We start from the raw sequence: 72,089 nt of genomic DNA, 5'->3' as shown, positions 1-72,089 counted from the left end.
CGTCCCCCCAGGAGGAGCCCGTAGGGACCCGGCCGCTGGGACTTAGGAGAGCCCGCGGGGGCGGAGTCCTGTGGAGTCCTCGGTAGTCGCTCACCGGTCCAGAGTCGTGCGCCAGGGAATCGTCACTTGCCAGTCCGGGATCAGAAACCAAGGGATCGCTGTAAGCCACACCGGGGTCCGAGAGCCGGGAGTCGTCGTAAGCCAGTCCGAGGTCCAAAGCCAGAGGGAACACCGTAAGCCACGCCGGGTCAGAAGCCAAGAGTCGTCATAATCCAGTCCAGAGTCAGTAGCCGAGAATCACAGGAAGACAGTCCGAGATCAGGAACACAGGAACCAACCGGGAACAGGAACGCAGCAACTGAAGACAGGGTAAACCTGGGAACCTCGTTGCAAGGCGGCGTTCAGGTCCGGCTGCAGGGCTAAAGTACCCTGGAGGCGTCTGACGTCATCGGGGGCGTCCCCCAGGCTTTCCCGCGCTGGCCCCTTTAAATATTAGAGAGAGATGCGCGCGTGCGTCTAGGGGGCGGGGCTTAACGCCACGAGGCGCCGGCTGCTCCGGCGAGGCAGAGAAGCGGCAGCAGAAGCGGCTGTAGGGCCGGGCGAGCTGGGGGAACGCCGGGCCTGCGGTCGCCGGCGTCCCCGGGGCCCTGGGGAGCGCGGGACCCGCGCCAACCCGCGAGCCGGTGAGTGGCGATTCCGGGGGCGGCCCGGAATCGCAACAAGCAGTGGCTATTCCCTAAGTAAATTTGATTAATAGCAATTAATGGACTTCTTCTCCAAGAACTTATCCAAACCTTTTTTGAACCCAGCTACACTAACCGCACTAAACACATCGTCTGGCAACAAATTCCAGAGCTTAATGTACGTTGAGAGAAAAAGAATTTTCTCCGATTAGTTTTAAATGTGCTACTTGCTAACTTCATGGGATGCCCCCTAGTCCTTCTATTATCTGAAAATGTAAATAACCAATTTACATCTACTCATTCAAGACCTCTCGTGATCTTAAAGACCTCTATCATATCACCCCTCAGCCATCTCTTCTCCAATCTGAACAGCCCTAACCTCTTCAGCCTTTCCTCACAGGGGAGCTGTTCCATCCCCTTTATCATTTTGCTTGCTCTTCTCTGTACCTTCTCTGTCGCAACTACATCTTTTTTAATATGCAGCGACCAAAATTGTACACAGTATTCAAGGTGCGGTCTCACCATGGAGTGGTACAGAGGCATTATGACATTTTCCATTTTATTAACCATTCCTTTCCTAATAATTCCTAACATTCTGTTTACTTTTTTGACTGCTGCAGCTGACAATTTTAAAGTATTATCCACTATGATGCCTAGATCTTTTTCCTGGGTGGTAGTTCCTAATATGGAACCTAACATCGTGTAACTACAGCAAGCATTATTTTTCCCTATGTGCAACACCTTGCACTTGTCCACATTAAATTTCATCTGCCATTTGGATGCCCAATCTTCCAGTCTTGCAATGTCCTTCTGTAATGTATCACAATTATTGCTGGCAAAAATTAGATCTAGGATATGTCCAGCTCTATGAGTGGTGTTGGTTACAAATTGTGACCATCCCATTGCTTTGATTGTCTCTAAAAAGATTGCATATGCTTTGGTTCTTGGTGTTCGATCTACATGTAGGTTAAAATATACTATTATTGTAGAGTGTGGTGAAGGAAATGCTTTAGTGAATAATTCGACTAGGGGTGAGCAGTTTTATTTTTTTTTAAGTGTTACAGAGGGGCAATAGACTATTCCTATGTTTAGTTGTGGTGATTTTAGTATTGCTACTTCGTAGGGTGGGCTAATTTGTACTTTGTATAGTATATGTTTAAGTTCTTTTTTACTGATAATTAGTAGACCTCCACCTTCACGTTTGAGTCTGGGAAAGTAAAAGATATCATAGATGGGTTGATCGATTTGATTTAAAATTACATTATCTTTTTCATTTAACCAGGTTTCAGAAATGCAGAAGATAGTGGGATTTAGATCTTCTAACAAATCATTTATCTATGGGATTTTTTTTGAAACTGACTGAACATTCAGTAATAGGAGTGTAAACATTAGGCAGGATGAGAATATAGGAGAGTTATTACTTGTCGAGGAGAAGGTCTGTCTGGTATTCCTTTTTTTGTTTTGGTTTTGTGTTTGCAATCTTAGTTCACCATAGAGGCCTTGTCCAAGTAAGGATTCAATAAAGTTTATTTGCTCCATTGTTGGATTGGGTTTCTATCAAGAGGAAGGTGTTGTGGTTAGGCAGGTGGATCCCTTGCCCGAGGTGGAGTTGATGCTAACTGTGGAGGGACCCCACAGGTCCCCACTGTCGGAAGGCGAAGACGGGCTGGAGCAGAGACCCCGCTGGAGCTTCACCACTACCAGTCCTCATTCCCCTCAGGTTGAGCTCTTGGGTACCGGGGCCAGCTGGACTTACGTGGGGTCTCTGAAGGCTGCGGATATGAGGCCAGATGGAATCCAGGAGAGAGTCCAGAAGCTGAACTGGCCACAGTGCACATTGAAGGAAGCAGGCGTAAGTCGGGTCAGGCGGCAGATCTTGTGGTCGGGTTTCCAGGCGTAAGTCAGGGCAGGAGGCAGATCTTATAGTCAGGTTACCAATGCATAAGTCAGGGCAGGCAGCAGATCTCGTAGTCGGGTTTCCAGGTGTAAGTCAGTGCAGGCGGCAGAGCTCGTAGTCGGGAGGCGAAGCGAGGGACGGAATCCAGAAGGTCGAAGATCAGGCATTCTGGTAAGGGTGCAATCTCTGCAGAGGAACAGGAACGAGACCTTAAAAGCTGAAGCCAAGGCAAGGTCTGAAAGCCAGACCTTGCCTTAAGTAGGAAAAAGACTGGGCAGGACAAGAGGAGGGGCCGTGGAAATTTCCTGCCAAGGTCCAACAGGATAAACATCCTGCATGAGACTAAATACAAAATTGAATCTTTATGGGTAGAAATCCCTTGTGTGTCAGGGAAGACTATAGCGATAGGGGTATACTACCGTCCACCTGGTCAAGATGGTGAGATGGACAGTGAAATGCTAAGAGAAATTAGGGAAGCTAACCAAATTGGTAGTGCAGTAATAATGGGAGACTTCAATTACCCCAATATAGACTGGGTAAATGTATCATCAGGTCACGCTAGAGAGATAACATTCCTGGATGGAATAAATGATAGCTTTATGGAGCAATTGGTTCAGGAACCGATGAGAGAAGGAGCAATTTTAGATCTAATTCTCAGTGGAGCACAGGACTTGGTGAGAGAGGTAACGGTGGTGGGGCCGCTTGGCAATAGTGATCATAATATGATCAAATTTGATTTAATGACTGGAAAAGGAACAGTGTGCAAATCCAAGGTTCTCGTGCTAAACTTTCAAAAGGGAAACTTTGATAAAATGAGAAAAATTGTTAGAAAAAAACTGAAAGGAGCAGCTACAAAAGTAAAAAATGTCCAAGAGGCGTGGTCATTGTTAAAAAATACCATTCTAGAAGCACAGTCCAGATGTATTCCACACATTAAGAAAGGTGGAAAGAAGGCAAAACAATTACCGGCATGGTTAAAAGGGGAGGTGAAAGAAGCTATTTTAGCCTAAAGATCTTCATTCAAAAATTGGAAGAAGGATCCAACAGAAGAAAATAGGATAAAGCATAAACATTGGCAAGTTAAATGTAAGACATTGATAAGACAGGCTAAGAGAGAATTTGAAAAGAAGTTGGCTGTAGAGGCAAAAACTCACAGTAAAAACTTTTTTAAATATATCCGAAGCAGAAAGCCTGTGAGGGAGTCAGTTGGACCGTTAGATGATCGAGGGGTTAAAGGGGCATTTAGAGAAGATAAGGCCATCGTGGAAAGATTAAATGATTTCTTTGCTTCGGTGTTTACTGAAGAGGATGTTGGGGAGGTACCCGTAATGGAGAAGGTTTTCATGGGTAATGATTCAGATGGACTGAATCAAATCACGGTGAACCTAGATGTGGTAGGCCTGATTGACAAACTGAAGAGTAGTAAATCACCTGGACCGGATGGTATACACCCCAGAGTTCTGAAGGAACTAAAAAATGAAATTTCAGACCTATTAGTAAAAATTTGTAACTTATCATTAAAATCATCCAATGTACCTGAAGACTGGAGGATAGCAAATGTAACCCCAATATTTAAAAAGGGCTCCAGGGGCGATCCGGGAAACTACAGACCGGTTAGCCTGACTTCAGTGCCAGAAAAAATAGTGGAAAGTGTTCTAAACATCAAAATCACAGAACATATAGAAAGACATGGTTTAATGGAACAAAGTCAGCATGGCTTTACCCAGGGCAAGTCTTGCCACACAAATCTGCTTCACTTTTTTTAAGGAGTTAATAAACATGTGGATAAAGGTGAACCGGTAGATATAGTATACTTGGATTTTCAGAAGGCGTTTGACAAAGTTCCTCATGAGAGGCTTCTAGGAAAAGTAGAAAGTCATGGGATAGGTGGCGATGTACTTTCGTGGATTGCAAACTGGCTAAAAGACAGGAAACAGAGAGTAGGATTAAATGGGCAGTTTTCTCAGTGGAAGGGAGTGGAAAGTGGAGTGCCTCAGGGATCTGTATTGGGACCCTTACTTTTCAATATATTTATAAATGATCTGGAAAGAAATACGACAAGTGAGATAATCAAATTTGCAGATGACACAAAATTGTTCAGAGTAGTTAAATCACAAGCAGATTGTAATAAATTGCAGGAAGACCTTGTGAGACTGGAAAATTGGGCATCCAAATGGCAGATGAAATTTAATGTGGATAAGTGCAAGGTGATGCATATAGGGAAAAATAACCCATGCTATAATTACACAATGTTGGGTTCCATATTAAGTGCTACAACCCAAGAAAGAGATCTAGGTGTCATAATGGATAACACATTGAAATTGTCGGTACAGTGTGCTGCGGCAGTCAAAAAAGCAAACAGAATGTTGTTAATTATTAGAAAGGGAATGGTGAATAAAACAGAAAATGTCATAATGCCTTTGTATCGCTCCATGGTGAGACCGCACCTTGAATACTGTGTACAATTCTGGTCGCCGCATCTCAAAAAAGATATAATTGCGATGGAGAAGGTACAGAGAAGGGCTACCAAAATGATAAGGGGAATGGAACAACTCCCCTATGAGGAAAGACTAAAGAGGTTAGGACTTTTCAGCTTAGAGAAGAGACGACTGAGGGGGGATATGATAGAGGTGTTTAAAATCATGAGAGGTCTAGAACGGGTAGATGTGAATCGGTTATTTACTCTTTCGGATAGTAGAAAGACTAGGGGGCACTCCATGAAGTTAGCATGGGGCACATTTAAAACTAATCGGAGAAAGTTCTTTTTTACTCAACGCACAATTAAACTCTGGAATTTGTTGCCAGAGGATGTGGTTAGTGCAGTTAATATAGCTGTGTTTAAAAAAGGATTGGATAAGTTCTTGGAGGAGAAGTCCATTACCTGCTATTAAGTTCACTTAGGGGCGGATTTTCAGAGCCCTGCTCGCCTAAATCCGCCCAAATCCGGGCGGATTTAGGCGAGCAGGGCCCTGCGCGCCGGTGAGCCTATTTTACATAGGCCTACCGGCGCGCGCAGAGCCCCGGGACTCGCGTAAGTCCCGGGGTTTTCGGAGGGGGGCGTGTCGGGGGCGTGTCGGGGGCGGGACCGAGCGCAGCGGCGTTTTCGGGGCGTGTCGGCAGCGTTTTGGGGGCGGGTACGGGGGCATGGCTACGGCCCGGGGCGGTCCGGGGGCGTGGCCGCGCCCTCCGTACCCGCCCCCAGGTCGCGTCCCAGCGCGCAAGAGGCCCGCTGGCGCGCGTGGATTTACGCCTCCCTCTGGGAGGCGTAAATCCCCCGACAAAGGTAAGGGGGGGGCTTAGACAGGGCCGGGTGGGTGGGTTAGGTAGGGGAAGGGAGGGGAAGGTGAGGGGAGGGCAAAAGGAAGTTCCCTCCGAGGCCGCTCCGATTTCGGAGCGGCCTCGGAGGGAACGGGGGTAGGCTGCGCGGCTCAGCGCACGCCGGCTATACAAAATCAATAACCTTGCGCGCCGATCCAGGTTTTTAGCAGATACGCTCGGCTCCGCGCGTATCTACTAAAATCCAGCTTACTTTTGCTTGCACCTGATGCACCAGCAAAAGTAGGCCAATTCGCGCTATTTGAAAATCTACCCCTTAGAGAATGCCATTAGCAATGGTTACATGGAATAGACTTAGTTTTTGGGTACTTGCCAGGTTCTTATGGCCTGGATTGGCCACTGTTGGAAACAGGATGCTGGGCTTGATGGACCCTTGGTCTGACCCAGTATGGCATTTTCTTATGTTCTTATGTCCCTTTAAATCTTGAACAGGAATGCACACGCTGGCCTAGGAAGGTCCAGGGAAGGTGGGACCCGTGCGGGCCTAGGAAGGTCCAGGGAAGGTGGGACCCGTGCCGGGGATGACAGCACGTTGGAGAAGCCTGGGCGAACGGGCCTACTGACGTGCTCGTGAAGAAGAGCGAGAGGGAGCACCCCGAGAGTGGCTGGCCTCTGCTGCTGGCAAACTGGAGTGGGTGGAAGCCACGCCGCAACAGTAAGAGGGGGTGTCCGAGTGTGGGGAGCCACGGCCAGCGGCTCTAACAGTACCCCCCCTCCTTTAGGCCTCCCCCTTGAAGGTCTGGGATTCCTGGGATGGTCAATATGGAATCGTTTAATAAGATCCTTGTCGAGAATATTAGTGGAGGGTTCCCAAGAGTTTTCCTCAGGGCCGAAACCCTCCCGGGATAGGAGGTATTCCCATTTGCGACCCCGCTTCCTAATATCAAGAACCTCTTGGACTTGATATGTGGTCTCATCTTTGGCGGTCAATTGTGGGACTTCAGGAATCTTCCGAGAAGGACAGGAGAGAACCAGAGGTTTAGCAAAGAGACATGGAATGAATTATGTATCTTCAGGGAGGTAGGTAAGCGGAGTTGATAGGTCACAGGTCCAAGCTGGCAGAGTACCTTGAAGGGACCAATATAGTGAGGAGCCAGGCACATGGATGGTACCCTTAGGACTATGTGCCGTGTGCTAAGCCACACCTTCTCTCCCTGTCGAAACTGGGGGGCCGGTCTTCGATGAAGATCCGCAAATCTTTTAGCTGAATGATCCGCCTCCTGAAGCATCTGCCGAGTGTGAATCCATAGTCACTTGAGTTTTTCCACTGTCAATTGTACTGCAGGTGACAGGACGGACAGTGGAAGGGGCAGAGGGGGAGTGGGTTGTTTCCCATAAATGATTTGAAAGGGAGAAGCCATGGTGGCAGTACAGAAATGAGAGTTGTGAGAAAACTCAGCCCAGGGAAGGAGACAGGCCCAGTCGTCCTGGCGAGCATGAGCAATAGAACTGCTGTGTTTTATACCTTTCTCTGGGTCTGTTATTATACAATAATTGTAATTGTTGCTTGCAAACTGTTATTTTTAAGATCCAGTATACCTGCATTTCTATTATTGTATAGCTGTTCTTTAATAATCTGGTTAATATTGGCACAGAAGTGCTGAGGGGGTCCTTTAATAGGTAAGAACTAGAAGGTTCCTAAGGTGTCCAGTTAAAGCCAGTTTGGGTGTGGCAGAGAAGGTAAATAGTGACCCGGCTGGGCATTGCAGACTGCTTGAGACAGCCCCAGAGAGATTTCTCCTTCTGTTCCTGTGCAGATAAGACTCTTAATTTTCTGTGGTGCTCTTCTGGGGGAAAAAAAAGACTCTTAATTTTCTGTGGTGCTCTTCTGGGGAAAAAAGACTCTTAATTTTCTGTGGTGCTCTTCTGGGGGAAAAAAGAAAAAAAAACAAAAAAACCCTGCTGGTTTTCTTCACTATTCTTCTAATTAATTGCTTTGTGCTCCACTAATATCTGGGCTCTCTGAGCAATAGAACTGCTGTGTTTTATACCTTTCTCTGGGTCTGTTATTATACAATAATTGTAATTGTTGCTTGCAAACTGTTATTTTTAAGATCCAGTATACCTGCATTTCTATTATTGTATAGCTGTTCTTTAATAATCTGGTTAATATTGGCACAGAAGTACTGTGGGATCATTCAATAGCTAAAGGACTAATAAAGTTCCAGAAAGTGTCCTACTCTACCCAGCTTGTCCCAGGTTCAACTGTTTGTTTCCCTCCTACCCTACCCCTCTACCCACCCACCCCTGGGATTAGATTACTAATATAGACTGACTAAATTAGCATTAGCAACAAGATCAATTAGTAAGTTAACAGCTAAGGACATACCAATCCAAAACTTAACCAATATGAAAACTATCCAATGCAACTGTTGTAGAGCCTTTATTCTGAGGGAAAGCATCTGGAGACTTGGAGCTTGCCCGATCTGTGCACAGCTCTCTTCTTTGAAAACGGAGCTGACTGAGGTTAAAGCTCAATTAGCTTCAATTACAAGAATTACACCCACATTGCATTACTCAGAAAATAATTCCCCAACACCAAAGAATAACCAGGAGTCAAGAAAAAGAAATACAGTAGACTCAGGTAGGATAACACATGTGTCCCACAGTCACCCATTCTTGACAGATGGGAAGCCAACAAGTATACCCCCCCACTCAATCAGTTCATCAAGTAAATCATTAAAAAACAGGATCACAGTGGGCTCTGGTAGAATTAGACCTGTAACAAGGAGACACACACAGTATCAAATGCAACAAGAACATAAAGCCCTCCCTATATTAACTGAAGAAATTCTAGAGAAAAACATTGACGTGTTACCAGAAAAGAGAAAAAACCAAAGCATGCAGAATTTCAAGATCCATAACCAAAAGAAAAAGCTAATTGAGATAGATAACTCTGTCATCAATGGCACAACTGCAAAAGGAAAGAGTAAAGTGAATAACAAATCTCAACTAAAGTCTCATAAGGAGTACAGGAAAAGCAATAACCGTAAAGAGAGTACCTGGAAAGCTATGACTACAAATGCTCATAGTTTGGGACATAAAATCCCAGATCTGCAGGCCCTAATGACAGAGGCAGAACTGGACATCGTTGCTATCACAGAGACATGGTTCACAGAATCTCATGATTGGGATACAGCAATACCAGGCTATAACTTGTTAAGGAAGGACAGAGTGGATAGAAAAGGGGGAGGTGTGGCTCTTTATGTCAGAAATAATATCCAAGCATCTGAGCTGCAAGGAAGTTGGGGCAAGGAAGAAGCACTATGGGTCGACCTAAAAACAGATGATGGAGCATCCATTTATATTGGAGTGGTTTACAGGCCTCCAAACCAAAAGGAAGAGCTGGACAGAGATCTGGTTGAAGACATCCATAAGATAGGTAAGAAAGGGTAAGTGGTGATCGTTGGTGACTTTAATATGCCAGATGTAGACTGGAAAATCCCTTCTGCAGAATCTAAAAACAGTAGAGCAATAGTGGATGCCATGCAAGTATCTTTGTTCAAACAAATGGTATTGGAACCCACAAGAGAAGGAACTATTCTCGACTTAGTGCTCAATAATGGAGATATCGTCTCTGATGTCAAGGTGGGCGCCCACCTCAGCACCAGTGATCATCAAACAGTATGGTTTAATATCACTAAAAGAATATGGAAAAGAAGCACAAAGACCAGAGTTTTACAGTTCAAAAACACAGACTTTGAGGAAATGGGGACGTACCTAGAGGAAGAACTAAATGGATGGGAAAATGAGAGAGATGTGGATCAACAGTGGACCAATCTAAAAGGAGCAATCACCAAGGCAACTGCTCTATATGTTAGAAATGTAAAGAAAAGCAAAAGAAAAATGAAACCTATCTGGTTCTCAAAGGAGGTGGCTGACAAAATTAAAGCTAAAAGAACTGCATACAAGAAATACAAAAGATCCCAAAGGGAGGAGCACAAATAAGAATATCTGATTCAACTGAGGGAGACTAAGAAATTAATCAAGTTGGCAAAAAGTCAAGCGGAAGAGAGGATTGCCAAGGAGATAAAATATGGTGACAAAACATTTTTCAGATACATCAGCGAAAAGAGAAAAGTCCAAAGTGGTATAGTGAAATTGAAAGATGAAAATGATCAATATGTGGAGAGAGACGAAGAAATGGCAGAAATATTAAACGAATACTTCAGCTCTGTGTTCACTAAAGAAGACCCTGGAGAAGGACCATCTCTACACAACAAGAAACTGGAGGGAAGCGGAACAGAGGAAAATCCATTTACAGTAGATAATGTATGGGAAGAGCTAAAGAATCTGAAAGTGGACAAAGCCATGGGGCCTGATGGGATTCATCCAAGGATACTGAGGGAGCTCAGAGATGTGCTGGCGGGACCGCTGTGCGACCTGTTCAATAGATCCCTAGAAACGGGAGTGGTGCCGAGTGATTGGAGAAGAGCGGTGGTGGTCCCGCTTCACAAGAGTGGGAACAGAGAGGAGGCTGGTAACTACAGACCGGTTAGCCTCACTTCAGTGGTGGGAAAAGTAATGGAGTCACTGTTGAAAGAGAGAATAGTGAACTATCTGCAGTCGGGAGAATTGATGGACCAGAGGCAGCATGGATTCACCAGAGGAAGATCCTGTCAGACAAATCTGATTGACTTTTTTGACTGGGTAACCAAGGAATTGGATCGAGGAAGAGCGCTCGATATCATATACTTGGATTTCAGCAAAGCTTTTGATACGGTTCCGCACAGGAGACTGGTGAATAAAACGAGAAGCTTGGGAGTGAGTGCCGAGGTGGTGACCTGGATTGCAAATTAGTTGACGGACAGAAGACAATGTGTGATGGTAAATGGAACCTTCTCTGAAGAGAGAGCGGTTTTAAGTGGTGTACCGCAAGGATCGGTGTTGGGACCGGTCCTGTTCAATATCTTTGTGAGCGACATTGCGGACGGGATAGAAGGTAAGGTTTGTCTTTTTGCAGATGACACTAAGATCTGCAACAGAGTGGACACGCCGGAAGGAGTGCAGAGAATGAGACGGGATCTAAGGAAACTGGAAGAGTGGTCGAAGATATGGCAGCAGAGATTCAATGCCAAGAAGTGCAAAGTCATGCATATGGGGAGTGGAAATCCGAATGAACTGTATTCGATGGGGGGGGGGAAAGGCTGATGTGCACGGAGCAGGAGAGGGACCTTGGGGTGATGGTGTCTAATGATCTGAAGTCGGCGAAACAATGCGACAAGGCGATAGCTAAAGCCAGAAGAGTGTTGGGCTGCATAGAGAGAGGAATATCGAGTAAGAAAAGGGAAGTGATTATTCCCTTGTACAGGTCCTTGGTGAGGCCTCACCTGGAGTACTGTGTTCAGTTCTGGAGACCGTATCTTCAAAAAGTCAAAGACAAGATGGAGGCGGTACAGAGAAGGGTGACCAGGAAGGTGAAGGATCTTCATCGGATGACGTACGAGGAGAGATTGAAGAATCTAAATATGTACACCCTGGAGGAAAGGAGGAGCAGAGGTGATATGATACAGACTTTCAGATACTTGAAAGGTGTTAATGATCAAAAGACAACGACAAACCTTTTCCATAGGAAAAAAATCAGCAGAACCAGGGGTCACGATTTGAAGCTCCAGGGAGGAAGATTCAGAACCAATGTCAGGAAGTATTTCTTCACGGAGAGGGTGGTGGATGCCTGGAATGCCCTTCCGGAGGATGTGGTGAAGACCAGATCTGTGAAGGACTTCAAAGGGGCGTGGGATAAACACTGTGGATCCATAAAGTCAAGATGCTGCCAATGAAGAGTGGATGACTCGCCAGAATGATGGCTACTGCCTGGAGTCAATACCCTTATTAAATAAACATACACATGCTTACTGTGACTCCAACATCGCTCTAAGCTTCAACAACAAGAGGAAATGTGGAAAAAAGGATTTGCACTCACAAAGAGGGGAGTAGCTGGCTTGTTACGGCGGTTACTACCCCAAATCAAAAAAGCCTGATACTTCACTTTCAATGCATATACAGTATAGTTCTCTGATTCAACGGCAGGGGAGAAGAAAAACTGATACTTCACACATCCAGCAGAGCTCTCTGCTTCAACGGCAGGGGAGAAGAAAAGAGAGTTCGCACTCACAAAGCGGGGAGTAGCTGGCTTGTTACGGCGGTTACTACCCGAAACCAAATGTGCCTGATACTTCACTTTCGATGCACATCCAGCATGGCTCTCTGCTTCAACAGCATGGGAGAAGACTGATACTTCACGCATATCCAGCATATCTCCCTGCTTCAACGGCAGGGGAGAAGAAAAACAACCGATAAGGGCTGTATAACATAGTCTGGGTAAAACAAATAAGCATGGGTGTAGCTTGCTTATTGCGGCGGCTACTACCCCTAACGAATCAAGCTAGATATTTCACTTGGATGCAGCTCCATCACTGCTCTCTACATTAAAGGTGGGGGTGGAAGGGAAATAGAACCAAGAGCTAAGAGAAACAGATAAGTATGAGAGAAAAAATGTGTGAAGCTTGCTGGGCAGACTGGATGGGCCATTTGGTCTTCTTCTGCCGTCATTTCTATGTTTCTATGTTTCTATGTATGATCTCAGAAATTGCTTCTTTCAGCCTGACTGTTGGCTTGCAGGTGGTGGACAGTAGTAAAGTCTAAAGAGATATGAAATTTTTTGCAGAGGTTCTGCCAGTATTTGGCAGTAAACTGGGAGCCTAGGTCCGAGGAGATATGTTGCGGCAAGCCATGGAGACAGAAAATGTGTCATATGAATAATTGGGCCACTTGAGGAGCAGATGGAAGGCCGGGTAATGGAGCAAAGTGTGCCATTTTTGAAAAGTGGTCGACCACCACCCAGATCACTGTGTAGCCTTCAGAGGCAGGGAGGTCCACAATGAAATCCATGGAGATGTGGGTCCAGGGTTCCATGGGAGCAGGAAATGGTTGCAGTAAACCCCAGGTTTCCCCACCGGGGTTTTTTATTGGGCACAGGTGGGGCAAGAGTCGACATATGCACGGATATCTTTGCTCATCTCTGGCCACCAGTAGAATTGTTGAAGGTTCTGAGTCCTAGCCCGACCACGTCGCCAGGATGGCTGGCAACATGAGAGTCATGTGCCCAGGCTAGAACCGTGTTGCGGAGCCTCTTAGGAACAACTGTCTTGCCCGGTGGAATGGTTTGGGTGACTGAAAGGATGATGCAGGCTAGATCTAGAATGGTTTGATCAGAATCCTCTTGATCGTCAGAGGAGAAGGAACGGGAGAGAGCATCCACTCTTATGTTCTTACTGGCAGGTCGGTAGCGGAATTCGAAATTGAAACGGGTGAAAAAGAGAGCCCACCAAGCTTGGTGGGGGTTCAGTCGTTGAGCTTGCTGCAGATGTACAAGATTCTTATGGTCCGTGCAACCAGAAATATGGTGCTGGGCCCCCTCCAGCCACTGATGACATTCTTCAAATGCGAGCTTGATGGCTAACAGCTCCTTGTCCCCAATAGAATAGTTCCACTCCACCGGGGAGAATTTCTTCAAAAAGAAGGAACAGGGGTGAAGAGTCCCCCCGAATTGTGTTGGCTAAGAACAGCTCCTACTCCCTCGGAGGAGGTATCCACCTCCACAGTGAACAGAAGTTGAGGGTCTGGGATCCTGAGGCAAGGTTTCTGCAGGAAGGACCTCTTCAGGGCTTTTAAGGCCACCTCTGTTTCGACGGGCCATGACTTAACATTAGACCCTTTGCGGGTCAGAGCTGTAAGGGGTGCAGCCAGTTTGGAGAAGTCTCGGATGAAGCTGCAATAGTAATTCGCAAAGCCGAGGAAGCGTTGAAGAGCTCGCAGCCCATTGGGTTGGGGACAATCTTGAATACACCTTAACTTAGCTGGTTTCATCTGGAAACCTCGACTGGAAATAATGTACCAGAGGAAGGGTACAAAATACATTTTTCCAGTTTCACATAAAGATGATGTTCCCTCAAATGTTGGAGGACTTGAGAGACATGTTGGCGATGGACCACAAGTTTCTGGAAAAAAATCTGGATATCGTCGAGGTAAATAACCAGTGCTGCCTTGGATCAGAAAGGTCTCCCAGTAGGAGAACATCACCCTGGTGTAGCAGGAAGTGATCCTGTAGCAAGAACCTGCTCTCCAGGTGATGTATTGTCCTCTTGCACTGAGGACAAGTCTCCCAGGGCTACTACCCAGGAGGGAAGGGTTAGGCCGGCCATCATAGTTGGTGATTCGATTATTAGAAATGTAGATAGCAGGGTGGCTGGTGGACGTGAGGACCGTCTGGTAACTTGCCTGCCTGGTGCGAAGGTGGCAGACCTCACGTGTCACCTAGATAGGATTATAGACAGTGCTGGGGAGGAGCCGGCTGTCATGGTACATGTGGGCACCAACGACATAGGAAAATGTGGGAGAGAGGTTCTGGAAGCCAAATTTAGGATTTTAGGTAGGAAGCTGAAATCAGAACCTCCAGGGTGGCATTCTGTGAAATGCTTCCTGTTCCACATGCAGGTCCCTAGAGGCAGGCAGAGCTCCAGAGTTTCAATGCATGGATGGGCTCCACCTTAACCAGAGTCGAACCAAGATGCTGGCACTAACTTTCAAAAAGGAGATAGAGCAGCTTTTAAACTAGAACAAGGGAGAAAGCCGACAGTCACTCAGCAGTGCATGGTTCAGAGAAATGTATCCTTGAAGGATACTAATGAAACAGGAGAGTTAGGGCATCCCAACAGAGAGATTCCATTAAAAAAACAGAAAGATTCCTTCAAAAAAAATCTAAAGACCTGACTCTTCAAGCAGGCTTGAAGACCGACTAAGGCCTAACCCCATGAGCCTATCCTACCCTGTTATCCCACCCTCTTATAATCTACTTCCCTAACTTATTCTCTACCGTCACCATGCCTCACACGAGCAACAGTTGTATATAATGTATATATATTGTCATTCTGTAGATGTTACCATGTTATTACATTGTTATAGTTGCACCTAGTTCCTCTCTCGATTTTCTCATCTAGTTCAATCTCATTGTTCTCTGTATACTTCTTTCCTGTGCCGATTGTCCAATCCCCCTTCCTGTTCCATGTAATTTCTACGTTTTGTTTATTGTAAACCGATATGATGTCTTGTACTAATGTCGGTATAAAAAAGCTATGAAATAAATAAATAAATAAATAAATAAAAGCAAACATAGTCCATGTGCCTATATGTAAAAAATCACCGAAGCTAATGATTTCCAAATTATACCTAACAACTGAAAAGCAGGTTGTTAATACAAACAAAAAACACACTTTGAAATGTCTGTATGCCAATGCCAGAAGTCTAAGAAGTAAGATGGGAGAGTTAGAGTGTATACAGCAAATGATGAGATTGACATAATTGGCATCACAGAGACTTGCTGGAAGGAGGATAACCAATGGGAGAGTGCTATATCAGGATACAAATTATATCGCAATGATAGGGAGGATCAACTTGGTGGGGGTGTGGCAATTTATGTCCGGGAGGTTATAGAGTCCAACAAGATAAAGATCATACAAGAGACTAAATGCTCAGTAGAATCTATATGGGTAGAAATCCCATGTGTGTTGGGTAAGAGTATAGTGACAGGAGTATACTACCATCCACCTGGACAAAATGCTCAGACAGATAATGAAATGCTAAGAGAAATCAGGGAAGCTAACCACTTTGGCAGTGCAATAATTTATTTTTTATTTATTTAGTGCTTTTTTATACTGACATTCATGATACGGTTTACAAGGAACATGGGAGATTTCAATTACCCCAATATTGACTGGTTTAATGTAACATCAGGACTTGCTAGAGACATAAAGTTCCTGGATGTAATAAATGACTGCTTCATGGAGCAATTGGTTCAGGAACCAACAAGAGAGGGAGCTATTTTAGATTTAATTATTAGTGGAACGCAGGATTTGATGAGAGAGGTAACGGTGGTGGGGCCACTTGGCCACAGTGATCATAACATGATCAAATTTAAACTAATAACTGGAAGGGGGACAATAGTAAATCTGCAGTTCTAATACTAAACTTTCAAAAGGTAAACTTTGATAAAATTAGGAAAATAGTTAGAAAAAAACTGACAGGTGCAGCTGCAAAGGTTAAAAGTCTTCAACAGGCATGGACATTGTTTAAAAATACAATCCTAGAGGCGCAGTCAATATGTATTCCACACATTAAGAAAGGTGGAAGGAAGGCAAAACAATTACTGTCATGGTTAAAAGGTGAGGTGAAGGAGGCTATTTTAGCCAAAACAAATCCTTCAAAAATTGGAAGAAGGATCCATCTGAAGAAAATGGGATAAAACATAAGCATTGCCAAGTTAAGTGTAAAACATTGATAAGACAGGCGAAGAGAAATTTTGAAATGAAGTTGGCCACAAAGGCAAAAACTCATAATAAAAATGTTTTTAAATATATCCGAAGCAAGAAACCTGTGAGGGAGTCGGTTGGACCATTAGGTGACCGAGGGATTAAAGGGGCTCTTAGGGAAAATAAGGCATTGCAGAAAGACTAAATACATTTTTGCTTCCGTGTTTATTAATGAGGATGTTGGGGAGATACCAGTTCCTGAGATGATTTTCAGGGGTGATGAGTCAGACAAACTGAATGAAATCACTGTGAACCTGGAAGATGTAGTAGGCCAGATTGACAAACTAAAGAGTGGCAAATCACCTGGACCAGATGGTATGCATCCTAGGGTACTGAAGGAACTCAAAAATGAAATTTCTGATCTATTAGTTAAAATTTGTAACCTATCATTAAAATCATCCATTGTACCTGAAGACTGGAGGGTGACCAATGTAACCCCAATATTTAAAAAAGGCACCAGGGGTGATCAGGGTAACTATAGACCAGTGAGCCTGACTTCAGTGCCTGGAAAAATAGTGGAAACTATTCTCAAGATCAAAATCGTAGAGCATATAGAAAGACATGGTTTAATGGAACACAGTCAACATGGATTTACCCAAGGGAAGTCTTGCCTAACAAATCTGCTTCATTTTTTTTGAAGGGGTTAATAAACAAGTGGATAAAGGTGAACCAGTAGATGCATTATATTTGGATTTTCAGAAGGTGTTTGACAAAGTCCCTCATGAGAAAACTAAAAAGTCATGGGATAGGAGGCGATGTCCTTTCGTGGATTACAAACTGGTTAAAAGACAGGAAACAGAGAGTAGGATTAAATGGTCAATTTTCTCAGTGGAAAAGGGTAAACAGTGGAGTGCCTCAGGGATCTGTACTTGGACCAGTGCTTTTCAATATATATATAAATGATCTGGAAAGGAATACGATGAGTGAGGTTATCAAAGTTGCGGATGATACAAAATTATTCAGAGTAGTTAAATCACAAGCGGATTGTGATACATTACAGGAGGACCTTGAAAGACTGGAAGATTGGGCATCCAAATGGCAGATGAAATTTAATGTGGACAAGTGCAAGGTGTTGCATATAGAGAAAAATAACCCTTGCTGTAGTTATACGATGTTAGGTTCCATATTAGGAACTACCACCCAGGAAAAAGATCTAGGCATCATAGTGGATAATACTTTAAAATCGTCGGCTCAGTGTGCTGCAGCAGTCAAAAAAGCAAACAGAATGTTAGGAATTATTAGGAAGGGAATGGTTAATAGGGATGTGAATCGTTTTATGACGATTTAAAATAATCGTCCGATATATTTTAAATCGTCAAAAATCGTTAGAGCCACGATACAATAACAATTCCCCCGATTTATCATCAAAAAATCGTAAATCGGGGGAAGGGGGAGGGCGAAAAAAACGGCACACTAAAAAAAACCCTAAAACCCACCCCGACCCTTTAAAATAAATCCCCCACCCTCCCGAACCCCCCCAAAATGCCTTAAATTACCTGGGGTCCAGAGGAAGGGTCCCGCTGTGATCTTCCACTCTCGGACCTCCGGTGCTTGTAGAAATGGCGCCGGCGCTACTTTTGGTTTTTCCGTACGGAAAAATGATTCGCGGCAGGAGATCGCTCCCGGACCCCCGCTGGACCCCCAGGGACTTTTGGCCAGCTTGGGGGGGCCTCCTGACCCCCACAAGACTTGCCAAAAGTCCAGCGGGGGTCCGGAACGACCTCCTGCAGTCGAATCGTGTTGTCTACGGCCGGCGCCATTTTGCGCAAAATGGCGGCGCAAAATGGCGCCGGCCATAGACAACACGATTCGACTGCAGGAGGTCGTTCCGGACCCCCGCTGGACTTTTGGCAAGTCTTGTGGGGGTCAGGAGGCCCCCGCAAGCTGGCCAAAAGTCCCTGGGGGTCCAGCGGGGGTCCGGGAGCGATCTCCTACGCTCCTGACCTCGGGGGACAAAAAACAAAATTGCCCCGGCGCTACCTTTGACCTGTCATATGACAAGGCAAAGGTAGCGCCGGCGCCATTTCTACAAGCACCGGAGGTCTGAGAGTAAAAGATCACACCGGGACCCTTCCTCTGGACCCCAGGTAATTTAAGGCATTTTGGGGGGGTTCAGGAGGGTGGGGGATTTATTTTAAAGGGTCGGGGTGGGTTTTAGGGTTGTTTTACTGTGCCTGGTTTTCCCGCCCTTCCCCCCACTGGACCCCAGGTAATTTAAGGCATTTTGGGGGGGGGGGGTGTTCGGGAGGGTGGGGGATTTATTTTAAAGGGTCGGGGTGGGTTTTAGGGATGTTTTAGTGTGCCGGTTTTCGATTTTCACGATTTTCACGATTTTTAAAAAACCCAAACGGCAACGATCCGATTCCCTCCCCCTCCCAGCCGAAATCGATCGTTAAGACAATCGATCACACGATTCACATCTCTAATGGTTAATAAAATGGAAAATGTCATAATGCCTCTATATCGCTCCATGGTGAGATCTCACCTTGAATACTGTGTACAATTCTGGTCACCGCATCTCAAAAAAGATATAGTTGCGATGGAGAAGGTACAGAGAAGGGCGACCAAAATGATAAAGGGAATGGAACAGCTCCCGTATGAGAAAAGGCTGAAGAGGTTAGGGCTGTTCAGCTTGGAGAAGAGAGGGCTGAGGGGGGATGTGATAGAGGTCTTTAAGATCATGAGAGGTCTTGAACGAGTAGATGTGAATTGGTTATTTACACTTTCGAATAATAGAAGGACTAGGGGGCATTCTATGAAGTTAGCAAGTAACAGATTTAAGACTAATCGGAGAAAGTTCTTTTTCACTCAATGCACAATAAAGCTCTGGAATTTGTTGCCAGAGGATGTGGTTAGTGCAGTTAGTGTAGCTGGGTTCAAAAAAGGTTTGGATAAGTTCTTGGAGGAGAAGTCCATTAATGGCTATTAATCAAGTTTACTTAGGGAATAGCCACTGCTATTAATTACATCAGTAGCTTGGGATCTTCTTAGTGTTTGGGTAATTGCCAGGTTCTTGTGGCCTGGTTTGGCCTCTGTTGGAAACAGGATGCTGGACTTGTTTGACCCAGCATGGCAATTTCTTATGTTCTTATGTGTATTGGTGAGGCCGAACGGCATGACTTGATACTTATAATCATCATCCCGTGTGTTAAAGGCTGTCTTCCATTCATCACCATGTTGGATCCGGATAAGGTTATAGGCCTCTCTGAGTTCCAGCTTTGAAAAAACTCTAGCCGCTTGAAGACGGTCAAAGAGTTCAGATATTAGCGGAAGAGGATACCGGTCCTTGATGGTGATGGCATTCAGATCTTGGAAGTCGATACAAGGCTGGAGGGTCCCGTCCTTTTTGCCGACAAAGAAGAAATCAGCCCTGGCTGGAGAGCTGGAGCATCTGATAAACCCTTTCTGGAGGTTCTCTCGGATATAATCTGACATAGCGCGCGTCTCCGGTATGGATAGCAGGTAGACCCTCCTGCGAGGAGGTATAGAACTGGGGATCAAGTTGATGGCACAAAGTCTCGATATGGTGGCAGTGTGTCAGCAGCCTTCTTAGAAAAGATGTCGGCAAACTAGCTGTACTGAGGAGGCAGTCCTTCCAAGAGCGGGTTGTTGAAGCTGCAAGGTGAGCAGGAATTCCCTTTCAGACAAGTTATTTGGCAAGTGGCTCCTCATCAGGTCAACTGGAGAGAATCCCAGTCGAACTGGGGGTTATGCTGCTGGAGCCAAGGTATACCAAGGACAACTGGGTGAATGGCCTTCGGAATTGCATAAAGGGCAAGATGTTCTGAGTGACTGGGATCGATGCAGCACTCCAGAGGGATAGTAACATGTGTGATTCTACCCAGAAGAGGATCTCCGCAGATGGAGGAGAGGGACAGGGGTTTTGGACATGGACAAGTAGGGCTAAGCAGCTGTTCCACAAGGTCCCGCATGAAAAGGTTTCCTCCAGCCCCAGAGTCCATCAAGGCTAGCATACAGAATTCACGTTCTCCCAGAGAAGGGGTCACGGGCAGCATGAGTGGGGGAACCGGAGAGGTCAAGTCTAGGGTCATTCCCCCAGTGGAGCCTAGGCCCTGGAGTTTACTGAGCGTATAGGACAGAGGGCGATGAGATGACCTGATCCTCCACAGTAGAGACATAGACCGGCCCTACGGTGCCTCTGCCATTCCTCAGGGGACAAAGGCCCCCATCTGAATTGCATGGGCTCTTCAACCGCACCTTCAGCAGAGGGTTGCCCGGGATACAGGAGAAGGTGGTCGTAGTAGACTAGAAGCCATAGTGCGTCTTTTTTGGCCTTGCAGTTCAAGAGCTCTTTCTTGCAGGTGGCGATCAGTCCTGCCCGCTAGCTCGATGAGAGAGCCTAGTGAAAAGGGAAGTTCTCGAGTTGCCAACTCATCTTTGATTTTCGTGGACAACCCATCTAAAAAAATAGACTGGAGGCAGTTCTCCTCCCAGTGGAGTTCCGAAGCCAGGGTCCTGAACGTGAGTGGGCGTCCTCCTTGGCAGATGTGCAGGAGCCTGGTACCTGCAGCCATCTGCCGCCCTGGATCTTTGAACACCATCCAGAACAGCTCCAAGAAGTGAGGAAGATCCTGTAATACTGGGTCAGCGTGTTCCCATAGGGGAGAAGCCCAGGCCAGAGCCTTGCCTTCGAGCAAGGATAATATGATTGTAGTCTTGGTTATGCTGTCCGGAAATAGTGAAGACTGGAGACAAAAGTGCATACTGTATTGGTTTAGGAACCCCTGGCACTGGCAGGGATTGCTGACGTAACGTGGGGGAGCAGGAAGTGAGATGGCCTTACAAGCGGGTAACTGCGCCATAGGAAGGACTCAAAGCTGGGGAGGAGGCAGCGCCTGTCATGGCCACTGAGTCCAGATGGGCAATGAGACATTCATTGGAGAAAGCCAGCGATTCCAAGGCTTTCTCCAATGAATGTTGCTCCACGATTTTCTGAGCTAAACCTGGAATGGCTTGTAGGGTGGAAGCCTCCGCCGGATCCATGGCCTTGGCTTGCTGTTGTGGTTAGGCAGGTGGACCCCATTCCCGAGGTGCAGTTGACACTACCTGTGGAGGGAGCCCCCACAGGTCCCCACCGTCGGAAGGCGAGGCTGGGCTGGAGAAGAGACCCCGCTGGAGCTTCACCACTACCAGCCCTCGTTCCCCTCAGGTTGAGCCCTTGGATACCGGGGCCGGCTGGACTTACATGGGGTTTCTGAAAGCTGCGGAGATGATGTTGTGAAGTTACCTTTTGCGGAGCTTGGCTGGGGTTGGCGTTTGCGCCGGCTCTGTCGGTCGGTGCGTCGGTCAAGGGGTGTCGACGAGATCTTTTCTGTCTTGCGAGATTCCTTGCAGCTGATGTCTCAAGCATGAGCACGTTCGCGTGCTTGATGTCGACCTGCACGTGCACGCTTGGGGAAGAGATTACCACAGCGCGTGCAGGCAATTGTGTGAACTGTTTGGGATTCTTGCCGGGATGTGGGTGCCTCGCGAGCTGGGGCACGAGTTGATGACAGTATTCGGGAGTCGCGGGTCAGGACATGAGTCTCATGGGGTGTTGGGGCTCGTGATGATTCTGTGCTGCATCAAAAGGTACGTCACAAGCTTATTTCCTTTAACTGTACTGAGAAGAGGCGTTCTGGTTGCCTTGGCAACCTAACAGCAACCCTGAACGCATCTTGTCAGTTTGTCTCTGCTCAAGTTTTTCCCTATTTTTGCTAGTTACCTTGAATTAATATATTAATTTGTTGTTAAGTATTACTACTTATGCCTGAGGTGCCTGTTTCAAGATTAAGATTTCTATATTGGTTATAAATAAATAATTCTTCAAGAATTTCCTCTGAATTCAGTTTCTTTCATCGGCTCAAGGTTAGTTTTTTAAAAGACTGTTAAAATATTAAAGATCCATTTTTGATTTATAAGATCATTAATCAAATAAGAGTCCACAAAAAAAGCTCTTAACAGATGAGGCCAGATGGAATCCAGGAGAGAGTCCAGAAGCTGAACTGGCCGCAGTGCACGTTGAAGGAAGCCAGGCTTAGGTCGGGTCAGTCGGCAGATCTCGTGGTCGTGATTCTAGGTGTTAGTCAGGGCAGGCGGCAGATCTCGTGGTAGGGTTTCGAGGTGTAAGTCAGGGCAGGCAGCAGATCTCGTAGTCGGGAGGCAAAGTGAGGGTCAGAAACCAGAAGGTCGAAGATCAGGAATTCTGGTAAGGATGCGATCCTCCACAGACGAACAGGAACGAGACCTTAAAAGCTGAAGCCAAGGTAAGGTCTGAGAGCCAGACCTTGCCTTAAGTAGGAAAAAGGCTGGGCAGGACAAGAGGAAGGGCCGCGGCAATTTCCTGCAGAGGTCCCTTTAAATCTTGAACAGGGACGCGCGCGCGGGCCTAGGAAGACCCAGGGAAGGCGGGCCCTCGCTGGGGACGGCAGCGCATCAGAGAGGCCTGGGCGAACAGCCTACCGACGCACTCGGGAAGAGGAGCAAGAGGGAGCCCCCGAGAGCAGCTGGCTGCCACTGCCAGCAAACCAGAGTGGGTGGAAGCCGCGCTGCAGCAGCCCTAACAGAAGGTTATTGTGGTAGAATGTGCTGCAGGCTAGTTGAAGAGCAGGAAGGTGCAGGTTAGCACTTCCAACGTGCTGAAAGCATAAACAAAATGCAGTTTATGCTTCCAGTGCAGATTGACAGAAGCTGCATTGGACATCAATAGGAGCAGGTAAATGTAGATCCTGCTCCCAGCAGGGAATTTAGGCCTTAGCAAGAAGGGGGAAAGTCTAGGGGGGGGGTGCAGTACAGGGCTAGTTTAGATTGCAGAGGAGAGGGGGAATAGGAGGGCCTGGCCTGGGTATTATATTTTGCATTGAGGGAAGGGGCTTGTTGGGGGAATGGGAGGGGGAAGTGCAGTGAGCCCCGCACATTTTGAAATTTAGGGGGATGCCAGGCCCTATAGGGCATACTTAATATTAGGTTGGGGGAGAGTGGAAATCAAATCATAGTCCCTTTTTATTCTTCTTTTTTGGGGGGGCATCTTTTGAAGATGTCCGAATAAGTAGCAAGATATCCAGCCACACAAGGCCCAATAACTTAAAAACTTAAACAGTTATATTCAAACATAGAAATATAGAAATAATGGCAGAAAAGAACCAACGGTCCATCCAGTCTGCCCAGCAAGCTTATGGTAGTATCTGCTGTGCCATACAAGTCACCCTCATACTTTTCAGTTTCCCAAACCGTCAAAGTCAGGGCCCTTGTTGGTTTCTGTTTGAGTCCAATTTCCCATTACTCCTTGCCGTTGAAGCAGAGAGCAATGTTGGAGTTGAATCAAGAGTTTCAAGCTTTTTGTTTAAGGGTGTTAACAGCCGCATCAGCAAGTTACCCCTATGCTTAATTGTTTTCCCAGACCACAAAATTCACTGTCCTTGTTGGTTTCTGTCTGAATCTAATTCCCCTTTTCATTTTTTCCTTTGCTGTTGAAGCAGAGAGTAATGATGGAGTTGCATCAACAGCATGAAGGCTTATTGGTTAAGGGAAGTAACCGCCACTCGGCAAGTTACCCCCATGAATTCATTTCTTCAATTTCATCCTCTTGCCTTTACGGATCCACAGTGTGTGTTTATTTATTTATTTATTTATGTAAATTCTTTTCTATACCATCGCTAAGGTTTATTGTATGCCCCTTTGAAATCTTTCACTATTTTGTTTTCACCACCTCCTCTGGAAGGGCACTCCAGGCATCCATCACCCTCTCCATGAAGAAATATTTCCGACATTGGTTCTGAGTCGTCCTCCCTGGAGTTTCATTATGTGACCCCTAGTTCTACTGATTTCTTTCCAACAGAAAATGTTTGTTGTTGATTGTGCAACATTAAAACCTTTCAGGTCCTTTCCTCTAGGGCAGCGGTTCTCAAACGGTGTGTCGCCAAGCACCGGCTGGTGTGTCGTGTGTTCCCGGTCTCTCCCGCTGCTCTTTCTTCCCTGCTGCCGTTGCCGCCGGGCTATCAGCACGTTCAAGCCCAGTGGGAACAGCAGCAGTGCTAAAAGAAGCTGTGGCACCCGTGGCTGGCCTTTTCTTCTTCCCGTGCCTGCATTCCCCCGCCCCCCCCCCCCCCCCCGCGACCCGGAACAGGAAGTGATACACGGTGCGCGGGAAGAAGAAAGAGCCGTGCCGCGTGATAAAGTAGCAGCGGCCGCTGCAGCATCGGCCCCCGAGCAATCGAAGCAGCCGGTAATCGAGAAAGGAGACAGCAGCATGAGCCTCCCGCGGCCGATGGGATTCTTCTTTCTTGGCCTGCGGGGGCTGGAGGAGGAGGCTGCTGCAGCTACCATTTGTGCTGGGGGGGGGGGGGGGAGAGAAAGGAAGAGAGTGAGAGAAAGAGAGAGAAGCAGCCAGCCAGCCAGTGTGTAAGTGAGAGAATGTGTGTGTGATTGAGAGCCTGTGTGTAAGTGAGAGAATGTATTTGATCGAGAGCATGTGTGTGATTGAGAGAAACTGGTCAGAGAGCTGATGTGTGTGTATATGTGAGAGACAATGAAAGTGACTGCTCAAGGTGATGACTGATGTGAATGTGAGAGTGTGAGACAGTCAGGGATGTGACTGTGTGTGTGTGTGTGTGTGTGTGTGTGAGAAAGAGAGAAAAAGCATGGAAGTGAGAAATCTGGGTATGTGAGAAAGCATGAGAGTAAGAAGCCTGGTGTTGTGGGGGTGTATGTGAAAGAAAGCATGGGAGTGAGAAGCCTGATTATGTGAGAGAGAGCATGGGAGTGGGAAGCCTGTGTGTGTGTGTGTGCATGCATGAGAGAGAGACTGGTTGGTAAGGTGACGGTGTGACTGGTATGTATTTGAATGTGAGAGAGAGAGAATGTGATTCAGGGAATCAGAAGCCTGTGCACATGGAGAGCGAGCATGGAAATGAGAGAGAGACTGGTGTGGGTGTGTCTGCGTGTGTGTGTAACAGAGAGAAAGTGATTATGGGAATGAGAAGCCTGTGCATGTGAAGAGAGTGAGCATGCAAGTGAGAACCTGGGTGTGTGTGAGACACAGCATGGGAGGGAGAAGCCTGTGGGGTAGATTTTAAAAAAGGGCGCCCTCGCGTACTTTTGTAGGCGCATCAGGCGCAAACAAAAGTACGCTGGATTTTAGCAGATACGCGCGTAGCCGCGCGTATCTGCTAAAATCCTGGATCGGCGCGCGCAAGGCTACCGATTTCGTGTAGCCGGCGCGCGCCGAGCCGCGCAGCCTACCTCCGTTCCCTCCGAGGCCGCTCCGAAATCGGAGCGGCCTCGGAGGGAATTCGCTATCGCCCTCCCCTCACCTTCCCCTCCCTTCCTTTACCTAACCCACCCCCCCGGCCCTGTCTAAACCCCCCCTACCTTTGTTGGGGGATTTACGCCTCCCGGAGGGAGAAGTAAATCCCCGCATGCCAGCAGGCCGCTGGCGCACCTAGACGCAACCCGGGGGCGGTTCCATAGGGCGCGGCCACACCCCCAGACCGCCTCTGGCCGAAACCACGCCCCCGGGCCCGCCCCCAAAATGCCGCGTCCCGCCCCGAAAACGCCGCGCCGATCGGCCCCGCCCCCGACACGTCCCCCTCGGAAAACCCCGGGACTTACGCAAGTCCCGGGGCTCTGCGCGTGCCGGCAGGCCTATGTAAAATAGGCGCACCGGCGCGCAAGGCCCTGCTCGCGTAAATCCGCCCGGATTTACGCGAGCAGGGCTCTTAAAATCTGCCCCTGTATATGTAAGACAGAACATGGAAGTGGGAAGCCTGTGTGTGTGTGTGTATGCATGAGAGAGATCAGATGACTGGTGTGTGTTTGTGTGTATGTGAGAGAGAGAAAGAAAGTGATTATGGGAATGAGAAGCCTGTGCACGTGAAGAGTGAGCATGGGAGTGAGAAACCTGTGTGTGTGTGAGACACAGCATGGGAGTGAGAAGCCTGTATATCTGAAAGAGAACATGAGAGAGGGAAGCCTGTGTGTCTGTGTATATGCATGAGATCAGGTGACTGGTGTGTGTGTTTGTGTATGTGTGTGAGAGAAAGAAAGTGATAATGGGAATGAGAAGCCTGTGCATGTGGAGAGAACAAGCATGGGAGTGAGAGACTGGTAAGTGTGTGTGAGAAAGAGAAAGTGATTATGAGAGTGAGAAGCCCATATATGTAAGTGGAACATGGGAGTGGGAAGCCTGTGTGTGTGTATGGCATGAGAGAAACTGTTCAGGAAGGTGACTAGTGTGTTTGTCAAAGACAGTTTGGGAGATGATTGGTGTGTGAGAGACAGAAACTGGTCATGGGGGCATGACTGGTATGGTGTGTGTGTGAGAGACATTGGCCCTAAGGAAGAGGACCATGAGTATAGAGCTTAGCTTCTACTGCTGCTTCTGGTGTGTGCTACAGCCTGATGGAAGAGGAGTAGGAGAGCTGCTGGAGGGGGTAAGTAAAGGTGGCTTTTTAAGTTTATTTTTCGTGATTGACTGCCATTTTAATTATTTAATATTATGTGATGTGTCTGCTTTTTTTGAAATATTTTATTGGTGCTTGGAGAATTTGTAATAGTTTTTATGAGTTTTTAATTGTTGGATGTTATTCTGTTCATAGTTGTTGTGAAACATTTATTCAGCTTATTAGTATAGTTTTACAATTATTTCTGTGTGGGGATCTATAGCTGCTTGCTAGTTCTGTTTTTCTAATAAGAGGTGTATTGGTTTTTAAGGCCTGATTTAATATTTGTAGTGTTGCCTTTTCATAGATAGGGTTGCTCCTGTTTGAGTGTATTCCATAATACAGGTGTAACTGTGTGCGGATTAGTTTATATGCATTACTACAGATCCTGGGAGTATGTTAGGTCGGTTCTGTGTCTGTTACCGAGATATTTTACTAGCATGTAAGCGTTTTATCAGTCTTATTTGTTGTGTTTTCTCAAGAGGACATGCATTGGTGGTAAACTGCTGTCTTTTCATAAGTAGGGCTATTGAGCCTGGAAGTAGAAGGAGTTTGAGTTGCTGTTACTGAGATGACACCAGAACCAGAATATCTTTTTTGTAGGGTGAGTTGTATGGGGAATGTCATAATTCTGCTTTACATCCATTATTGTGGGTCAGGGGGGTTCCCGTGGATGCAAACTGTACTTTTACATCTAGCCCTGTGACGATCATGGGTCAGTGTGTCACGCATGTGAGAACCATCTGTCAGGTGTGTCCTGACAGAAAAAAGGTTGAGAACCACTGCTCTAGGGTATACATATTCAGGTCCTTCTACATCTCCTCATAAATCATTTGATGGAGAACCCCCCCCCCACACACACACACACACACACACACCATTTTTGTCGCCCTTCTCTGGACCATCTCCATTATGTCTCTGTTCTTTTTGAGATACGGTCTCCAGAACTGAACACAATACTCCAAGTCAATAGAAATGTTAGGATGTCAGTAAAAATCTGTCAGACTGTCAGTAAAAAAAATCACTTTGGCAACCCTGAACTGAATTGAAAAAGTATTTTTTTAATGCATTAGATTTTAACTTTACTATAAAAAAAAAACACCAAAGTACCTAAGATAGGAGAAGCAGCAACAGCAATATGAGAGAAAAAAAACTAAGTTAAACAAAAAGGTAAAGAAATTAGTTTTTCAATATGAAGTTCCTCTTTAGAAACATATCTAAATAACTGTTTTAAAAAATGAGTAAATGATGGTTGTATTTATAGGTTCAATAGTATGCAGTGCACATTTTTCTTGTTATCCACACTTTCCCCTGCTAAGCCCACCAACCACCTCCCACACACATATGCTTGACTTTTCCAGGATAGCATTAGTATTAAACAGATTACTTGGAGCTTCATGGCAAGCTTTCATTGCCCCTACTTTGCACAAGACTTGCTGCATTTTTTTGCACTTAAATGAGGAGGGGGTGGAAAACAGACCAGCTCAAACATATTACTTATAATGGATCTGGCCACACCAAACATAAATCTCATTCATTTTCCCAAAACATAAATTCATGTGTTACACCATGATGCACCCTGGATTGCTGCCTTTGCAAAAGCATGGAAGTGGTGGCAAGAACGGGATTGTAAATTAAATACTATCTCTCCTTTTTTGTTTTTTTTACTGGCTACAAGGATTTCCCAGTGGAATTGGATGCATCAGTATTTCACTTGTGGGAGCGAAAGGGGCTTTGCCTTAGCTAGTTGATACACTCAGACAGGCCAATTCAATACTGTGCACGCAGCCAGCACATGGCTTAGCACACAATTGGACATGCATTTTGGATGCATGTCCATAACCCCTGATGCAATACGGGTTGATCTTTGATGATGAAAGTGGTTGTTCATCTTGAATGGATTTTGTTAAGCTTTTTACTATGTTGAAGAGCATCTTCGGGTTTTGTTGGGTATTTTGTAATTTATTTGCAGTAGAAGTCTTTTTTTGTTTTATGGATGAGTTTTTTGTATTCGGCGAGTTGTGTTCTGTATACATTTAGTAGTGCGGTTGTTTTGTTTTTTCTCCAGGATCTCTCTATTTTTTCTGTTTCTTTTTGGCTGCTCTGATGTTTTTGTTGTACCAAGGATTCTGATTTTTTGTTTCTTTTATAGTTTTTGTTATTCTGGGGTTTATCTTGTCTGCTATTGTTTTCGTCATGTTGAACCATGAAGATGTTGCATTTTCTATGTTTGATAGATTTCAGACTGTTTGTTATTTCAGACTGTAGATTTGCTTGAAGGGTTTCTATGCAGAAAGGTGGACGATGGAGAAGGATTTGGTTGTGTTTTTTCTTGTGGAGTGTTTATGAAGTGAGAATAGATTTGTGTGGATGATAGAATGGTCTGACCATGGAATTTCTGAAATCGTCATTTGGTGATTACACCAAAACTTGGTATTGATGAAGATTAGGTCTAATGTATGACCTACATTGTGTGCAGGCCAGTGATAATTTGATTGAGACACAGAGATGATAGTGCATCAATGATAGAGGAGCAGGCAGGTGATAAGGGGGTGGAGTCAATGTGTAGGTTGAAGTCACCTAGAATAATTATAGGTTTGATGATAGATAATTTGGTCAGGAAAAAGTTAATGAGTGGTGAGTAGTTTTTTTAGAGAGTATTGGGGGGGGGGGGCAGTATACAAGGCAAATTTGTAAGTGTGGAGAATCAAATAGCGCAATTTCTAGTGGAGAGCAATTGCTTGTTGGAATTAGTTTCATCTGTAGGTTTTTTTTGGAGATGAGCATTAGGCCTCCGCCTTTCTTTTTTTGGTCTGGGTAAAGAAAAAGGTCTGTAAGAGGAGTTGTTGATTTGGTTGATTACTACTGTGTCTGTGGTTTTTGCCCAAATTTCTGTGATGGCTATAAAGTCTGGTTTTTCATCTTGGAGAAGGTCATTGATGATTGGAATTTTTGTGATTATTGATTGAGCATTAAAGAGTAGGAAGGAAAGTGTTAGATAGTTACAGATTGTTGTTGTTGTTGTGATTAATAGATGTGTTGAGATATTTAAGTTTTGTTTTAGATTTCATCCCTTTTTCTTTCCAGTTGTTGTTAGTGTTTGTATTATCTCTGTTGTCCTTGCAGGATGATGAGGGTTGATGGATTGCAATTTTTTTTTTTCACGTTCGGGGAATATTTGGCTATTATGTATTGGTGGCACCTTGTGTTGCACAAAGGGGTGCACAAAGGGGGTGGCCCCTTTGTCGTGCGCCGAAGCACGGTGCGCGACACCTAGGAGTGTCGCTGTTTTAGCGTCGGGACGCAAGCGACGTCACGCTGGGGGCGTGGATAAAGGCTCTCCCTGTTTCCCACTGAATTTGTATCAATTTGAAAAGGCACTTGCCTTGATTTCTTTTCAGGTTGTTTCTCACACCGGCGTCGGTAGCGGATGCTGGGTGGGTGGGCTTGTCCCAATGTCTTTTCCCTGGGGGTGTCGCTGTTTTAGCGTCGGGGCGCAGGCGACGTCACGCTGGGGGCATGGCTGAAGGCTCTCCCTGTTTTCCACTGAATTGCAGCGATTTGAAAAGGCACTTGCCTTGATTTTTTTTCAGGTTGTTGTTCTCTCACCGGCGTCGGTAGCGGTTGCTGGGTGGGTGGGCTTGCCCACCCACCCAGCAACCGCTTCCGACGCAGGGTAGAGAAACAACCTTAAAAGAAATCAAGGCAAGCGCCTTTTCAAATCACTGCAAATTCAGTGGGAAATAGAGAGAACAATTGGCCACGCCAGGGGATAGGATTTTTGCTTGCTGAAATGATGGTGATTTTTTTAGATACACAAAGAGGTTTGATCCTGAGTGGCAGCCCAGTGGATAGCAGATGTGGGAGAGAGGAGGTTTTTCTTTAATAGTCACTTTAAAAAAATGTTCTCTTAATACTAAAGGGCTTAATAGCCTGGGTAAGTTTGTACAACATCAAGCCTAACAAACCCTGTGCCCCCCAAATCTGACCCAAAGTTGAATCCCCTTCCTAGCCCATCCCTGGAAGACATAACTCTCAAAGCCCGGCGTGAAGAAGGAGTTGGCATACAAATATGTGCTGTGGTGATATTCTTGAGCTCACACTAATTATGATTTCCTCAATTCCCAAAGCTGCAAGGGTAATAGCATAGAGGGCAGCAGGACTTCTCGGGACTGTATAATCCATGTCTTTTTTGGCTGCCAGAGAAAGCTAGATAATGGGACTGGATTCACCAGTTGTTGGCTTGACTCACTCATTTGGATTCCAGCCTAGACACAGCCGCCTTGATCTCAGGCCTACTTTCCATCCTGCTTAGCAGTGGCCTCTCTCCATGCTTCTGCTTCTTGAACTCCAACCCAGACTGCCTCCTGGAAGAGTCCAATGACTCTGAAGCTCTAGGACTTCCAGACCAGTGTTCCCCAGACCCTCACAGGTACTGGTCCTACCTGATTTAGTCAGTTGCTTGCCCCTGTCCAAGGACTGTCCCTGCAAGGATCGGGCTAAGTGAGATGAGAGGGGATATACTATAGAAGAAAAATCCCCAGCTTGTTATGAATACAAATTTATGGTGCAGAGTCCCATGCCAGGTTCTGATTGAGCTGGAAGCTCAACGGAGCAGGAGGAAACTGCTAAACTCTCTCCCATCCCAAATCTTCCCCCCAAAATATAATGCTAAATTGTTTGAATTTGATTTCCTGTATTGGTGCATCTATCCCTAAATATTATCAACTGATTCCATTTTTTCCAGTATTTTTCTGAAATGGGATGGAATATTTTTGTGATATTATAGCGCTAAGAATGAAATGCTAAAAATACTGTAATTAGGAAAACCTTTAATTGACTAGCTCTTTGAAACCTGAATAATCCTATCATATGTGTAGTAAATGAATCAGAAGGTCCGGCAGAAGGTCATTTTCCATGTGCACATTTAATACCATGTGCACATTTATTCACAATGGGAGTGCGCAAGCTGACTCAGCACACGTTCATCTATCCGCTGTGTAACAACTTGTATACTTTCAGCAGTGGAGGAAAGGAGCATTCCCAAGAGTGAAGAGAGGTCAGGGGAGTGAATTGACATGCAACATGTGTGTTTTACCCTTGCACTGTGACTCATGGGACACAGATTTATATTCAAAATAGTGTACAATAAACATAAAGAAGAATGGGGGTGTATTTCCACATGAGTATACCAAATGAACCCTTTCCTCTTGGATCTAAGCGATGTCATTATTCTAAGAGGCAAGGCACATCAGTTTACTTCAAAATTATGCACGCAGATATGAAGAAAGAATGTGGCTAGGTATTCATTCTAAATCTTTGCAATTGATAAGGAGTTCCATTTTATGAAAACGTACATCACTTATAGACCCGCTTGTCGCAGAAGAAGGAAGTAAAATGCTTCTAAGTGTTATCGTTTAGTCATTTGTGCAAGTGCAGGTTTACTGCTTTAATGCAGTTTGATTACAGGTGTTTACGTGGTTTCAACAGACAAAGGCGCTCTCTTAACTGAAATCCTGTTGCAGTCATCCATCCCTTTCCAGACTAAAACATATATCAAAATACAGCATAGCTTTTAACCCCTTAAGCCTTATGGAAGTTATAGGCAAAACAAAAACCACCCCAGAGGCCAGTTTGCTCATACAATTTTGAAATGATGCATCTTTTACTCATGTGCAGCCTGAATCTTCCTTCGGACAATATGAATGCAAAAATTAGGTCCAGGAATGAAAACCAAGTACCTCACCAAGGCACCACGCAGTGCTGCCAGTGTGCCATCCCACTTGCTAAGCTTGTCTGAGGGCAATTTTCAAAGTAATTGACTTGGGTAAAAAGCATTTTCCCCTTCGTTAAATGGCTGTCTGACCATTGCCCTCTGTGATAGAATGATCCTGTTTCTTCCTTTAAACCTATGGGGAGCCCCGCGACTGGCTTTGTTCACCTATGGCCGCCTTTCTGCAGCCAGAGCAGGCCCGGGCTCTCTGGCAGTGGCAGGGAGCCACTGCCATCACAAGCCTCCTCTTCCTGGGGCTCCTCCTGCCTCCCCTGCTTCCTCCGCAGCTGGGACACCGCCGACTTCCTTACACCCAGGATGTTCTCCTAGACATGCGCACGCACTTCCTGCCTATTCTTAAAGGGCCCGCGGCAGGAAAGTGCTGCCAGCCCATCCTGATGACATCGCTCCTCCAGCCTTATTTAAGGCTGCATCCTGCCCTCAACAGATGCCTTGGCAACAGGTCTCCTTGCTTCCTGTGACTGCTGTGTTATCCTGAGTTCCTGAGTTCCTTCCTTGCTCCTGCCTTCTCTCCTCTTCTGCTTGAATTGGGCATCCAAATGGCAGATGAAATTTAATGTGGATAAGTGCAAGGTGATGCATATAGGGAAAAATAACCCATGCTATAATTACACAATGTTGGGTTCCACATTAGGTGCTACAACCCAAGAAAGAGATCTAGGTGTCATAGTGGATATCACATTGAAATCGTCGGTTCAGTGTGCTGCGGCAGTCAAAAAAGCAAACAGAATGTTGGGAATTATTAGAAAAGGAATGATGAATAAAACGGAAAATGTCATAATGCCTCTGTATCGCTCCATGGTGAGACCACACCTTGAATACTGTGTACAATTCTGGTCGCCGCATCTCAAAAAAGATATAATTGCGATGGAGAAGGTACAGAGAATGGCTACGAAAATGATAAGGGAAATGGAACAACGCCCCTATGAGGAAAGACTAAAGAGGTTAGGCCTTTTCAGCTTGGAGAAGAGACGACTGAGGGGGGATATGATAGAGGTGTTTAAAATCATGAGAGGTCTAGAACGGGTAGATGTGAATCGGTTATTTACTCTTTCGGATAGTAGAAAGACTAGGGGACACTCCATGAAGTTAGCATGGGGCACATTTAAAACTAATCGGAGAAAGTTCTTTTTTACTCAACGCACAATTAAACTCTGGAATTTGTTGCCAGAGAATGTGGTTCGTGCAGTTAGTATAGCTGTGTTTAAAAAAGGATTGGATAAGTTCTTGGAGGAGAAGTCCATTACCTGCTATTAAGTTCACTTACAGAATAGCCACTGCCATTAGCAATGGTTACATGGAATAGACTTAGTTTTTGGGTACTTGCCAGGTTCTTATGACCTGGATTGGCCACTGTTGGAAACAGGATGCTGGGCTTGATGGACCCTTGGTCTGACCCAGTATGGCATTTTCTTATGTTCTTATGTTCTTGACATTGGCTTTGACTTCAGACTGGGCACTGACTATGAGCTATGCCGTCTGCATCAACCTTTTGCCTGGACACACTATGAGCTTTGCCGTCTGCTACAACCTTTTGCCTGGACACTGACTATGAGCTACGCCGCATGCTACAACCTAAGCATTGACACCGACTACGTACTGCACAACCCTCAGACTTCCATCTTTGCAGAGGCCCCACGTAAGTCCATCCGGTCCCGGTACCCAAGGGCTCGACCTGAGGGGAAAGCGGGCTGATAGTGGTGAAGCCCCAGCAGGGTCTCTGCTATTCTCCTGCTTCGCCTGCCGACAGAGGGGACCTGTGGGGCTCCTCTCCACAGGTGGTAACGACTCCTCCACGGCCCAACAGTTTCCCAATGCCATGGACCCAGTGGAGGCACTCGCCTTACAGACTATTCCGGGCCTGGCCAGAAGATCCTGGAGCAACAAAATGTCTTGGAAGCACTCGTGGCTTCCATGAAACATCTTAATACTTGTCTTGATTTCACCATCCCAGCAGGCTCTTCGATCCCTCCTCTCCGGGTTACACAGTCTCTACACCCACTACGCACCCCATCATACCACTTCTGGCTCCACCACACTATTCCAGGGACCCCCAACTCTGTCAGGGTTTTTTGAACCAGTGCAACATGCATTTCTGCCTCCAGTCTGCACTGTTCCCTGATGATGCTACCAAGACCATATATATCCTCTTGCTTTTGGATGACAAGGCCTTAGCCTGGGCCTTTCCCTTGTGGGAACACTCGGATCCCATCTTATGGGACCTACAAAGCTTCTCCAAACTTTATTAATAAAACAGGTAAACAGAATCTTTTTGTGAATAAGCTGGAGGAAACAGCAACCAAAGCAGACTGGATCACAGAAAATAAAGACAGGTAAAAAAAGGATTATTCTGCAGGGCTAGGGTAGATTAGCTGCTGAAGCAAACAGGGTGAGGAAAAACACCCAGGTTTCCCTGCTTTCAAGTCAGAGGTTAACCCTTTAGAGTCAGCTCAAGCATTTAACGTGCAGGACAATCACCAGTTGGCAGTATAACAAAGAAACAAAGAAATCTATGCAGAGTAAAAGCATGAACAACAATAGCATTAGAAAATAGGAAAACAGAAAAGGCTGCAATGGAAGTAGGACACTGTGAAAGCAGGACAATGGTAAACAAATAGGAAAACACCTGTGGAAACAGGACAAACACCAAAATGGTTCTTATGCAAATTCACCAGAATGAGACTTCTTATAACCAGAAGAAACTGCTTGAAGACCAGACAGACAGACTGACAGCCAGACAGACTGTGGTGTTGGCCTGCAACCCACTGCAGGCCAGGAGTAGGAAAGAAAGCTTCCTTTCCTTCCAAACTCCAACTCCTTGCTCCTTCATAAAACATACAAAATAACCCCCCTATAGTGGTCATTCTAACACAGAGCTGTGGTCAAACCAAAAGAGCACTTCCCAATACAGAATATCCAAACAAAAGGTACAGTCCTGTTGCTACTCACTTTACCTAACATAAGCCCTTATTTGAGAGGTCTAATTATTTAGTAGGATTACAGAAGGTCCCTACAGCAAGGTAGTGCCAGATTTAAGGTTTGGGCAATAACTGACAAAAAAAAAAAGTGAAAAAAGTCAATTCGCTTGCACAATTTTGAAACACAACAGTTTTTGCCCAAGGATTTAATCAACTGCTATTTCAAGAAGAGAAACATTTGACAGAAAACTCATACAAGCTAAAACTTGGTCATAAAGTAATGTGGAACATTTGCCCAGTTCTTAAATTCTGTGATTATTTGCATATTTATGTGTTTACAAGATTCACAATACATGGCTATGATGGGCTTGGGACCAATTAGGATGTGTTTTGGTGTCTACTCTTTCTTTTTTTTCTTACGAGTGCGCTGAATTTGCAGCCATGCCATTATTAAAGATAAAATGAAGAACCCTTGCAATTCTCTTTAATTATCCAATGTTACCCAAGAGAAAAAAAATCCTACTTGAGAAATAATAGCATAAAGAAATTCCCTTACCTTAGCTCATCGCTGATAAACCAATAAAAATATATCTCCACCTCCCACACTGCTCAGTGCATGAGTTTCTGCAGACATGGTTCGAGATTCAGGAGTCAGAAAGAAATTAGTTACTGCCTGAAGTGCAGCAAGACATTTTTTATTGCCTCAAACGCATTCAATTTTAAAGGAATCTTACTTGCTGTAGGTTACTGGATGTGAAAATTATTAACTATTTTGGGGCCAGGAAGAAGAAGCATTAAGACTTGTGGCTCTCCCCCCTCCTTTTTTTTTTTTTCAAGAAAATGTCTCAAGACGGTTTTCTTTCATCTAACCAGACTTTCTTACCGGCTGCAAATGGCATCACACAACTAAGCCCCAGCGGTGGCCATGCTCCCAGTGGGGATCAGGAAGGGGCTGAAGACTCCTCGCCTGGAGCAGAAATAGTGACTACAATTTCGGTCACATACTCCATGATCATTTCAGTCGGTCTCCTTGGAAACGCAATACTCATCAAAGTGTTTTTCAAGGTGAAATCCATGCAAACTGTTCCTAACATTTTCATAGCCAGTCTGGCTTTAGGGGACCTGCTTCTGTTGTTAACATGTGTGCCAGTGGATGCCACACGCTACATTGTGGATAGCTGGCTGTTTGGAAGAACTGGCTGCAAGTTGATCTCTTTCATTCAGTTGACTTCAGTTGGAGTATCGGTATTCACTTTAACCGTCCTCAGCGCTGACAGGTGGGCTTTACCAATATATATTTCTGAGAAACAGAAATCGTATATCCTTGAATGTGACAAGGATTTTGCCGCTGTGCCATTCTATACAACTGTTGTTTTTTCTTTTATAAGCTTGCAAGAACTGCTTGATTTCTTTTGCTATTATCTGACCCTATTAATTTTGATAGCAAAAAATTAAATGTTGCCAAATTAATGAAGCAGATGACCCAGAACGGGAAACAAATTAGTGCATCTGCTGTGCTCTGCCCTTCCTGCAGGGCTATATTTGTAGGCAGTTTGCATCAAGGGGATTAATCTCATGAGAAGCACAATCTCATTTTTTGGAAGCCCCTGCTAACGATATTGGGCTACCAATATCTTCTTAAGGACTATAGGTTTCATTAATTATTTTGTGTGTGTCTATATGCACAGACACGCATATTTTTCCTTGCTTAAATGGGATCTAATCTGCCCAAACTTCTTAGGTATTTTTGTGCAAACTTATAGAAGAATATTGGCTGGCAGTATAGATTTCCAATATTTCTTTTGTTCCACATTTTTAGTTTTTAATATTGCCAACTCTCCAAAGCAGCATTGTAAATACTGCACAAATCAAAGGTTTCTTTAGTTTAGGAACGTCTGTTGTCTAATATACAGAGAAACAAATGTTCCTGTTATGATTATTTTGATGCAATTAAATTACTTTTGTGAACAAGTTTCTATAAATACTATTGTCACTCTGATTGATGGACATATTTTATATTCTTGGTAACGAGCGCATTACCTTAAAAAGCACTAGGTCGCAGTTTAAGACTATGACAGCTTATTATCATCGAGAATGATTAGAAAAACAGAAAGATTATCTTTACATAATGTGTTGCTGCAGTAAACCTCTTGTTTTCTGCCTTTTGAATGATGCTCTTGTGTTGCTAAGCCTCAGAAGCACCACACAATCAGGAGATGCTGCAGAGCATTTAGAAAATAAAACCTAGTAAACAGTTTTTAGGAAAAAAACCCCTCTGCCAGCAGACCTTGAGTTTCCACTGATATTTTTTCACACAACCAATATTGTTTTGGCAGGTATCAAAATGTTAAGCAATTTGATTAGGAAAAACAAAAAAACTGATGTGTCTAGAGAAATGTTAATAACAGATATAATCTTTATTGTCTGTTTTGCAAGGCGCTTTCATTAATCAGGATTTATGTGAAGGTTTGAGTTTGTGGACTCTGGATGAAAAAGAACTTAAAACTGAACATTATGAAGGTACTCATCCAGTGCCTCATTCTGTATCGACATATCTCACCCTGGGGCCGATGCAAAAAGATACAATGCAGAATTTAACCCTCAGTTGTGCGCACTATGGGACCGATGAAATACAGTCTGCAGCGGCTAGCACATGGTTTAACACACAATTGGACATGTGTTTATAACCCCCAATGCTATATGGGTATTAGTGCGTCCAAAACACGCGTCCAAATCACTGCATAGCTAATAGAGCTTGTTACATGTAAATTCCATGTAGATGAGGCTATTAGCTAATCCTCTCAATGCAAAAACATTTCCCATGCAACTAATGTACCCATTGCAATGCAGAAAATTATATGCCACTCTGGGGCTGGCGTAAAGATATGCCACTCTCAAGGGCACATTGAAAAAAAGAAAAATCCTGCTTTCTCTGATTCCTCCAAATAATATTGTAGTGATACTAAGTAGGAAGAACCAAATAAAGCAGATTTAGTTTAAAAAAAAAGATTTTGAAAAAAAATTCTGGACGCCCAATATTCACACACAAGATACACAGATGGGCCATGTATTTTGTGCATGTCTATGCTGGTAGCAAGAGAAAATGGATGCTTGTAGATTGAGTATCCATTTTCCGAACCTACTTTACAGCCACCTTTCCTGTGCATCTGATGCTGAGAAGGCCCTAGGAACGCACAAAACCTCCCTAGAACCTCCTGTTTTGCACGATTCCTAATTTAAATATTGGATCGTGTGCCCAAGAGAGGTGGCTGGGCATGTATTAGGAAAACGGGCGCTCAATACTGAGCACCTGTTTTCTGCACACAAATATTGCATCAGCCCCAACGTGCATACAACATTGTGCATTTAAGTTAGTGCATGGTAATTCCATGCTACTGATGGTATTACCCTGCCCCTATCCCAATGCAGAGGTGTGGCACTTGTTTCCTTAGTGCTGGAAACTTAACTCCTAGTCCATGCTGGAGTAACGTTTCCAAGGCTGGTGTCTCTCAACAGCAGAAGCTGGTGATCTGGTGCCGGAATCTGTAGTTGGGATTTTATGCATAGAAAACATGCTTTCTGCACAAAAAAAATGTTTTCATGCATAAAATATGATTTATGCGTACAAAAAATGCTTTCTGCAATGACATTTTTTTGTGCACATAAATCATATTTTCTGCACATAAGGATTTTTTTCTATATAAATCTTAAGAACATAAGAACATAAGAAAATGCCATACTGGGTCAGACCAAGGGTCCATCAAGCCTAGCATCCTGTTTCCAACAGTGGCCAATCCAGGCCATAAGAACCTGGCAAGTACCCAAAAACTAAGTCTATTCCATGTTACCATTGGTAATGGCAGTGGCTATTCTCTAAGGGGTAGATCTTTAAAAAATACGCGATCGCGTACTTTTGTTCGCACACCAGGCGCGAACAAAAGTACGCTGGATTTTATAAGATACGCGCGTATCTTATAAAATCCGGGGTCGGCGCGTGCAAGGGGGTGCACATTTGTGCAACCTGCGCGCGCCGAGCCCAGCGTGCGCTGCCTGTTCCCTCCGAGGCCGCTCCGATTTCGGAGCGGCCTCGGAGGGAACTTTCCTTCGCCCTCCCCCCACCTTCCCCTCCCTTCCCCTACCTAACCCACCCCCCGGCCCTATCTAAACCCCCCCCCCCCTAAATTTGCGCGCGCCGGCCGGCAGCCCCGCTCCATCCTCCGGTCCCGGGGGCTGGTCCAGAGGCCTCGACCACGCCCCTGGGCCAGCGCCACGCCCCCGGGCCCACCCCCAATACGCCCTGCCACGCCCCCTCCCGCCCCTTTTCGAAAGCCCCGGGACTTACGCGCGTCCCGGGGCTTTAAGCGCGCCGGCGGCCTATGCAAAATAGGTGCGCTGGTGCGCGCAGGCCTTTTAAAATCTGCCCCTAAGTGAATTTAATAGCAGGTAATGGACTTCTCCTCCAAGAACTTATCCAATCCTTTTTTAAACACAGCTATACTAACTGCACTAACCACATTCTCTGACAACGAATTCCAGAGTTTAATTGTGCGTTGAGTAAAAAAGAGCTTTCTCCAATTAGTTTTAAATGTGCCGCATGCTAACTTCATGGAGTGCCCCCTAGTCTTTCTACTATCCGAAAGAGTAAATAACCGATTCACATCTACCCGTTCTAGACCTCTCATGATTTTAAACATCTCTATCATATCCCCCCTCAGTCATCTCTTCTCCAAGCTGAACAGCCCTAACCTCTTCAGCCTTTCCTCATAGGGGAGCTGTTCCATCCCCTTTATCATTTTGGTTGCCTTTCTCTGTACCTTCTCCATCGCAACTATATCTTTTTTGAGATGCAGCGACCAGAATTGTACACAGTATTCAAGGTGCGGTCTCACCATGGAGCGATACAGAGGCATTATGACATTTTCCGTTTTACTCACCATTCCCTTTCTAATAATTCCCAACATTCTGTTTGCTTTTTTGACTGCCGCAGCACACTGAACCGACGCTTTCAATGTCTTATCCACTATGACGCCTAGATCTCTTTCTTAGGTTGTAGCACCTAATATGGAACCCAACATTGTGTAATTATAGCATGGGTTATTTTTCCCTATATGCATCACCTTGCACTTATCCACATTAAATTTCATCTACCATTTGGATGCCCAATTTTCCAGTCTCACAAGGTCTTCCTGCAATTTATCACAATCTGCTTGTGATTTAACTACTCTGAACAATTTTGTGTCATCTGCAAATTTGATTATCTCACTCGTCTTATGTATGGAAAATATGATTTGTGCACATCATGTTTTCTGCACATAAACTTGTTTTTCCATGCACTAAGCCTTTTCTGTGCACACATTTTCTGATATGTGTGTACTTTTAAACTCCTGATGTGTTAGCATACCATTAGCTTACTGCTTTGGGAGTTTAAAAAGTTCACTTGTGCATTAGGAGACTGCCCGCTGAATTTCATTGCACAGTTTTAACGCTCAGCTTTTTTATTGGCTCTCCTATTTCCAGACGAAGAGCTAGTTATTAAAAAGATTTGGGGATTGGTCCCACAGCCAGGACCAGCTCTAGGCAAATAGTGGTGCCCTGGTGGGAGGCTCACCTTTTGAAGAAGGTGTGTGCGTAGAGGGGGAAGTGGGGTTTCCTCCAAAAATGCAGGCTCACAAGGGGCCAGCTGAGTGGCAGCATCCTGATAGATGGAAAGCTGCCTGGAAATAGAAAGCATCCCTTGTGTTGCCTATCCCTAAGGCCAGGACCAGCCCACCCACCCACTCATCTATCCAACCAACCACCCCTCACTCCCAGCCAGTCAACTCTGCCCCCATTCTCCAAACTAGCCAGACATTCTTCTTCCTCATCCTCCAGCCAGCCAACTGCCCCCCCCCCCCATTCCTAGCTGCCCACTCCCCTCAGCTGCTTAGTCACTAAGTTGCAATATCCCATTAAACATAGGGCCACTCAGACATTGCAGGCATTCCTTAAATTGCCCACCCTTAGGACCAGTCCATAATCCTCCCCCGAAATATAATTTAACTCACCACCTTCCCCCCCCCCCCACACACTCCTTAACCAGCTGCTCCCATCCCCAGCCAGCTAGCTGCTCTCCACTCCTAGCCAACTGCTTCTCAGCCCTCCAGCCAGGCACCCTCCCAACCCCCCAGCCAGTCAGTTGTCCTCTTCACTTCCTAGCCAGCTGCCTCCACCCCACAGCCAGTTTCCCAACCAGCTACCCCTAAATCCAGGCAGTCTGCCAGTTTGTCAGTCCCTTCCCTTCCCCCACCTTGCTCCAGTACTTCCTCACTCCTGCTGCCTCCATGCCCCCCAGATCAGCTATTCTCTTCTGGTACAATGTGGCTCTCAGCAAATTTGAATTGTGTGGGGCCCAAACTCCAATGCTGTTCACAAGCTTGCAATCTCATAAGAACAGTGCGAGAATCTGGGCATCTTGCGACTCAAACTCACTGGGAGCTGCATGGAGCCACTAGACAACTCTTCTGGAGGCAGCGTTTGCAATAAGTGAGAAATGCGATTCAGGGAACTGGCACAAAGATTTGGGGCATGGGCCCCATATACCAGTGCCCAGCAACATCCTTGCTTATCTCTGTGGCAAAAAAAAAAAAAGTAAATTATAAACCAGGGCTAAGGACAGCAGATTTTTCTCAGATTCTGAAGGAGGCAATGTTAGAAGCTGAACATTAAACACTGTGCAAACCAAAATTCAGTGCAATCCATTTATTCAAAAGTACCCGTCGCATATGACAATTACTATAAATAAATAAATAAATAAATAAATAAATAAATAAGCAAGAACATAGTGCAAAACTGATGCTTTAAAAGGAATTTTAAAAATGGAATAATACAGTATCATCCAGTCAATATTCTCCAACTGACAAAAGGAGTAAAAATGCAGAGTGTAGGTGAGAGAGGATTTTTTTTATCAGGAATATATTAGTTGTGTCAGAAGATAATGTAATTGTGCATGTTGTAATACTGTGCTCTCGGGTTTTCTCTAGGTACAGAGCCATAGTGAAGCCCCTGGAGCTTCAGAGCTCAGATGCAGTTTTGAAGACGTGTGGCAAAGCAAGTTGTGTCTGGATCATCTCAATGCTCTTAGCTGTCCCAGAGGCTGTTTTTTCAGATTTGTACTTATTCTTTAGTCCTGATAAAAACACAACCTTTGAAGCCTGCGCCCCTTACCCTGTCTCTGAAAAGATTCTGCAGGAGATCCATTCTCTCATGTGCTTTTCAGTGTTCTACATCATCCCATTGACTGTTATATCAGTCTATTATTTCCTCATCGCTAGAACCTTATTTAGAAGTACATTCAACATGCCAGCTGAAGAGCAAGCTCATGCCCGGAAACAGGTACAGTACCTTCAGGAGTAGAGAAAAACACAAATGCTTGCAAGACATATGGACTGTCTTTATTCTGAATCTGCATGATAAACCCTATGTAAAATTCTTTGCTGAGACAAAAATGATCCACATATCCAAAACTTATGCTTAAAGGAATATTATCTTTGTTTTCTGATAACAGTACAACTTCTAGATCTGATCAGATCCCTACATTGCTACACTAACTTATTTTATCATATATGATTAAAATTAAGTTTAAAATTGTATTCCAGTATTAGTTGCTTTACCTAATAAATAGCCTCCCATATTACTATGCTGAAAGAACTTTGGCAGTAGGAAGAAATGTTGTGAAGACCATTGCTCAAGAACTTCTTCTCCAACCTAGCTTCCAGATCAAAGGTTCTACAGCAGGGTTAGGCAAAGTTTTTTTTAAATTTGGGGGCCACATCATTGGCTCTCATCTGTATCAGGGGCCAGGGGGAGGTGTCGGGGAGACCTTGTAGAGTATGTGTTTGTCAGATACATTTCTCTCTCTCTTTCATGCTTTCTCTCACTCTCACATGCTCTCTTCTTCTCTCTATCACTCACACATATTCTTTTCCTCTCTCACTCATTCATGCCCTCTCTCTCACTCACACACAGTCTTTCTTCCTCTCTCTCTCATTCTCACACACACAGTCCCTCTCTCATTCTCAGTCAGTTTGGGCCTACTCCAGCCACCAACAGGATGGGCTGTGCTAGCAGCCCTGGGACATCTTCCACTCTTTGACTGCTGTGAAATGGACTACACCAACAGCCCCAGGGCCTCTTTTACTCTTCAGCTGCTGGCAGGATGGCTTTTCAGGTAGCCCCATGGGGCCTTTTTCCCTGTGCCAGAGCCATCCTCAATCTACCTGATATATAACATTGGGCTATTAATGATGATGCATGCAGGCAGATTGAGAATGGCATTGGTGGATCGGAGACATGGGAGCTCAGGATACAGATAGGTGGGTCTCAAAAATATAGTGATGGGCTGGTTCCAGCTCACAGGTTATAGTTTGACTACCCCGTTCTACAGTATTTCTGGAGTTTTTAAGGTAAAATGAAGATGGCAGAGAAAGAGCAATTGGCTCAACCAGTTTGCCCGGGTTTCTTCTTCTCTGGTTCTTTACCATTTTAAGTAGAGCTTCACATACTTAACATGAGCTGACCCCATGTCACTTACCCAGACTCTCTACCCTTTTCCTACCTCTGCCATCAAGCATGTTTATGTAGCAGCTCTCTCAGATAATATAGGTAAGCAGAAGAAAGAAATCAATCTGTACCAATGAGAAAAGGCAGACAGAGTGGGGGCTGCAGGTTACTTTATAGCAGCTGGGAGAGATGAATCTTGCACCTGTTCCTCCTCTTCCCTTTCTTATTAGGCCCCTCTTTTTCCACTCTGTTCCTTGTAACAAAGTACCATAGACAGAAATGTAGGCTTTTTTACTGGTAACATATAACTGAATTCAGGTATTAACAGGAGTGTGGGGGATAATGGAGCATAAAACAGCAAAAAGAAACAGCAGTAGGAAACAAACACTGAAATGAAATGCACAAATATGAATGTCTGTAATATAGCATACTAATTATGTCATGCAACCAAATAAAGTTGTAAATCTTTAGGAAACAGCAGCTCGTACTTAACTACTGGGTACCCAGGAAATTAATGCACTTTATAGTTACAGTCACTGTCTGCGCACAAAAAAATAAAACAAACTTGTGGGGCCAAACTGTTCTAAGAAGGCAAGTAGCAGAAATTGGAGAGGTGATGGTATGGTAGTTATTTATAGAGACTCATCGTCCATCTTATTAACCCCTCACAAGTTAGGGGCGGGGAGCAAAAGTTTAGTACTTATTTATGGTCCCTGGGTAAAATGGGGCGTCATTAGGCAAACTGTTAAATTTCTGTTCATCATTGACTAAATGATCAATTGTTACTGTTACTTGGAGAGTTTAATATTCAAGTTGACACTATGGATAATTTTTCACAGGAATTTTTAATGCTGACTTCAACACTTGGTTATCCCAGATAGTTAACTGTCCAACCCATCGTGCGGGGCATATTTTAGATTTGGTTCTTCTTCCTACGGTATTCCTAGATGCAAAGGTTGTCTTGAATTTATGTCTAACAGAGGTCCCTTGGTCAGATCATCTGTTAATGTCCCTTTGTTTTAGAAATGTTTCATCTTTAGTAATTAGAAGGACATCTAACTTTATACATCAGTCTCGAGGAGAAATTGATTTAGTTAAATTTACATCCAGATGGGATGAGATTAAATAAAAGTTAGTGGGTAGCTCTTCAGATATCTTGGCAAGCTCCTTATGGGAGCTATTAGCCAAGGTAATTAATGATGTGGCACCTATGGAGACTATTAAATGCTATGAAGTAAGCATCGAGTTCCTTGTTCATGACGTCTAGTCCAATTAAAAGAAAGATGAGAAGTACAGAACGGCTTTGGAAAAAACGTCCTAGTTTAGATAAAACCTATAAAATAAGGCAGATTTTATGCAGCAAAAGAGTGAACATTTTACAACACAGTTGGAGGCTTCTTTGAATCACCCAAGTGAATTATTCTGGTTCCCCAGAAAACTCTATGGGCAATATGGTTAATTGTGCTAAAATGGTACAATTTTGGGAAGAGAAAATTTTGCGAATTGTCTCTACTACTGTGACAGGATCTCAAGATGCCATGTGCCCAGATTTTGGGGCCTTCAAGTCTGCTAAATAGTCTTCTTTTGAATTTGCAGCATCTTCAGAGATCGAATTAGCAGTATCAGGCTTGACTAGGTCCTGTAGTCCTAAAGATCCATGTCCTTTTTGGATATTACACCTTTTGAGAGACTCTTTTGTAGCTGTGTTGGCTAAATTAGTTAATCTCTCATTAAGCAAGGGGTACTTTCCAGATTGCTTTAAAAAGACAGTAATTTACCCTATATTAAAAGGACAAGGGGCTGGATCATACTAACCCAGTAAACTATCATCCATCTCTGTTCTCCCCTCTATAGGCAAGATTATTGGGAAGATAGTTTTGAATCAGCTGACCCTCTTCCTAGAAGATAACTATATATTACATCCATATCAGAGTGATTTTGGACGAGGCCATAGCTCTGAGACTGTGTTAACTTCTATAGCAGATTTTGTGCTTCGGGAGTCGGATAAGAGTCATCAGGTAGTGGCAGTCTTTTTAGGAGTGTCTGCTGCTTTTGATTCGATCTCACATTCTATTTTATTAACTAGACTCATGGATATTGGGATTGGGGGAAAGGTGGTGGAATGGTTTACCTCATTCTTGAAAAGCCACTATATCAAGTGAGAGTGGACCAGGATGTCAGATTGGCTGCCACTGTGATGGGGTGTTCCACAACGATCTTTTCTGTCAGTAATGTTGTTTAATATCTACCTCCTACAATTATGTGCATTATTACAGGAGATGAAAGTTTTCTTTCATTTTTATGCAGACGATTTACAGCTGCTGTTTACTGTAACAGTTTACAAGAGATTATTGTCTCTGAAGGGGGAAGAGAAATAGCCTAGTGGTTACAGCAGTGGACTATGAACCAGGAGACCAGGGTTCAAGTTCTGCTGTCACTCCTTGTGACCTTGGGTAAGTCACTTTACCCTCCATTGCCTCAGGTACAAAAACAGATTGTAAGCCCTCTAGGGATAGAGAAATACCTACAGTACCTGAATGTAAACCGGTGTGATATCTCAATTGAGATCAAATGTCAGTATATAATAAAAATAAATAAATACTTATAGAAACATAGAAACATAGAAACATAGAAATGACGGCAGAAGAAGACCAAATGGCCCATCCAGTCTGCCCAGCAAGCTTCCCCCACCTCCTCTCCCATACTTATCTGTTTCTCTTAGCTCTTGGTTCTAATTCCCTTCCACCCCCGCCATTAATGTAGAGAGCGGTGATGGAGCTGCATCCAAGTGAAATATCTAGCTTGATTAGTTAGAGGTAGTAGGGGTAGTAACCACCGCAATAAGCAAGCCACACCCATGCTTATTTGTTTTTACCCAGATTATGTTATACAGCCCTTATTGGTTGTTTATCTTCTCCCCTGCCGTTGAAGCAGGGAGCTATGCTGGATATGCGTGAGGTATCAGTTTTTTTCTTCTCCCCTGCCGTTGAAGCAGAGAGCTATGCTGGATATGCATCGAAAGTGAAGTATCAGGCACATTTGGTTTGGGGTAGTAACCGCCGTAACAAGCCAGCTACTCCCCGCTTTGTGAGTGTGAATCCTTTTTTCTTCTCCCCTGCCGTTGAAGTTATGCTGGATATGCGTAACCGCCGTAACAAGCCAGCTACTCCCCGCTTTGTGAGTGCGAACCCTTTTTTCTTCTCCCCTGCCGTTTAAGCAGAGAGCTCTGCTGGATGTGTGAAGTAACAGTTTTTCTTTTCCCCTGCTGTTGAAGCAGAGAACTATGCTGGATATGCATTGAAAGTGAAGTATAAGAATGGAGTGATCAAGCTAGTTGAAAGGCATCAGGAATAGAGGAAGGTGGAGGTAGTAATTTGGATATTTGGTTTGGGGTAGTAACCGCCGTAACAAGCCAGCTACTCCCGTCTTTGTGAGTGCAAATCCTTTTTTACACATTTCCTCTTGCTGTTGAAGCTTAGAGTGATGTTGGAGTCACAGTAACCATGTGTATGTTTATTGAATAAGGGTATTGTCTCCAGGCAGTAGCCATCATTCTGGCGAGTCACCCACTCTTCATTGGCGGCCTCTTGACTTTATGGATCCACAGTGTTTATCCCACGCCCCTTTGAAGTCCTTCACAGTTCTGGTCTTCACCACTTCCTCCGGAAGAGCATTCCAGGCATCCACCACCCTCTCCGTGAAGAAATACTTCCTGACATTGGTTCTGAATCTTCCTCCCTGGAGCTTCAAATCGTGACCCCTGGTTCTGCTGATTTTTTTCTTATGGTAAAGGTTTGTTGTTGCCTTTGGATCATTAAAACCTTTCAAGTATCTGAAAGTCTGTATCATATCACCTCTGCTCCTCCTTTCCTCCAGGGTGTACATATTTAGATTCTTCAATCTCTCCTCGTACGTCATGCGATGAAGATCCTCCACCTTCCTGGTCGCCCTTCTCTGTACCGCTTCCATCTTGTCTTTGTCTTTTTGTAGATACGGTCTCCAGAACTGAACACAGTACTCCAGGTGAGGCCTCACCAAGGACCTGTACAAGGGAATAATCACTTCCCTTTTCTTACTCGATATTCCTCTCTCTATGCAGCCCAGCATTCTTCTGGCTTTTGCTATCACCTTGTCGCATTGTTTCGCAGACTTCATATCATTAGACACTATCACCCCAAGGTCCCTCTCCTGCTCCGTGCACTTCAGCCTTTCCCCCCCCCCCATCGAATACAGTTCATTCGGATTTCTGCTCCCCATATGCATGACTTTGCACTTCTTGGCATTGAATCTCAGCTGCCATATCTTCGACCACTCTTCCAGTTTCCTTAGATCCCGTCTCATTCTCTCCACGCCTTCCGGCGTGTCCACTCTGTTGCAGATCTTAGTGTCATCCGCAAAAAGACAAACCTTACCTTCTATCCCGTCCGCAATGTCGCTCACAAAGATATTGAACAGGACCGGTCCCAACACCGATCCTTGCGGTACACCACTTAAAACCGCTCTCTCTTCAGAGAAGGTTCCGTTTACCATCACACATTGTCTTCTGTCCGTCAACCAATTTGCAATCCAGGTCACCACCTTGTCACTCACTCCCAAGCTTCTCGTTTTATTCACCAGTCTCCTGTGCGGAACCGTATCAAAAGCTTTGCTGAAATCCAAGTATATGACATCGAGCGCTCTTCCTTGGTCCAATTCCTTGGTTACCCAGTCAAAAAAGTCAATCAGATTTGTCTGACAGGATCTTCCCCTGGTGAATCCATGTTGCCTCTGGTCCATCAATTCTCCAGACTGTAGATAGTTCACTATTCTCTCTTTCAGCAGAGACTCCATTACTTTTCCCACCACCGAAGTGAGGCTAACCGGCCTCACTTCAGTGTAACTGTTTTACAATGGATGAATCAGAATGGCCTATTGGTTAATGGTAAAAAAAAACCCCAGAATTGATACCATTTGCACACGTTACAGAGTTAAACCCTCCTAATTTTCAAGTTGAAGGGGTTATGATTATGGCAGTCGAGTCAACCTGAGATTTGGGGGTATTGTAAGATACTAGTTTTACATTGCGCCCCCAGCTCCAGGCTGTTGTGAAAAAAAGATTTGAGGTGTCTTCGGAGATTAAAATATGTACTTTACATGAACGATTTCAGGCTTTTGTGTCATCCTATTTAGATTACTACAATGCCCTTTAAGTAGGACTTCCAAAATGTTATATACGGGCAATGCAGATAATGATGAACATTGCAGCTCAATTGATCGTTGGCTGCTCCATGTCTGCCCACATTTCCCCAGTTTTAAAAGAGTTACATTGGCTTCCTATTGAGTCATAGATTTGATTTTAAAATGTTAACACTTGTACATCCAGATTTTATATGCTGAATGTCCATGATATATGAAGGTGTTGCTACAGTTGTACTGCCCACAACAATCTCTGCATTCTGCTAATCAACAGTTATTAATGATCCCTGGGGTCAAAGAGGTGCACTTACAGCAAAACTCACATCATGCTTTTTTCAGGTAGCACAGTATTATGGAATTCTATTCCTTTAGAGATATGACTGGTTACTGATTACCATTTTAGGAAAAAATTGAAAACCTTTCTTTTTAATATGGCTTTTAATTGATATGTTGTGGATGTTATGAGCTTTATTTAAATGTATGTGATGTTTGTTATTAATTACAAGATTATAAGATTGTTACTTATAAGAATGTTATTGTTATGACTGTCGGCAGCGGCCAACCCAACTCATATCATGTCATGCCTGGCTCTCCACTCTGGGTAAACTCGCAGCTGTGGCCAGCCACTACCGCTGCATTCCTCCTGGCTCTCCGTGCCCCACTTGGTGGCTGGGACGCCACCAACCGACATTCCGACTCCGGGCCTCCCTAGGCGCGCGCCTCCCTTTAAAGGCCCAATGGCGGGAACTCCAGGGTCGTCCCCGGCTGATGACATCACAAGCCTGAGATATTTAAGCACCTCCTTTGGCCTACGCTAACCGACTTGGCAATGAGTTCCCTGAGCTCCTCTGTTGTTTGTTCCTGTTCTCTAGACCTGCGGTTCCTGCCTTGGATGCCTACTCTCGGACTGCGGACTCTGGCTCTGGGTACCTGCTCCTCGGGGTAGCCTCGGCGTTACTACACCAGAGATCCTGTCTCCACTCTTCCCCGCTCCTCGGGGTAGCCTCAGCGTTGCTACACCAGAGATCCTGCCTCTATGCTTCCCCGTTCCTCGAGGTAGCCTCAACGTCGTATACCAGAGATCTTGTCTCCACGCTTCCCCGCTCCTCGGGGCAGCCTCAGCATTACCTCATGAGCGGTCCTGGCACTGCGGTCCCCGTTCCTCGGGGCCTGCCCTGCATGCTCCAGCATTGGAGATCCTTCCTCTGGTATATGCTCTCACCAGACCTGCCCAGCACTGCAATATCATTGAACTGACTCTCTCTGTCCTTGCTCCTCAGGGCACCCCACAGTACAGCTACAGTGCAGGTGCCTGCGATCACATGGCTGTGACTCAGGCAGTGCTTTTACACCTCTTCTCTCCTGGACCACAGCCATGGTCCTATTGCCTTTGTTTCCAGTCAACCTCGCCTCCCAATGGTGGGGACCTGTGGGGCCCAACCCCACAGGTAGCGTCAACTCCCACCTCTGGCCAAGGGTCCATGAAACCTACAAAACCTAACAGTTATGATCTGCTTTGAACATTGTTTGGTAAAGAATTGCGGAATATAAATATACATAAATAAAATGAGAAGCTTAGGAGTGGGTGCCGAGGTGGTGGCCTGTATTGCAAACCGTTTGATGGACAGAAGACAATGTGTGATGGTAAATGGAACCTACTCTGAAAAGAGAGCGGTGTTAAGCGGAGTGCCACAAGGATCGGTGTTGGGACTGGTCCTGTTCAATATCTATATGAGCGACATAGCGGATGAGATAGAAGGTAAGGTTTGTCTTTTTGCGGATGACACTAAGATCTGCAACAGAGTGGACACGCCAGAAGGAGTGGAGAGAATGAGACGGGATTTAAGAAAGCTGGAAGAGTGGTCGAAGATATGGCAGCTGAGATTTAATGCCAAGAAGTGCAGAGTCATGCATATGAGGTGTGGTAAACCGAATGAACTGTATTCGATGGGGGGTGAAAGACTGATGGGCACGGAGCAGGAGAGAGACCTTGGGGTGATTGTGTCTAACGATCTGAAGTTGAGGAAACAATGTGACAAGGCGATAGGTAAAGCCAGAAGAATGCTGGGCTGCATAGAGAGAGGAATATCGAGTAAGAAAAGGGAAGTGATTATCCCCTTGTACAGGTCCCTGGTGAGGCCTCACCTGGAGTACTGTGCTCAGTTCTGGAGACCGTATCTCCGAAGGGACCAGGACAGGTTGGCAGGTGGTCCAGAGAAGGGTGACCAAAAAGGTGGATGGTCTTCATCGAATGACTTATGAGGAGAGATTGAAGAATCTAAATATGTACACCCTGGATGATATAAGAACATAAGAAATTACCATGCTGGGTCAGACCAAGGGTCCATCAAGCCCAGCATCCTGTTCCAACAGAGGCCAAAACCAGGCCACAAGAACCTGGCAATTACCCAAACACTAAGAAGATCCCATGCTACTGATGCAATTAATAGCAGTGGCTATTCCCTAAGTAAAATTGATTAGCCATTAATGGACTTCTCCTCCAAGAACTTATCCAAACCTTTTTTGAACCCAGCTACACTAACTGCACTAACCACATCCTCTGGCAACAAATTCCAGAGCTTTATTGTGCGTTGAGTGAAAAAGAATTTTCTCCGATTAGTCTTAAATGTGTTACTTGCTAACTTCATGGAATGCCCCCTAGTCCTTCTATTATTCGAAAGTGTAAATAACCGAGTCACATCTACTCGTTCAAGACCTCTCATGATCTTAAAGACCTCTATCATATCCCCCCTCAGCCGTCTCTTATCCAAGCTGAACAGCCCTAACCTCTTCAGCCTTTCCTCATAGGGAGCTGTTCCATCCCCTTTATCATTTTGGTTGCCCTTCTCTGTATCTTCTCCATCGCAACTATATCTTTTTTGAAATGCGGCAACCAGAATTGTAGACAGTATTCAAGGTGCGGTCTGCCCATGGAGCGATACAGAGGCATTATGACATTTTACGTTCTATTAACCATTTCCTTCCTAATAATTCTTAACATTCTATTTGCATTTTTGACTGCTGCAGCACACTGAGCCAACGATTTTAGAGTATTATCCCCTATGATGCCTAGATCTTTTTCCTGGGTGATAGCTCCTAATATGGAACCTAACATCATGTAACTACAGCAAGGGTTATTTTTCCCTATATGCAACACCTTGCACTTGTCCACATTAAATTTCATCTGCCATTTGGATGCCCAATCTTCCAGTCTTGCAAGGTCCTCCTGTAATGTATCACAATCTGCTTGTGATTTAACTACTCTGAATAATTTTGTATGATACAGACTTTCAGATACTTGAAGGGTTTTAATGATCCAAAGACAACGACAAATCAGCAGAACCAGAGGTCACGACTTGAAGTTCCAGGGAGGAAGACTCAGAACCAATGTCAGGAAGTACTTCTTCAAGGAGAGGGTGGTGGATGCCTGGAACGCCCTTCCGGAGGAAGTGGTGAAGACCAAAACTGTGAAGGACTTCAAAGGGGCATGGGATAAACACTGTAGATCCATAAAGTCTAGAGGATGTGAATGAAGAGAGGGTGGCTTGCGGGAATGATGGCTACTACCTGGAGATAATACCCTTATTCAATAAACATACACACGGTTAATGCAACTCCAACATTGCTCTATGCTTCAACGGCAAGAGGAAATGTGGGAAAAAAATGGATTTGCATTCACAAAAAAGCAGGGAGTAGCTTGCTTTTTATGGAGGTTACTACCCCAAACCAAATAAGCCTGATACTTCACTTTCAATGCATATCCAACGTAGCTCTCTGCTTATCCAGCATAGCTCTTTGCTTCAACGGCAGGGGGGAATGAATGAAAAGATGATTTATATTCAGACAACAACCAACAAGGTCTGAATTACATAGTCTGGGTAAACAAATAAGCATGGATGTAGCTTGCTTGTTACGGCGGTTACTACCTTGCATCAATTAAGCCTGATACTTCACTTCAATGCATATTCAGCGTGGCTCTTTGCTTCAACGGCAGGGGGGAATGAATGAAAAGATGATTTATATTCAGACAACAACCAACAAGGTCTGAATTACATAGTCTGGGTAAACAAATAAGCATGGGTGTAGCTTGCTTGTTACGGCAGTTACTACCTTGAATCAATTAAGCCTGATACTTCACGTCAATGCATATTCAGCATGGCTCTCTGCTTCAACGGCAGGGGGAATGAAGAAAAGTGGATTTATATTCAGACAACAACTAACAATGAATTGCACAAGCTGGGTAAATGGATAAGCATGGGAGTAGCATGCTTATTGAGGCGGTTTCTACCCCTAACCAATCAAGCTAGATACTTCACTTAGATGCAGCTCCAGCACTGCTCTCTACATTAATGGCGGGGGTGGAAGGGAATTGGAACCAAAAGGTTACTAAGGGCCAAAGAGTAATGGCCCTTTGTAAGTTAAGTATGAGTAAGTTAAGTATGAGAAAAAAACAAGTCTGAAAGCTTGCTGGGCAGACTGGATGGGCCGTTTGGTCTTCTCCTGCCATCATTTCTATGTTTCTATAAATAAATAAATCCAGATGAATACTGCAGGTTAAAATAGTGTTTATTTCACTGAAGCACAATTTATCTCCAGTTCCCCTTTATTTTTTAAGCAACACCCCTTTTTTGCAAGGAAAGGGGGGAAAAAAGAAACATAGGCTTGAAATAACTCTTGTTCCTTGCAGTTCCCCTGTTATGGGGACTTTGTCACCAACACCCTGACTTTCAGCTGTGCTGCTAAAAGGCTGTAATGACAACAGGTCTGAAATGTTCTAAGCTTTGGTGGGTTCTCCACAGCTGCACAGCTCTCCTTACTGCACCCCAGAAAAAACCTGGGCAAAAGAACAAAATGCACCCTTTTTTCCCCCTCTGGTTTTATTCCCAATAAGTGCAACAGTCTCTCTTTTGCTTGGCAACTCTCATAGGCTCACTAGGGTCAAGTGGTCTTCTCTCTCTGTAAGTTGTCAGGTTAACCATGTAGCTGCTGGCTCTACAGCAGAGGCATAAACTTCATCCTGTGTCTAACATACAGACAGCTTTTTTGGCACCTCTCTTCTCACAGCTGGGGGACACTAGTGGGCTTGGCAGTGGTTAAAGTCCCTCTGGAATCTCTGAGATACAATCTTAAAAGATACAGTCTTAAAAGATACAGTCTTAAAAGTTGTCCCAATGTGGGATGTCATCAAAATGTAAGCTGGGGGGTGGGGGGGTGGAACCTGCCACATTTAACTTCTGCCTTGGTGCTAGCCTCCACCACCATCTCTGCTGGTAGGCTATTCCAGTTCTCTGTTTAAAGGTCTATATGAGCAATGTATGAATATGGGTTTGTGTGCACATAATTTTTTCCTCACAAGTGGGTTTAATAACAATTTCCATACAGCCTTTATTAGAATGCTCATTTAACAGCTTCCATGAAATATTACACATATTTCTAGGAAGCATTACATAAAATTAATCCAAGACCACCTAAACCAGAAACATGAGGTCATTTAGTGTCTTTTTAAATAAAAGAGGATTCAAGTAATAAACAAAATACAAATCAGGTGTGCATTTCAAGCACAGTTTATTCTCATTGTTTATCCACATGGGAAAGGTTTCTACAAGTGACAATGGTGTTTCCCTCCATTTCCATCATGTATTGATAACATTTTAGAAAAATATATAACCACTATACTGTGTGGGCAGGTGGTGTCCCAGGCTTTGTCCCAGACAAGATCAGAGACTTTTTCAGGTTAGTTTAAAACAGCAGCTATATTACCCATACACTTTTATGGCCAGCACAATAACAAATAGGGACGTGGATCGGGTTCGTCTGGCAGCAGGAAAATATCGTGTTCCCGTGGATTGGCATTTTTTTTTAGTAAAAAATGTTACTTAACGGTTTAAAAGTAAAATTTGAGGAAGTGTTCGTTAGCTAGAGGTATCGTTCTGCGTCCCTATTGGCTGTCTCCACCTTAGTGCACACTAAGCCACGCATGCTTGGTGCTGTTCCCCGCGGCCATTTTGCTACTTCAACGCGCAGCAGAGCAGCCAGAGACTACCGGATAGCATGCACAGACTGAAAGAGAGTTGGACAAGATACAGAGACTCTCCTCTGGACAGAGACTGCAGACTCAGAGTGCATTACCATTGCCTGCTCTTTAAATTTAACCACTGTAAGTATAATAAATAATAAGTACTAGTATTAGAAGCTTTTTGTTTAGTTTTTCTATAGTATGTTAATGTTTTGAAGCTCAGGTCACAAATTTCTTTATTAAATGTTTTGTTTCACTAAAGTAGTATAAATATTAAATGAAGAGAAGTACTTAATTTCATTTTATGTAAAGTTTCTTTAGTTTAATACACAAAGTACTTCATTTTATTTTATGCTACTGTAGTGAAAAAAAAGAAGTTTAACACAGGAACTGCAAACTTGGGCACAGTTTTCTCACCAATTTTATCTGCATGGCCCATCTGAACTTCTGAACAGACAGCTGTCCTTCAGGGACTGCCTGGCCCTTCACCCCCCCCCCTCCTCTCTCCCATATACCAGCCAGTGAATGGTGTTGGGGGGGGGGGAGGGATGTGAAGGGTGAGACATCCCCTGCATTCAGGTCTGATTTTCTGAAGAGAGCTGTCCTTCAGAGACAGGGACTGCCTGGCCCTTCACCCCCCTCCCCTCTCCCATATACCAGCCAGCAAATTCTGTGGGTGTGGAGGGTGGGGAGGGATGTGAAGGGTGAGACAGCCCCTGCATTCAGGTCTGATTTTCTGAAGAGACCTGTCCTTCAGAGACAGGGACTGCTTGGCCCTTCACCCCCCCCTCTCCCCTCTCCCATATACCAGCCAGTGAATGGTGTGGGTGTGTGGGGGGGGGGAGGGATGTGAAGGGTGAGACAGCCCCTGCATTCAGGTCTGATTTTCTGAAGAGACCTGTCCTTCAGAGACAGGGACTGCTTGGCCCTTCACCCCCCCCCTCCCCTCTCCCATATACCAGCCAGTGAATGGTGTGGGTGTGTGTGGGGGGGGGGGGGGGAGGGATGTGAAGGGTGAGACAGCCCCTGCATTCAGGTCTGATTTTCTGAAGAGAGCTGTCCTTCAGAGACAGGGACTGCTTGGCCCTTCACCCCTCCTTCTCCCATATACCAGCCAGTGAATGGTGTGGTGTGGTGTGTGTGTGGGGGGGGGGATGAGAAGGGTGGGACACTTCAGCCCTTTGCAGTACTACTAATTTAAAATACATATATTTTAGAAGAACTGAAATAGTAGTAGTGTCCTTCAGAGTCAGGGACTGCTTGGCCCTTCACCCCTCCCTTCTCCCATATACCAGCCAGTGAATGGTGTGGGGGGGGGGGGGAGGGATGTGAAGGGTGAGACAGCCCCTGCATTCAGGTCTGATTTTCTGAAGAGAGCTGTCCTTCAGAGACAGGGACTGCTTGGCCCTTCATCCCCCCCCCCCCCTACTAGAAAAGAAAGAAAGTTATCTGTGGTATTATTATTAATATTTATATTTATCGTTTTGAAATGGTGGTATTTCGGATTTTGAATGCCACATTGAAAGATTATCTAAGTAATAGTTTATTACTGACATTTCTATACTGCATAAAAAAATACCCTAGTAGTTCAAGGCAAAACTTGGACATGCTGTTTGTAATTAAATTAATCAATGTTATTCTTTTTCCTTTATCTCTCTAATTCTCAGGTCGTCACCAACGACTTCATGAGGGTGAGTGGCTCGAGGAAGTCCGCAGTACCCTGTCCCGTCCCTTGCCTGGTAGGTTGTTTTCAGAATACTACACAAGTACACACATATTATTCAATTGATTGTAATGGAATTTGTGTTTAATGTTTTTTTATTATAAATTATTATTATAACAGTGAATGAATGCTTGTGTCTGATCCCATTCCTGTTTTTAAAATTGTAACTGTTGTTCTCTGAATTTTGAACTGTCTTCTACAGAACCACACAGAAGCAGGGATGAGGCGGGGCTTCCTGGGCCCAGCCGCAGCTGCCACCAGCAGAGGAGGACGGAGCCAACAGCCGCAGCCAGTTGGCCAGGTAATATTATTAGATAATTGAGCCCTGACCAACGTGCTGCAAATGCGAATGGGGGGGGGGGGGGGTGAGAGTGAGGGAAGGGGGTATCAGTCAGTGAGAGGGGAGGGAGGCAGTGGGAGAAAGAGGGTGAGTGAGGAAGAAGAAGTGTAGAAGAGTGCCGTGTCCAAAAACGAACTGAAAATTTTTTTTTTTTAATGTAGCCCATTTTCACGGGCTTAACGGCTTGTATTATGGGCCACAGGGCCAGTAAGTAAGGAGTAGTGTCTACTGTCTAGTATGTCTGAGGATGAAAAACAAAATTATTGTTTGTGATCAGTCAGTTATAGAGGGTGGGATAGATGTATGTTATATTATATATGATATATAATATTATCTAATTATCTAGAATCATATCCCTCCACTCTCCCTCTCTGATGTTGTAGAATATAGACTCATTTTTCTAAAACCCTGTAATTTAGTAAACTAAGGGGTTGATTTTATTTTAATATTTAAACTTGCTAGCGCGCGTACAATATTTGCTTATTTATTTCACATATATGTATTGTTCTATATCTTATGTTGAATTTTTTTACATTTCTTTACAGGGCAAGAAGAGGCAGCCACAGCCAGTGCCACTGCCAGAGAAAGAACTGCGGCAGCCACAGCCGGGCCCAGCACCACTGCTGCTTTACTCCCTGCAGGATCTCCTCCAAGCTGTGTATGCACTGCGCATGCACAGTTTGGCATGCTGAAGGAGATCCTGCAGGGAGTAAACAGCCTCAGGGCTAATTTTGATGCTCATTGCAAGGATGTGGAGAGGAGGCTGTCAGCCATGGAGGAGGCCATTCAGGAGCTGAGGGTACAGGTATCACTATCTTCTCCTCACGAGATGCCTCGTGAGGAGGAGATGCCAGTGCCCTCTGCTCCAGAGCAGGATCCTCCTCCTGGGTTGCCATCCTCCTCTCCACATGACCCTTTGCAATGAGCATCAAAATTAGCCCTGAGGGAGGTACTAAACCCCATGGGGTTTTTTTTATTGTAATGTTTTGTTATTGTAATGTTATATTATATTTTTATAAAAAATATTATTTATTTTAGTTATATTTTTTTAGTCTGAATAAAATATATTTCATTTGAGAAATATTAGTGGACTCAATTATTCTAATGTGACAACTGTCCTGTGCTTGATTACGTTCATAAATGTCTTTCTGTATTTATATTATTTTACTACTGTACTATATATTATTTAAACAAGTTATTGAACTTATTCTTCATTATTATTATTAGTAAATGAAGTAGTATGGTACTAAATTTACAGAGAACAGATATGTACGTAATCGTATTATATATAATCCAACAAATTTTAGTGTTTTTAAATTTAGTATGGCACTCAGTCATACACATTCAGAAATAAAAATTCAGTCTGATTGAATTAGCACAAGTTGTATACTTGTGAGCAGTAGCGCCAAGGTCAAGGCGTCAACCATGGCTACTGACCTTTCACACATCTTTCAAATGGGCCAATGCAATATTGTGCAGTGCACTCAATCTATTGGAACAAGTACAAAGCATGACCAAGGCAGTAATTTAAAGCAGCAAATGTAATGTTTGTGTGATACTAAAGTAGGATAAGAGAAAGCAGAATCTTAAAAATAAAATCCTTCAGAAATACAAAACTGCTGGGGGCTCAGTTTTTCTTTTTCTTCTAATATTACTTTTGCATTATTTCTGAAGTTTTTTGCACTTACTTTATTGCATTGGCCTTGAAGATCTTTCATAATTCATTCACACAATTATTTTGTTTTGGAAAAGACTATGAGACTCTGGTGGAAAGGAGGTGGATGCTGGGGGAGGCAGAGGAAGGAACCCGGCTGGGTCCGGCCTCGGAGGTGGATGCTGGGGGAGGCAGAGGAAGGAACCCGGCTGGGTCCGGCCTCAGAGGTGGACGCTGGTGGAAAGGAAGCAGAGGAAGGAATGCGGCTGGGTCCGGCCTCAGAGGTGGACGCTGGTGGAAAGGAAGCAGAGGAAGGAACGCGGCTGGGTCCGGCCTCGGAGGTGGATGCTGGTGGAAAGGAGGCAGAGGAAGGAACCCGGCTGGGTCTGGCCTCGGAAGTGGACGCTGGGGGAGGCAGAGGAAGGAACCCAGCTGGGTCCGGCCTCAGAGGTGGGCAAGAGAGAGTGTGGTCATGAGATGCCTGTGTGCATGTCGTGTCTGTCTGTGGGCGAGAGGGAGAGCGTGGGCGTCAGATGCCTGTGTGCATGTCGTGTCTGTCTGTGGGCGAGAGAGAGAGTGTGGGAGTGAGAAGCCTGTGTGCGTGTCGTGTCTGTCTGTGGGCGAGAGAGAGAGCGTGGGAGTGCGTGTTGTGTCTGTCTGTGGGTTAGAGAGAGAGAGCGTAAGAGTGAGAAGCCTGTGTGCATGTCGTGTCTGTCTGTGGGCAAGAGAGAGAGAGCGTAAGAGTGAGAAGCCTTTGTGTGTGTCGTGTCTGTGGGCGAGAGAGAGCATGGCAGTGAGAAGCCTGGCAGGGAGGCCACAAGAGAAGAGAAGACGGGGCCTTCTCACCCCATGGCTTGCTTGTGGCTCCCGGACTGGCTTCTGCTGGGGGCCACAAGAGGCAGTGGTGGCACCGTGGTGCGTCAGCGGGCGCTGCTGGGAGCACAGCTGCACAGACTAGAGCAAGGCCTCGCTTCCAGCCCTCAACCTTGCATCTGGGGCCTGGACAGGAGGCAGGAGCAGGGCTGACTAGCTGACTGGCTGGCAGCCTGTGGTGCAGGGACGCAGCAGGATGGGGCCTTCTCACCCCATGGCTTGCTTGTGGCTCCCAGACTGGCTTCTGCTGAGGGCCACAAGAGGCAGCGGCGGCACCGTGGTGCGTTGGCGGCACAGTTCTGGGTGCCCCAGCGGGCGCTGCTGGGAGCATGGCTGCACAGACTAGAGCAAGGCCTCGCTTCCAGCCCTCGACCTTGCATCTGGGGCCTGAACAGGAGGCAGGAGCAGGCTGACTGGCTGATTTGGCTGGCAGCCTGTGGTGCGGGGACGCAGCAGGACGGGGCCTTCTTACCCCATGGCTTGCTTGTGGCTCCCAGACTGGCTTCTGCCGGGGGCCACAAGAGGCAGCGGCGGCACCGTGGTGTGTCACCTGGACAGGAGGCAGGAGCAGGGCTGACTGGCTGACTTCTGCAAAAAAGCCAGTACAGTATACATGATGCTGAACATTCCATCCTGCTGCGTCCCCAAACGACCTTGCATCCCCGTCCTAGACAAGAGGCTCACCCCTCCTCCCAGTCACAGGGAATGTTCGGATTCTCAAGCAGCGGAAGGTTCATTTTGATGAAAACCAATTCCTCTACTAAGTCTGGATTCAAACATGCACGGTGTGGACTCACAATGTTCCCTGTCAATGAAAATACTCTTTCACTTTGCATTTCACAAGCTGCATCCAGAACATATCACCTAAACTGGCCGTAGCTGTACTCAGTTCATCAATATATTCTTTGAAAGGCTTGAGAACATGCACCATCTGTGCAATGTTTATCCAGTCCTGACATCCCAGAGGATTTTCCAATCCAATTTCAGATTCCATTACCAAATCATGCAGAGGTGTCTGTTGTTCAGACAACCTAAGATAACCTAAGATAACATAAGATAACAACATAAGATAAGTGGAATTCCATCTGGTAGGCACATCTTGAACAAGGTTGTGCAATGGTGCCCTAACTGCTATTTGTTTCTCTCTGAGTTCTCACTTTTCACACTGCGATTGAAATGCCCAGCTATTTTGAGACACTTTTCAATCAATCGCTTCAGGACTTGACTAGTACCAGCACCTTGCACTTCCTTGCCACTTATCCCCAAAGCATCCCTTACTACCCTTTCCATCCTTCCATCATCCCCTGAATTGCCTGTAAGATATTTTCAGAAGTATTTCTCTTGTCTAGCACTTGAGCATGCAGTAAAGCCCACCAGTATCCTGGAGAAAGCTTTTCGGAGCTGCTGGTGCTACTGCCACTGCTTGTGCTGTCAGTTAATGCCTCATCCAGCTGCCACCAATGTGCTGTTAGAGACAAATATGCATGCATTGCATTCATACTATGCTCCTTCCCTTTGCCCTTTGCCCTTGCCATCACTCTGCCTTTGAGCACGACATTGAGAGAACAGGGAAGGAATCACCTGACGGGTAAATGTAGTTCTTGAAGGAATTTTGTAGTCAGGAGCTAAAAGATGGATCAGCTTCTTAAATCCACCATTCTCTACAATCTTCTGTGGCTGATCGTCCTCAGCAATCATTACAGCAATTTGTCGTGTCACCAGTTTGGATATTTCTTGCTTCCTAGTCTGTGAAATTGAAGAAGGACACCACCCCATCTGCTCAATAGTAGCTTGCCGCTGCTGCCGGGGAAGAGGAGAAGAAGACTGCTTCTGCTTCACATACACACAATCTTCTGAACTACTTTCCTTCTGTGGCTTCCCTGCAGTTTCTTCTGCAAGCAACAGTGCTCTATGTTCTCTTTCAAGGTGATATTTCATGTTCCTGTTAGTAAGATGTCCAAGAATTCTTCCACGGCTCACCATCCTTTTACAATGGATACATTCAGCACATCTCCGATCAGCCACAACATTAAAATGATTCCAAATCTTAGATGGTTTTCTACTGTCCCTTACTCTAGGCTGGACATTTCTTGTCATTGTCATAGTACTATTTATTTATTTATTTTTAACTTTTATATACCGATCTTCTTGTATAGAATACAAATCAAACCGGTTTACAGTGGAACAATAACTTCGCATTAGAGCGTTACATAGAACCTTAAACATATAATAACTTTGAATAAATAACATTAAATAGCTTTGAATAAATAACATTAAATAGAAGGGGCATTGATTGCACCAAGGATGAACCAAATTGATACATGAAGTACGAGAGACTTAATAGATGAGATACAAAAGGCATGGGGCTAGTCTGAGGAGGAGGTGACATAAATCAATAGTGATTATGGCGCTTTATGTCCGGGATGGCATAGAGTCCAACAGGATAAACATCCTGCATGAGACTAAATACAAAATTGAATCTTTATGGGTAGAAATCCCTTGTGTGTCAGGGAAGACTATAGTGATAGGGGTATACTACCGTCCACCTGGTCAAGATGGTGAGATGGACAGTGAAATGCTAAGAGAAATTAGGGAAGCTAACGAAATTGGTAGTGCAGTAATAATGGGAGACTTCAATTACCCCAACCAATATAGATTGGGTAAATGTATCATCGGGTCACGCTAGAGAGATAACGTTCCTGGATGGAATAAATGATAGCTTTATGGAGCAATTGGTTCAGGAACCGACGAGAGAGGGATCAATTTTAGATCTAATTCTCAGTGGAGCACAGGACTTGGTGAGAGAGGTAACGGTGGTGGGGCTGCTTGGCAATAGTGATCATAATATGATCAAATTTGATTTAATGACTGGAAAAGGAACAGTGTGCAAATCCAAGGCTCTCGTGCTAAACTTTCAAAAGGGAAACTTTGATAAAATGAGAAAAATTGTTAGAAAAAAACTGAAAGGAGCAGCTACAAAAGTAAAAAATGTCCAAGAGGCGTGGTCATTGTTAAAAAATACCATTCTAGAAGCACAGTCCAGATGTATTCCACACATTAAGAAAGGTGGAAAGAAGGCAAAACAATTACCGGCATGGTTAAAAGGGGAGGTGAAAGAAGCTATTTTAGCCAAAAGATCTTCATTCAAAAATTGGAAGAAGGATCCAACAGAAGAAAATAGGATAAAGCATAAACATTGGCAAGTTAAATGTAAGACATTGATAAGACAGGCTAAGAGAGAATTTGAAAAGAAATTGGCTGTAGAGGCAAAAACTCACAGTAAAAACTTTTTTAAATATATCCGAAGCAGAAAGCCTGTGAGGGAGTCAGTTGGACCGTTAGATGATCAAGGGGTTAAAGGGGCACTTAGAGAAGATAAGGCCATCACGGAAAGATTAAATGATTTCTTTGCTTCGGTGTTTACTGAAGAGGATGTTGGGGAGGTACCCGTAATGGAGAAGGTTTTCATGGGTAATGATTCAGATGGACTGAATCAAATCACGGTGAACCTAGAAGATGTGGTAGGCCTGATTGACAAACTGAAGAGTAGTAAATCACCTGGACCGGATGGTATACACCCCAGATTTCTGAAGGAACTAAAAAATGAAATTTCAGACCTATTAGTAAAAATTTGTAACTTATCATTAAAATCATCCATTGTACCTGAAGACTGGAGGATAGCAAATGTAACCCCAATATTTAAAAAGGGCTCCAGGGGCGATCCAGGAAACTACAGACCAGTTAGCCTGACTTCAGTGCCAGGAAAAATAGTGGAAAGTGTTCTAAACATCAAAATCACAGAACATATAGAAAGACATGTTGCCAGAGAATGTGGTTCGTGCAGTTAGTATAGCTGTGTTTAAAAAAGGATTGGATAAGTTCTTGGAGGAGAAGTCCATTACCTGCTATTAAGTTCACTTAGAGAATAGCCACTGCCATTAGCAATGGTTACATGGAATAGACTTCGTTTTTGGGTACTTGCCAGGTTCTTGTGGCCTGGATTGGCCGCTGTTGGAGACGGGATGCTGGGCTTGATGGACCCTTGGTCTGACCCAGTATGGCATTTTCTTATGTTCTAATGGAACAAAGTCAGCATGGCTTTACCCAGGGCAAGTCTTGCCTCACAAATCTGCTTCACTTTTTTGAAGGAGTTAGTAAACATGTGGATATAGGTGAACCGGTAGATGTAGTATACTTGGATTTTCAGAAGGCGTTTGACAAGGTTCCTCATGAGAGGCTTCTAGGAAAAGTAAAAAGTCATGGGATAGGTGGCAATGTCCTTTCGTGGATTGCAAACTGGCTAAAAGACAGGAACAGAGAGTAGGATTAAATGGGCAATTTTCTCAGTGGAAGGGAGTGGACAGTGGAGTGCCTTAGGGATCTGTATTGGGACCCTTACTTTTCAATATATTTATAAATGATCTGGAAAGAAATACTACGAGTGAGATAATCAAATTTGTAGATGACACAAAATTGTTCAGAGTAGTTAAATCACAAGCAGATTGTGATAAATTGCAGGAAGACCTTGTGAGACTGGAAAATTGGGCATCCAAATGGCAGATGTGCATATAGGGAAAAATAACCATGCTATAATTACACAATGTTGGGTTCCATATTAGGTGCTACAACCCAAGAAAGAGATCTAGGTGTCATAGTGGATAACACATTGAAATCGTCGGTACAGTGTGCTATGGCAGTCAAAAAAGCAAACAGAATGTTGGGAATTATTAGAAAGGGAATGATGAATAAAACGGAAAATGTCATAATGCCTCTGTATCGCTCCATGGTGAGACCGCACCTTGAATACTGTGTACAATTCTGGTCGCCGCATCTCAAAAAAGATATAATTGCGATGGAGAAGGTACAGAGAAAGGCTACCAAAATGATAAGGGGAATGGAACAACTCCCCTATGAGGAAAGACTAAAGAGGTTAGGACTTTTCAGCTTGGAGAAGAGACGACTGAGGGGGAATATGATAGAGGTGTTTAAAATCATGAGAGGTCTAGAACGGGTAGATGTGAATCGCTTATTTACTCTTTCGGATAGTAGAAAGACTAGGGGGCACTCTATGAAGTTAACATGGGGCACATTTAAAACTAATCGGAGAAAGTTCTTTTTTACTCAACGCACAATTAAACTCTGGAATTTGTTGCCAGAGGATGTGGTTAGTGCAGTTAATATAGCTGTGTTTAAAAAAGGATTGGATAAGTTCTTTGAGGAGAAGTCCATTACCTGCTATTAAGTTCACTTAGAGAATAGCCACTGCCATTAGCAATGGTTACATGGAATAGACTTAGTTTTTGGGTACTTGCCAGGTTCTTATGGCCTGGATTGGCCACTGTTGGAAACAGGATGCTGGGCTTGATGGACCCTTGGTCTGACCCAGTACGGCATTTTCTTATGTTCTCATGTACAATGCTTGCTGGGTGCCATGAGACAAGCTACGGTGAATTGGTCTGGCTACTAGGGCAGTTCTGGGAACGCTGATTTAAATAGCCACGTTTTGAGGTTTTTTTTGAAGGAAATTGGGCAGGGGTCTAGTCGAAGGTCTGGTGGGAGAGCGTTCCATTGCGTGGGGCCTGCCGTGGATAGGGCTCTATTCCTTAGGGATGATTTTGCTTGGGGGGCGTGAGAGTGCCTTGGTAGGCTCTTCTAATCGGTCTGATGGAGGTGTGAGGGCGCAGCTGAATGGTGAGATCAGTAGGGGAGAGATTGTGTATGGTTTTGTGCAAAATGGTAAGAACTTTATAAAGTATTCTGAACTTGATAGGAAGCCAGTGGAGGTTGTAGAGGATAGGCGTGATGTGGTCGCTCTTTTTTGAGTTCGTCAGGATCCTGGCAGCCGAGTTCTGTAACATCTGCAGGGGCTTGATGGTGTTGGCGGGAAGGCCAAGAAGCAGGGAGTTACAGTAGTCGATTTTTGTGAGGATGATTGATTGTAGTACCAATCGGAAATCTTGTGAATGCAGAAGGGGTTTCATCTTTTTTAGTACTTGAAGAAGCATTCCTTAGTAGTGTTGTTAACAAATCTTTTGAGGTTGAGCTGGTTGTCCAGGAGCACACCCAGATCTCTTACGTAAGTACTAGTATTACAAGAAGTAGCAGAAGAAGTTGTTGTTGTTGTATTAACTTGCCGATGTTCAAATGGTTTAGGGATAGGGATGATACTGGCACTGGCAGTGGTTTTTGCAATCGGATTACCATTACCACCATCTGATAGTACATTGTCATTGGTGGTGTTCTTCTCCTCCTCCTCCTCCTCAGAATTTTTAATAGCCCAAAAACCCTGATCATCATCAACATCGTCATCCTCCTCCTCTGATTCTTTATTCAAAACTTTCTCTAGCACTTCATCTAACAATAAAGTGTGCTGCAGCTGCACAGATTTGACCTTCACCTTTCCTTCACATTTTTCTGATTTTGCTCCTTCCTTGTCCTGCAAGTTACCTTGCACTTCTACATTAGCTGCATTAGAAGGGGTATCATTCTTCTCAAATCGCAGTTTTTTTCTAGGGACTGGACTTCTCTTTCCAGTAGCACTCTTGTTACCACCAAACATTTTAAAACTTTATGGCTTTAGCAGGTAATAATACTATAGCAGCCCCAGAGCACAGGAAATTAATTATACTAGCGCTACTGCTGATTTATAACCAGTGGCCACTGGCCCACCAGCCAGGCTCAGTCAAGCTGCAAGTCAAGTCCAGTACCAACAAGTAAGCTGGCACAACAGTGTAGTGACACTAATAGCAGCGCCTAATAGATATAAGGATATAGTGACTTAGTGAGTGACACGTCACTGAGTGACTAGTAATCTGACTAGTGGCTCACTGGCTACTAGTAGCCACTAGCCAGCCACTGGTAGCCAGTAGCACTATATGAGTGAGCTATCCCTTAATAGCGCTACTGATACTGAGTGATTTATAAATTATAAACGCCAGCCAGGCTGACTCAAGTCCAGCACCAACAAACTAAGCTGGCACAGCAGCCAGTGAGTAGTTCAGTAATGTATTGTTGTATTTTACTTTTTAAACTTAAGCAACTAATATAATATAGCCCCAGCCACAGCACAGGACAGAGGATAGGATATATAGGAGTGACAGGTCACTGTGTGACTAGTAATCTGACTAGTGGCTCTGGCTAGTGGCTACTAGCCAGTGACACTAGGCTACCCCTTAATAAGTATTATACTAGCGCTACTAACAATTGATTTATAAATTTAAGGCTCAAGTGCAAGTCCAGCACCAACACACTGGCACAGCAGTAAGACGACACACTAGTTTAGTAGTTAGACTGATATTTTAGTATCAATCAATCACCAGCTACAGCTAATACTGATTGATCGATAATATAAATAATGCTGCACTGCACAGGAAGTACTGATGTGACTGCTGGAGTGGTGCCTACCTAGACTTGAATAATGCTGCAGTACTCCTACTAATTCTGCTAAATGCCACTAGCCAGACAGTGACACTAGGCTAGTAACCTAGTGTATCAGACAATCACCACCTAGTAATTAATTATTAATTCACTGATATAATAAATCAATAAAAAATTGAGTAGGTTGATATAATAGATCTAGTAGATTGAATAAAGAGCTGGTTTCTCCTCTCCTCACACCAAACAAAAACAACACACAAGCAGAGAAGCCCTTATTATATAGCTTAGCTAGTGAGTAAAAGTAGGAGGGAAAGTAAACGTATTAGCCAATTCAAAAATACACTTACCATTTACCATTATACATCTCATATAAAAGGAAGCAGGATTGGATTATTCGAAGTGTGTATAATGCATATATAATTCCAGGACCCCCTTTCTAAAATGCACAGGGATTGGCAAATTCAAAACATGCACTAGCATTTCATGTGCCAGTGCCTGGTAGCAAAAATAATAAACAAACAATTTTTAGTCACATGACTGATCACATTACTTTTTTTGTCAAGCTACCACCCGTTTCCATTTCCCATCCCCCATATATTAAACCATCTTGTCAGTGGGAACCTTGGTAACATCAATAAATAACAAGAGGGCAGCCAATAGGAATACATATTCGTTCCTAAATTGCCCAAAAAGTGTCAAATTAGTATCATTTTCTGTTAGTGCGCACTAACAGTGGTTAGTGTGCACTATTCAAGACATAGCACGCACTAACTCCCTTTAGTGCGCACTAAGACGATAAATGATTTTTTCATGATAAGTCGGGGGTATTTCTATTGTTTCACACACTTTAACGATTAATGACGATTTAAAAATTATCAGACGATATTTTAAATCATCAGAAAAACGATTCACATCCCTAATTGTTAAGTTCAAGGACTGTGGTAGTCAGATAGTGGACCCTTGGGCCGGGCTGCCAGGGGTGACAGTATGGCAGACCGGGAGGCGGAGTCAGATGCCTGGTAGGAGTTCACCCGGTACCCAGAATCCCCCCGGGAGGAGCCCGTAGGTACCCAGGCCCTTGGGGCTTAGGCTGTGCAGGGAGAGTCCAGAGGCTGATCAAGGGGGTCAGTCAGGTAGCCAGGAGAGAGCAGACCCTGGATCGGGTCAAGCGGAGAAAACGTAACAGAGTCCAGAACTGATCCGAGGCTGGGCCAAGGCTCTGTGGACAAGGTCAGGGCAGACCGCTGGAAGGACAGAGTTCTGTAGCAAGGCGGGGCCTGGACCGGCAGCAGGCAGGCAGGCGAAGTGCTGAAGCAAAACCGGGATAGTGGCAGGCAGCGACAAGCAGGCGGAGTACTGAGGCAGACCGGTTTCGAGGCAGGCTGTAGACAGGCAGGCAGTGTACTGAGGCAAACCGGAGTCGAGGCAGGCGGCAGTCAGGCAGGCAGTGTACTGAAGCAAACCGGAGTCGAGGCAGGCGGCAGTCAGGCAGGCAATGTACTGAAGCAAACCGGAGTCGAGGCAGGCAGCAGTCAGGCAAGCAGTGTACTGAAGCAAACTGGAGTCAAGAACCAGGAAGTCAAACGAGAACGTCACTGAAGCAGGTACAGGAATGGAAGGCAACTGGTATTCAGAGAACCTCGTTGCAAGGCGTTTAGTAGGAGACTGGACGCTGGTTAAATGTGGACCGGGGCGTGACATCAGGAGAAGGGGCCGTCCCAAACTTCCAGGTGCTGGGCACACATAAGGGCCTTCCTTGCGCACGCGCGAGGCAACGAGAGGGGCGGAGCTTCTGGTGGCCTAGACGGCGTTCTCCACGTGGTGAGGCAGCGGTCTGGCGGCCTACTGGACCGGAGGCCCGGCACGGTCCTCCGCGGACCGGGATGAAGGTAAGCGGATCCGACCCCGAACATGAGGGAGGCGGTCGGGACCGCAGCACCTAATAACAAACATAAATGCCCTCTCTCTGGGCTAAATCCAAAGAGTGTTTTTTTCTAATCTTCAGTAGTTAAGTCCCCGACAACTTATCTCTGGATCAGATCTTTCCAAACATTTAGAGGATAATTATCAGTGGCCCACCTAACTTTAGCCCAAATATTCCAAGTGGATTTATGAGCATAAGTCTGTTTTGAATATAGGCAGGTGTGCATGGACTCCTCATTTGCAGCTGGAAATGTATGCGAAGAGATTTACACACCTACTTTTGAAAATCGAAAGTATGCACGTTTCCCTGCCCCCAACTCCTTCTAGTGCACAAAAAAGCACATAAAAGCACACATCAAATCGCTTCTGTGCATAAGCCCCCCCTCCCAAGTCATTTTTAAAAGTTTATTTATGTACATAAAACCAGGTTTTATGAGCAGAAATGCTTTTAAAAATCAGGTCCTCATCTTGAGGGGGTTTTCTACATCTCCAGCCAGCCTCCTCTGGCAGCTTCCTTCCTGCAGGTCTCCCCCACCTAGGTTCTGACAATCTTACCCTGTCTGAGCTGTTTTTCTACAGCTGCCTATTTATTTGAGCTGCCTGGATTTGGGTGGCATGCGGTCCTACTTAAGATTCCATCCTCAGGGGTTCTTAACAGTCTTAAGATGGTAATTTTCAAACAGATATGCGACCATTTTATAACATATGCGACCATTTTATAACATGAGTTCACATAAGCGAGCATGTAATAAAATAGACCGGGCGTGGATATATGTGCACCCAATTTTGCAAGTGAGCACTCATAGCTATGTAAAGTCAGATTTGAGCCACATAAGAGGGAAATTTTATAACAGGCACGCTTCCATGCCATGGCCATTTTCACCAATTTGTCCACCAGTTTTCCCATCTACAGCTAGGTCCTCCAAACCCCATTGGTTCTTTAGCCTGCACTCCCCCCAGTTTCCCCAGATCCCTCAAACCTGTCACAGATGCCTATGAGGTGTATTTTAAAAGGTGTGCATGTGCCAAAATTAGGAGGTACAAGTGCGCATCCACCTGATTTTAAAAACACCTACATATGTGTGCAAATGCCGGTGTGTGAATATCCTACTTCAAACCAAAAAGTGGCATGGTGTGGGCATTCCAGAGTGTGGGCCAAGAGATATGCACATAAGTAGGTACATGCCTGGGCACGCACATAGGTCTAGTGCCGTGTAACTTTACTTCTGCCATTGAGGAGGTGTAAGTTAAAAAAATAAAACATACAGGCATCTGTGAGGGGTTTAAAGGGTCTGGGGTAACTGGGGGAAATGCAGGCTAACAAACTAAGGGGGTTTGGAGGGCATAGCTGTAGACTGGGCAAACTGGTGGAAGAGCTGCTGAAACTGGTTATGGCATGGAAGTGCACCATTTATAAAATTCCCCCATTTACACGGTTCAAACCGACTTTATGAGGCTGTGCGTGTCCACTTGCAAAAATGGGTGCACACATAAGTGCACAGGGCCTATTTCATAACATGCGCGAGCATGTTGCGTGTATGTTATAAAATGGCCACGTATCTGGGTGCGCACTGACGCACACGCATATATGTGTGCCCGCATGCGCATTTGAAAGTTACCATTCTGATGTTTTTGTTTAACTTACGCCTCCTCAATAGCAGGAGTAAAGTTACATGGCAGTAGATATGGGCACGTGCCCAGGCGCGAACCTACTTATGCGCACATCTCTTGGTCCTGCCCCAGCATGCCTAAGCCCTGCTCACACACTAATGCGCATTGGCATTTGCGCGCATTAGTGAGCACCTTTTAAAATCTGGAGAATGTGTGCGCCTAATTTAAGTCACCTCTAAGCGTTTTGAAAGCACTATTTCCCTGTGGTTAAAAGTTTTTTCTCTTGATTATTACTTCCCTGCTACTCTGTTATTTTTTCTAGTTGATTTTCGCACCTTTCTCTGTTTCAGGAAATACAGCCTTCTGCTGACCCAGAGACATTTCCCTTCTAAATTGAAGCAGACAGTGATCAGATCTGTTCTTAAAAAACAGAATCTGGATCCAAATCTTTTGAATCCCCATCATTCTGTTGCAAATCTTTTCTCTTTAGGCAGGATCATTGAAAAAGCTGTTTATTTCCAACTTCATAACTATCTGATAGAAAGTAAGATTCTCCGTTATTGTCAGTCAGGTTTCTGTTCAGGGTCTGGTAAGAAGGCAGTACTATTAGAACTGGTTAATAGCTTTTGGGGACAGGCAGACAGGGGAAAAGACTCATTGCTAGTCTTACTGGATCTATCTGCCACATTCAATACACAGAATCAGAACTTATTATTAAAGCATTGACAGAATACCAGAATTATCAGAAATCCTTTTTGTGTGCTGGAATCTTGTCATAGATGCCAGATGATAAGGTGGGGTGGCCCATGCTCTTCAGTCACCTCGATTAGGTATGGAGTACCCTAGTCCACTTCAGTATTTATTTGGTACCTTTTATTAAAGTGACTTATAGCTATGACATTGAATGTCACATATCTCCTGATGATATTCAGCTAACCGCTAATTTTTGTGTTTATCTTGCTTGTTAAATATTGTTTATATTCACTTGTGTACACCTCCTTGTAGCCTTGTGGGAGAGGCACTAAAGAAATTTGAAAAATAAGTAAATAAATAGAAATAAATATTGATGATGACCAGGGAGGAATAGTTAACAAGAGTGAATTTGTTGCATTGGTGGTGGACCCTTGGCCCGAGGTAGGGTTGGTGCTACCCGTAGGGCAAACCCCACGGGTCCCAAACATTGAGAGGCAGAGCAGAACAGGGGACGGAGGCCGACAGGAGCTTTGCCAATACCAGCCCTCGTTCCCCGCGGTTGAACCCTTGGGTGCCGGGGCTAGCTGGTCTTAGGCAGGCCTCCGTCAGTGGATGTTGTAGCAGGTATCCAGGGACCAGCAGAGGTATCGGAGGGACCGAGGCCGGTTCGGAAGAGGCAGGGATCCAGAGGCCCGGGCGGCAAGGATGGGCCAGAAACAAGAGTAGGTGATG

At 44.8% G+C, this 72,089-nt stretch overlaps 1 protein-coding gene across 1 annotated transcript; it reads left to right on the top strand.

Annotated features, from left to right (window-relative positions):
• Positions 1-34,067: 34,067 nt before the first annotated feature.
• Positions 34,068-58,100, top strand: BRS3 (bombesin receptor subtype 3). The gene is made up of 6 exons (XM_029607993.1): positions 34,068-34,155; positions 34,774-34,849; positions 42,454-42,805; positions 56,831-56,902; positions 57,089-57,187; positions 57,772-58,100. The coding sequence occupies exons 1-6, from the start codon at positions 34,068-34,070 to the stop codon at positions 57,916-57,918; spliced, it is 834 nt and encodes a 277-aa protein (XP_029463853.1). The 3' UTR covers positions 57,919-58,100.
• The last annotated feature ends 13,989 nt before the right edge of the window (positions 58,101-72,089 follow it).

The sequence above is a fragment of the Rhinatrema bivittatum genome, chromosome 6 (genome assembly GCF_901001135.1).
Source record: "Rhinatrema bivittatum chromosome 6, aRhiBiv1.1, whole genome shotgun sequence".
NCBI classification, from domain to species: Eukaryota; Metazoa; Chordata; class Amphibia; order Gymnophiona; family Rhinatrematidae; genus Rhinatrema; species Rhinatrema bivittatum.
This window is presented reverse-complemented; position numbering and strand designations above follow the sequence as displayed.

Excerpts from the sequence above, each read along its gene's own strand:
- BRS3 (XM_029607993.1), top strand. The coding sequence starts at position 34,068 with ATGAGCTACGCCGCATGCTACAACCTAAGCATTGACACCGACTACGTA. Across the intron at positions 34,156-34,773 it reads CATCTTTGCAGAGGCCCCAC|GTAAACAGAATCTTTTTGTG; the intron begins GTAAGTCCATCC and ends TTAATAAAACAG. Across the intron at positions 56,903-57,088 it reads CCTGTCCCGTCCCTTGCCTG|AACCACACAGAAGCAGGGAT; the intron begins GTAGGTTGTTTT and ends TGTCTTCTACAG.